This window comes from Coptis chinensis, chromosome 7, assembly GCF_015680905.1.
Source record: "Coptis chinensis isolate HL-2020 chromosome 7, ASM1568090v1, whole genome shotgun sequence".
Classification (NCBI taxonomy): domain Eukaryota; kingdom Viridiplantae; phylum Streptophyta; class Magnoliopsida; order Ranunculales; family Ranunculaceae; genus Coptis; species Coptis chinensis.
This window is the reverse complement of record NC_141462.1, coordinates 29,801,772-29,873,860: the sequence shown is the minus strand read 5'-3', so window position 1 is coordinate 29,873,860 and position 72,089 is coordinate 29,801,772. Positions and strand designations below refer to the sequence as shown.

Sequence of the window (72,089 nt, the reverse complement as noted above, 5' to 3'; positions counted from 1 at the left end):
TATTAATCATCATAAAAACATTTCACGCATATATATAATATTCTAGTATAAGCTTAAACATTTAAATAACCAATTTAACCTTCATAGCAATATCTACCACAACCTGTGTACCTTCCACAAATCAAACCACATTCTAATTAATCTACAGAGATAAATGGATCCCCAGAAAAGTATGTGGGATTTCCCGGATTACGTTAAGAATGTTTTCATCTATTAGAAATCTCATAACCGCTAAGATGTATTTCTTAACCATCCAATATAATTCTTTTTTGCCGGACGAATACAAAGAATTATATATAAGGAATCGCAACCAACCCTCTTCCAAACATCCCAGAGTATCAATATACAAATATTTAGAATAAACGATGGCCCGCAACCTATTTAAACGACAAGCCCGTGGCTAATATTAAATGACAAAGCCCGCGGCTATATTAAATGACAAAGCCTGCGGCCAATTTAAATGACAATGGCCCGCAGCCTATTTAAACGACAATGGCCCACGACCTATTAAAACGACAAGCCCGCGGCTAATTTAAATGACAAAACCCGCGGCCAATTTAAATGACAATGGCCCGTGGCCTATTTAAACGACAATGGCCCACGACCTATTAAAACGACAAGCCTGCGGCTAATTTAAATGATAAAGCCCGCGGCCAATTTAAATGACAATGGCCCGCGGCCTATTTAAACGACAATGGCCCACGACCTATTAAAATGACAAGCTCGCGGCTAATTTAAATGACAAAGCCCGCTGCCAATTTAAAAGACAAGCCCGCGGCTAATTTAAATTACTTACACCCTTAATCAATACTTACCATTCTTCAATCCTGTAATCATAACTGATAACTCAATAATATAGCAAGTTACCCTATCAACTAACTTCCATATCTAAAACCAATACCATACATAGTCAATCATTCTACAACACAACCAAGAAATCACACGCATCACATCAAAATATCATACAATATATATTTTTCATAAATGACTAAGAGAAGTAATATCCACCTATCTTCTACTCACAACCGAAACCCAAGCCTCGGTTAACTCGCAACCAGTAGTTCTCTTCCATTCCAAACCACACTTAAAAGCTTTAAATTGAGTCACCCAAATCAACACCAAAACCACCCTAATCACCTAGAGAACTCAATTCAATCATTTCTAAACAAAAATATCTAAATTTTGTTTGAAAACGCACGCTTTCTTTGAATATCGAATATGCTTTCTTTTAAAACAAAAAAACTCTGTTTCTGTAAAAGGTTTTATGTTTATCTACTAAAACTCTTAAACAAATAACATATTTATTATAAAGTCATCCCTTTGTTCCAACTTAAGCAAATAAGCCCTCCCTTCTTTCTACTTTAAAAAAAAACCCTTTTTCTATACTAACACTTTATTAAAAATAATATATATATATATATATACCTAACCAATGCTAACACTCCAAATAAATTAATATTATATTAACAACTAATATCAATAGTAATTAAGATTAATCCACCCATAAACCTTGCATCATTACATTCTCCCCAACTTATAGAATTTCGTCCTTGAAATTTCCAACCTACCTCATTAGCGAAAAGTTCCGAATATTGTGCCTGCATATCTGCTTCTTTTTCCCAAGTGGCTTCTTCAACATTATGGTGCCTCCACAAAATTTTCACCAAAGGAATAACACGGGAACGTAATATTTTTTCTCTACGGTCAAGCACTTGTACTGGCCCTTCTTCATAGGAAACATCTGTTTCTAAATGCAAGGACTCCCAGTCTATCACATGTGAAGGATCCGGATAATACTTTCGAAGCATGGATACATGAAAAACATTGTGTACTTTTTGAAGTTGACTCGGCAATTCCAAACGATAAGCTACTGTCCCAACTTTCTGAATGATTGGAAATGGCCCCACAAACCTTGATGCTAGTTTCCCTTTCATGCCAAATCTGAAAATTCCCCTGCGAGGTGAAACTTTAAGAAAAACAAAGTCGCCAACCTCAAAACTCAATGGACGCCTTCGATTATCTGCGTAGCTTTCTGCCTACTCTGTGCAACTCACAAACAATCCATTATCAGCTTTACTTTCTCTGTGGTTTCTTGTATCAAATCTGTCCCAACAGAAACATTATCCTCATTCCAACAAATAGGAGATCTGCATGGTCTTCCATACAATGCTTGAAAAGGTGCCATGCCTATACTAGCTTGAAAGCTATTATTATAAGCAAACTCTACAAGTGGCAGGTGTTCTTCCCAGTTACCCCCAAAATCAAGTACACACAACCGCAACATATCCTCAAGTATTTGTATAACACGTTCGGACTACCCATCTGTTTGTGGATGATAGGCAGTACTGAAATCCAGTCTTGTGCCAAGAGCTTTATGCAGACTAATCCAAAACCGTGAAGTAAATTTTGGATCCCTATCAGACACAATTGACAAAGGGACACCATGTAGTCTCACAATCTCCTGAATATACAATGCACTGAGTTTATCAAGTGAGAAATCAATCCTAGTAGGTAGAAAGTGTGCTGCCTTTGTTAACCGATCCATAACTACCCAAATAGAATCATGGCCCTTCTTGGTCTTCGGCAAACCTGTAACAAAATCCATGGAAATACATTCCCATTTCCATTCGGCAATAGGAAGCGGTTGTAGAAGCCCTGCTGGTTGTTGATGCTCAGCTTGAACCTGTTGGCAAACTAAACATCTACTAATATATTCCGCTATTTCTCTTTTCATGCCCGGCCACCAGAAATGCCTATGAAGGTCTTTGTGCATTTTTGTACCCCCAGGATGGATAGTGTATCTGGTTTTATGTGCTTCATCCATAATATCAGTTCTCAAGTGAACATCATTAGGCACCCAAATTCAATTTCTGAAATGCAAACTACCATCACTATGGAATGCCCAGTTAGGTATATCAACATTAGAAGCTTTTTGACTAAACTCCACAAAATCCGGACTTGTTACTTGCACATCCATAATTCTTTGAGTCAAGGTGGGCTGGATTCTCATTTGTGCCACATAAACTGTATCATCAGCTGTAGGATTAACAAAGTTGTAAGTCGTGATGCTTTCAAACATTTCCCACACCTTCAATTTTGTTAGAACATATCCACCTTTACGACTTAGTGCATCAGCCACTACATTTGCCTTACCAGGATGATAATGCAATATATAATCATAATCCTTAAGGAACTCGGCCCATCGCGTTTGTCGCATATTCAAGTCTTTTTGAGAAAACAAATATTTCAAACTCTTGTGATCAGAATAGATGTCAAAGCTCTCCCCATATAGGTAGTGTCTCCATATCTTCAAAGCAAATACAATGGCAGCCAATTCCAGATCATGAGTCGGGTAATTCTTCTCGTGGTTCTTCAATTGTCGGGATCCATAAGCAACCACTCGACCATTCTGCATTAATACACATCCCAATCCCTTCCCAGAAGCATCACTATAGACTACATAACTGTCTTCGGAACTCGGCACTATCAATACTGGTGCTGTGGTTAATCTAATCTTTAGCTTTTCAAATGCTTGCTCACACTCATCAGTCCAGATAAAAGGCTCATTTTTTTGAGTAAGCCGTGTCAGTGGTCCCGAAATAGTTGAAAATCCTTCAACAAATCTACGATAATAACCAGCAAGCCCCAAGAATCTTCTAATCCCTGTTACTGTCGTCGGTCTAGGCCAATCAATGACTGCTTCTACCTTAGAAGGATCAACAGATATACCATCCCCAGAAACCACATGCCCAAGGAACTTGACTTTGCTCAACCAAAACTCACATTTGCTTAATTTCCCATACAACTTGTGCTCTCTCAAAATCTGAAGTGTGATCTCTAGATGCTTGTCATACTCCTCACGTGTGCGAGAGTAAATCAAAATATCATCTATGAAGACTATGACAAAATCATCTAAATGCTTATGAAAAATACCATTCATCAAATCCATAAATGCCGCAAGAGCATTGGTTAAACCGAAAGGCATAACAAGATACTCAAAGTGACCGTACTGAGTCTTGAAAGCTGTCTTTGATATATCTCCTTCTCTAACTCTCAATTGGTGAAATCCATTTCGTAGATCAATCTTGGAAAAGAACCGGGCACCTTTCAACTGATCAAACAAATCTTCTATTCGTGGGAGAGGATATTTATTCTTTATGGTTACAAGATTTAACCTCCTGAAATCAACACACATTCTCATCGATCCATCTTTCTTTTTAACAAACAAAACAGGAGCACCCCATGGAGATGTGCTATTGCAGATAAAACCTTTACTCAACAAATCATCAACTTGAGCCTTCACTTCTTTTAACTCAACAGGAGCCATACGGTAAGGAGACATATTAATAGGAGCAGTACCAGGTATAAGATCGATAGCAAAGTCTATCACTCTCTGTGGAGGTAATCCAGGCAAGTCTTCAGGAAATACATTGGCAAACTGACAAACAATAGGAATCGTGATGCAGCGGTGTGGTGCCTCCTTTTTCTCTTCCCCAAACTAGCCATCAAGGAATATTGTCTCTTCCGTTTAACCCATTCGTTTAGAATAGAGACCGTTGAAAAGAACTTACTACCCATAAACTTGAAAACAAGTTGCCCCGAATATGGAACCTAACCGTCTTTGAGAAACAATCAAGATGTGCATGATGTGCGCACAACCAATCCATGCCTAATATGACATCAAAGTCATGCAATTCTAGCACAGTCAAATCTACATTCATCTCATGATTATCTACCATAATAGTGCATGACTTACAAACTTGGAAAGGAATCCTTCTAGTCCCCAAAGGAGTCGACAATAATAACGCTTTCCCAGTCAAAAGGTATTAACTCTAGTGCATTTATGATAATGTGAAGAAATAAAAGAATGAGTAGATCCATAATCAATAAGAACATGCACCAAAGTACTAAAAGGAGCACCATACCTTCTATGACATCATCGAAGCACGTGCATCACCGAAGTTAATGAGTACACTTTCGACCACGAAATAACCGAAGTCCCCCCCCCATGCCGATGCGGTCCCTTTGGGGCAAAATCTCTGAATGTGTCCGGTCTCACCACACCCATAACATGTAACCGAGGTTTGCTAGCTTGTCCCCGACTCTGCTGCGTTGGGCGTGGTAGTCTTTGGTGGAAGAGACGAAAACCGTGGCTGTGGAAAGTAATCAAACCGCTGATCCGCCCTTTGTGGTATAAAAGGTGGAACCCGACTTTGTAGGCCTTTGTGCTTGCTGACCTTGAAGTGGAGTCATCTGAAATCTACCTTGGAAAGGCTGGTTATACGGGCTTATACACTTGCTGCGCCTAGGATCCATAGTTAACATTCTTGGTCACTTTGATGGATCATATCCACTTTCGACTTGTTGTGTTCGCGGGTTAACTTGGACCTGTTTGGAACTTGGACAACTTTATGTCATCATCCTCTCTCTATTCTTTTTGCTCTATTAACGAAATCTGCATAACTGGTTATCTCAAAGCCTGCCATCCGGTCCCCTCGAGAAACTTCTTAAGGCCTCTCACATACTTCTTAGCCTTTTGTACTTCAGGTAGCTATCAAGTCCGGAGCATAACGCGACAACCGAGTGAAATCTGCCTCATCTTGATTCACTGTCTTGTTCCCCTGAACCAAACTCATGAACTCCATATGTTTTTCTCGTCTCGAGCACTCTCCGTACATCTTGTTCAAGGAAAATCTGTTGGAATTTATCCCAAGCCATAGGAACTTCACCCTAAATATTCTTTCTAGATCTCCACCAATGGCCCGGCCAAACTTCAAGCATGAAAGAAACCAATGTCACTTTTTGAGTTTCATTACACTCCATTGCTTCGAGTATTTTCTCTATTTGAATCAACCATTCCTCAGCTTGTTCAGGATCAGGTGACCCTTTAAATGATGGTGCATGCATCCTCCTAAAATCTTGGAGTGAGGCTCCAATTTGCCCTTGATAAGGAGTCATACGTGCCATCGCTCTCGGTACAACAGGAGGTGGAAATATAGACGGAACTTGGGCAGCTCTCTGTTCATGAAGGATTGGTCGTACCCCAACCTGAACTTAAGATTCATTTTGTTGCCTCTCAATCCCAGAAATTCGTCCCATCATCAAAGTTTGATTATCTCTCATTTCACCCATTACCTGTAAGATTCTCTCTATTGTGCCTGATAAGCACCCAAAACTGTAATATTAAACCCCGAGAGACATAACATTTTGGTCGATTATGTGTTTAATAATCATGTAATAATTATATTTTCGTACTTTTGCAGGCTTCCACATTTAAAAGGAATATAATGATAAAACATGCATCGAAGTACGGGAATACTGGAATATTTGAAGTTTTCCACTCAACCCCAGTGAAACCCAACAGAGCCTGACTAGAGCCGAAGTTTCCAAAAGAACAAAACCAATGCAGAACATGTCCACATATAAAGAAGCAGCAAACTTCCGAAGCTCAAATCTGATAAATCGGGGTGCCGACGTTAGCTAGTGAATTGCCAGAGCGACCAGGGCGACAAACTCTATGCAAAGACAGAAAGTTGTAAAAACACCAAAATCGGCGCCGCCACTGGACATACTAAGTGGACCCACTCTGCGGCCCCAAAAGGCATAACGAGTCAGCATAGGCAGGTGGCAAGTGATGGTTTTAATTTGGTGCCACCTCGCTGATATAGAAGACCGCGCACAATTCAAACCGGTGGTTTGAATTGAAATTAACTAAAGGATCTAAACCTTAATAAGGTAAAAGACAAAATTTAAAATAGATAAAAACAAAACTTTGATTCTCAAAGTTTTGAACGCTTCAATTAGCTAACAAACAAAAGCCAATTAAATCCTTCAACACATCACCTATATATATGAGGGGGTCAGCTTTTGATATTTTTCCTTTAGCATTTTCATGCTTTAGCTATACATTAGTTTTACTTTAACGCCTCGTAGTTTCATTCCAAAGACTTAAACTCGTCATTTTCATTCCAAAGAAAAATATTGTAAGTCATTTTACCCTTAATAACAATTTTCTTTTTTTGTGTAATTCACTCGTCCCGCATTTATTTACTTAATGTATACAAAGAAGTTTTATTATTCCTTCAATGACCATGAGCTAATCCCCTTTAGGGGGAGGGTTATCTTTGCTTCGTGTGAGAATCGGATTGACTCTTTAATATTCTAGAATCAATTTAGGAACTAGGCATAGATTAGACATCCGGTCCCAAAATGACCGAGATCATACAAATTTGGAGTCCGATGCTCCATCAGAAACGGTCTCGTCTTGCGACCTAAAATATCTCACGCGTTAGTTTTACTTTAACGTCTGTTGTTTCATTCCAGCACTTAAACTCTGTCATTTTCATTCCAGCAGCTTAAATATTGTAAGTCATTTTACCCTTAATAACAGTAATTTCTTATCTAGTGTAATTCCTGTCCCGCATTTATTTACTTAATGTATACAACAAGTTTTATTATTCCTTCAATGACCATGATCTAATCCCCCCCCCCCTTAGGGGGAGGGTTATGCTGCTCATGTGAGAATCCGGATTGACTTTTTAATATTCTAGAATCACTGCTTAGGAACTAGGCATAGATTAGACATCCGGTCCCAAAATGACTGAGACTGTACAAATTTGGAGTGCTGATGCTCCAGAATAGTCTCGTGCGCGACCTAAAATATCTCGCGCGCGACTCTATGGTGTCTGATAGCTCTCCAATTTGTCCAGCTTATGTGGAATCGAGCTAGGAGTTGAAATGATATTCCAGTGATGAAATATTAGTTAAATTCCTTATGCTAGTGCGATGCGGCTCAGAGATGTGGGCATGCGCTAAGGATCAATACTCGATGTCGTCTCCAAACACGAGACGAATTAGAGATGTAGTGACGTGGTAATATAAACAGTTGAAAAATGATTCTTGCATGAGTATGATTAACTCTCTCCCTGTTCTCTATCTTTGGTTATCTACATCAAAATCACCGTAGTAATTTACATTATTTGCATTACCGTTAATTTAATTAAAACCAACTAAAAAACCTAAAATCCTACTCACCAAAAGTTGTAATTCTAGTTGTGAACCTTTTCCGAGCCCTAAGGTTTGGACGATCCCTTACTCGACCTATCCTACCAAACCCATGTGAGTAAGGTAACTTGACTAAAACGTACGACTATACAGACTTGGGATTTGGGACTTTGGTCTTTGGACTTCGGACTTCGGACTGTGGACCTCGGACTTAATTAATCAAGAAAATCAATAAACGTTCGGATAAAAACGGTGTTTTATCAGTGCCCTTAGGACTCAGATTGGATGAATCTCCTTTATGCCCCTGTCCTTGTGAATTACTCATCGTATACCTTCAAAACAAAACATATAAACTAACAAAATGCTACACAAAGTAATTCACACAAGCACACCTATTATAATATACAAACAAATTCAAACAAGCATACTTTTATCACATTAACTTCTTTATAAAAAAAAATATATTATTTTAACAATCTTTATAGATTTTTTTTTTCAATCGATTAAACTCAAGCCGAAAGGATTCTAATAACTGGGCTCTGATACCATTCTGTAACGCCCCAAAATCAATAAAGATTACGAGGCGTTAATAAGATTACTTTCAACATTAAAATTTAAATAAACCTTCATATATATTTTTTTTCTACAAAAATCCGGCAGAGTTTCCTTTGTATATTCAACATTTCATATACATAAACCTGTTATAACCTGAAAAATCAAAATAACCTAATATTTATATATCAACCCTTCCAAGTTATATAATTTTACCTAGTTTGAAAACCAAAACATATCTATATACAACGCGAACCAAATATATACAACCCCATCAAAACATATACACAACACCTTCCAAAAATAAAGTATTGACTATACTACCAACATATACATACAGGAAAATAAAAGGTTAACTATAAACAGCTTCACTCCAAAGCTTCTACTCCTCGTGCTGCTCTACATACTCCACTAAACTCGTACTGCAATCTTCGATAGTTATATCTGAAAAAGGGAGATATGGGGAACAAAAGTCTAGTAGGAAGATACAACTGCTATTAATCATCATAAAAACATTTCACGATATATATAATATTCTAGTATAAGCTTAAACATTTAAATAACCAATTTAACCTTCATAACAATATCTAACACAACCTGTGTACCTTTCACAAATGAAACCACATTCTAATTAATCTACAGAGATAAATGGATGCCCAGAAAAGTATGTGGGATTTCCCGGATTACGTTAAGAATGTTTTCATCTATTAGAAACCCCATAACCGCTAAGAGATGTATTTCGATCCTTAACCATCCAATATAATTCTTTGTTGCCGGACGAATACAAAGAATTATATATAAGGAATCGCAACCAACCCTCTTCCAAACATCCCAGAGCATCCATATACAAGTATTTAGAATAAACGATGGCCCGCGACCTATTTAAATGACAAGCCCGCGGCTAATTTAAATGACAAAGCCCGCGGCCAATTTAAATGACAATGGCCCGCGGCCTATTTAAACGACAATGGCCCACGACCTATTAAAACGACAAGCCCACGGCTAATTTAAATGACAAAGCCCACGGCCAATTTAAAAGACAAGCCCACGGCTAATTTAAATTACTTACACCCTTAATCAATACTTACCATTCTTCAATCCTGTGATCATAACTGATAACTCAATAATATAGCAAGTTACCCTATCAACTAACTTCCATCTCTAAAACCAATACCATACATAGTCAATCATTCTACATCACAACCAAGAAATCACACGCATCACATCAAAATATCATACAATATATATTTTTCAGAAATGACTAAGAGAAGTAATATCCACCTACCTTCTACTCGCAACCGAAACCCAAGCCTAGGTTAACTCACAACCACTAGTTCTCTTCCATTCCAAACCACACTTAAAAGCTTTAAATGTCGTCACCCAAATCAACACCAAAACCACCCTAATCACCTAGAGAACTTAATTCAATCATTTCTAAACAAAACCCCTTTAAATTTTGTTTGAAAACTCAAGCTTTCTTTGAATATCCAATATGCTTTCTTTTAAAACAAAAAAACTCTGTTTCTGTAAAAGGTTTTATGTTTATCTATTAAAACTCTTAAACAAATAACATATTTATTATAAAGCCCTCCCTTTGTTCCAACTTAAGCAAATAAGCCCTCCCTTCTTTCTACTTTAAAAAAAAACCCCTTTTTCTATACTAACACTTTATTAAATATAATATATATATATATATACCTAACCAATACTAACACTCCAAATAAATTAATATTATATTAACAACTAATATCAATAGTAATTAAGATTAATCTACCCATAAACCTTGCATCATTACAGATATTACTTCTCATAACAAGAGAAGTCATCTGCAATCTCATATTTCCTTCCCATGTGCTTTCCTTTGCCATTGACTTGCGGTATTCATCAAATGGAACACCATCTTTAATAAATGGCTCAAGAAGTGAGTAAATGTGTCAGCTACGGAGTGCAAAATGGTTAAGTAGAGCATTAACCATGTCCCTAAAAATATAATTAAGCTAAGGAGTGGTAAATGTGTCAATGCAAAAAAATAATAATAATAAATGAAACGTAGGTTATGCTTGGTCCAAATGTTTTTCAAGGAGACAAAAAACAAAAAAAGAAACCACAAATGAACAAGTGCTCAGTTTTCTGGGTATCCAAGAGATATGCGCTCTTATACAATATGCAATCATTAAACAAGGAATAATAAAAACAATCCAGTGCCCAGATATGAATGCCAACCCCATCAGTAACAATGAGCTTTAAATGTTCTTTCTCATGAGGTACTGATGATTCAATTTACACATGGTCCAGTGGTGCATGTGCTCTCTAGAAGGTTAAAACATGCCTAATATAGCTACTTTAGGTGGAGAAAGCTAAGCTAGGTTACACCTACACTATGACCATAACTGACCTCAAGCTACATGATGCCATTAATCTCTTGCTAGATTTTTGGCAAGCCAAAAATGTTGTACCTTGTGCCTGAAATGAAACCAATATTCCTACTACATGAAGTACTTAGTGCTCTTGTAGATGCAAGTACACCAGAATCTAGGCAAAAGAATTTATCTCTATATTAACCTTGAAGTACTAGATATATTAGCAGATTCCAATGAAAAAGTTCAGAGAATAATTTCTAAAAAACCATATCATAATATATGATTCATATATTATTTAATGTTTGACTGATAAACATTTTCATCAACAAAAAAGAAATAATGCATAACCCACAGAGTTTCAGTGAAGGAGTCCCAAAAACTTAACAAGGAAAAAGAGGCACAACAATGTAAATTGATCATATATTTATACTAAGTGTAACAACAGGTAGACAGACTCACACTACAACACCCTGGGGGAAAACACAGACACCACAAGATGTACATATACCAATAGTACTATATATACTACATCACTACAAATGTAGATAATGTCTAATTGGAACAGAATTCCAGGTACCTGGCCAATTCTCTTATAACTATGAAACAAAGTATTAAATGGTTCTTAGAATACTGGGCCCTCAATCTAAAGCATTGAATGGTTCCCAAACTGACCCCGCAACCAATGTAGAAGACTATTCAGTGGTGACTAGCCATCAAGAAAATTTTGATAGAAAGTGATCGAAACGAGGTTCAAGGTGGCAAAAATACTCAAGAAGTGAGTGCTAAGCATAAGGAATAATCAAAAAAAAAAAAAAAAAAAAAGGGCCCACAAAATAATAGCATACAATCATCAAAGCCATTACACATTGACACTTGTAATAACAAAACCTCCTTGTTCAACAAAACTTGTGGTTAACTTGCATTACTACTCAAAGATAGATATTAGCATGTTATTTTCTAAACCCCAAATTTCAAACAAAGGTGCACCAAAATCATGTAAAGTATAAACAAAGTACTTTCCAATGTGGCTTTAAATTGACGAGAAAATGGAGAAACAAGAAAATTGACACTATTATTTTAGAACGTGTTCTCATTTAATAATTCGAATAACCAGAAAAACTTGTTTGCGAGTGTCTGAAATTCAAAAAAGAAAAAGAAGAAGAAGAAAAACCCCAGAGTATTTAAACAATTAAACCTAATAAAGAGAAAAGGGGCGGCGAAAGCCACTGAAGAGGGAAGGTGCGTGAAACCCTTCATTCATTTTTCTTTTTCTTATTCTTTTAGGGGGCGCGGTATTGGCACCCCATTTTATGGGACTAACACCTATTTTGAATGATATATGTCATATATCATCCAAAGAGATGCTAGTCCTATAAAGTGGGGTGTCAATACAGCCACCCTTTTTTTGTTCGTAGGCTTAACTTGTTTACTCATTATTCTGGTTTTACCCTCGTTGAACATGTGGCTCAAAAGGTTGCGCACCACAGCTACGGTGTAGCGGGCGCACTGTAGATTTTGGTTTGTTTTTCAAATAGATGGCTTTGGTAGATATTGTCTTCATAGGGGTATATTTGGTATGCTAAAGGTTAAAATGCCAATATTCCATAACAGAAATACGGAATGTCATAACAAAAAGGCAAAGGTCACACTATCTTTTGTGATTTGCGTGCTGCCCTTACACAGTTACACCCTGACGTTGTTATATTGTAGGGTTTGTCATGCCTTATTTACTAATTTGTCGTTAGGCTAAATGATGAAGGGTTGGTAAGGCTATTTTTGACATCATAAAGGTTCAGATTTCATAGCCACCAAATGATTGGGATAACACCTGGAATTTTGTTCGTTGTTGTACGGATTAATTGACCATGAGATCATCTCATCATCATGTCCCTGATTACCTTGAGATTAGAGTATGTTGACGTGTCAGAAACATGTGAATGTTTGTATGGGATTTTCAGTAGTCCCAAAACAACATATTAACTTTCTTTTTGACTAAAATCTGCCACGTGTAGCTGTAGATTATCTTCTTTTGAAATTCAAATTATTGGTAGAAATTTCTCCTTTTTTAGCTGTCAATATTTCAAAAGTACTAGAGAAGTATAGAGACAGTGTTGAACATAAAACACCGGGGAAGGGGTTCGTCTCAAACATCTGTTTGTTCAATATTACAGATTGCTGTTGAAAACTTGAAAGAGTAGTAAACTTGAAATACCCATCCCAAAGAGGGCGGCATTACCAATTCACCAAACCTTTGCCTTTAGTTCAAATGTCACATACTCGACCACAGTCAACTTTTAGAGTTAGAGGACGGCACCAGTGCACTACCAAGTATCTAGTACTTGGTACCAAATTACCACACAACCAACTTTAGTCATGCAACGTTGCATTTTAGCAATTTCCAAAGTATGATGAGCCTAGGCCGCCTAGTGCCGTTGCATTTTAGCAATTTCCAAAGTATGATAAGCCTAGACCGCCTAGTGCCCCCCCCAGACACATTTAGTTCACTTGTACGTTGCCATTAGATCAGGTATACAAATCTGAAATGAAAATTAAATGAAAGTAATTTCCTACTGAAAAAGCTCTACTGCGGCGGCTGAAAGCAGCTTCCTCTATCTCTTCTTGAACTTCTAATCTACTAAGTCAAATTTAAATTACTTTTTTTTTTTCTGCTGGCCATAGGCTCTATTTCCTTTCCTAAACAACATCTTGTTTGCTCTTTCCTTTTCCTAGATTATCTTGGTTTTCTTTTCTCCTTTTTCGTTTTCTCCTCTTCTTTTTGTTTCTTTAGTTTCTTCTTGGGTTCCTTTAAACTTTTCTTTACTTGGTTGGTTACTGTTATATCGCCTTGGCTAAATCTGCAAATATCATGGACTCCCCTACAGGGGAGCCACCAACAAGAATGGAGTCAGATGATTCATCCAAAGATAAAGTTGAAATACTACAAGCTGAGATGCAAAATCTTTTTTGCAACAAGGAAAAACGAGTTATTGATATTGGTTGCAAGAATGTGGAGACCAGTGAAGGGGGGCAGTACACCCTGTTGGGGAAGCTGTCCGGAGGTAAGAATATACCCCTTCAAGATCTGGCGGAAGAACTACATAGATGTTGGCAGACGAGGGGTAACACGAAGATACAAGTAGTGGCAAAAGGCTTGTTTAAACTGGAGTTCGAGAACCCTGAGGAATATGAACATGTAAGAAAGAATGGGCCTTGGATGGTTCAAGAGTTCGTCATCTCGTTTAAAAAATGGAAGGCATCTGAACTAGTAGACGAGAACTGGAAGTTTGATCTGGTGGATTCCTGGGTTCAAATATATGGGCTACCAAGTAACTGGATCAATGAGGAAAATGTAAACAAGGTGGGGCAAAACTTGGGCAAAGTTAAGGCGGTGGACTTGTTGTGCTCACTGGAGTTTAATAAACCAGTAGCTAGAGTCAGAGTGAGGATGGATATCAAGGAAAGGCTGTTGAAAGGCATAGATCTCCAAACATAAATGGGAGAAATCTTCCCAGTCACTTTCAAGTATGAAAAGTTGGATATTTTCTGTTACTTTTGTGATTGTATTGGGCATGATCTACACTATTGTTACCAGTGTGAAAAGTACAGTATGGAGATGATCAGGAAATATGGGGGATCACCTAGGGATGTCAAGAACAATTTCTCATTCATGTTGCGCGCAAATGTGTTCTATAATGGGGCAGCACGATCAAGCCCAATGTCAGTCACATTCTCTGGGACTCCATAAAAACTGAGGTATGATTAGATTCCAGCAAGGAATAGAGGCTCACCGGCGAAACGGAACTGGTCTGGATCAGGGATTCTGGCAACACCACCAAGATGAAGAATGCACGTGGAACATCCCTCTGACAATAGACCAGTGACATCTGACGAGAGAGTACGAGGTTCGACAGATAGCAGAACGACTCTTTTTGAAAGGGCCTTGTCAGTAGCAGTTGCTGGATCTAGGCTAGGGGGCCCAAATCTTGATGAAACTGAAAGTGGGTTAGGAATAAAAAGACTGGCCCAAGAGGTACGGGCAGGTCACATGGGCCTTCCAGATCTGTTGGGTAATTATCATAGGGCTTTGGTGGTATGGAGCCCAGTCAATACAGAATTGGATATGGATCTGGATGAGGAAAAGGGTACTGATCTACAACGGAAAGGCTCATTTGCAGCGCCATACCTCGTCGCTAATTGTATGAAAAAGCATCGCAATTAATCAATTGCAACGCAAAATTAGACATTGCAAAGGCGTTGCAAAAAAGTGGGTCACAAAAGATCAATTGCAATGCAAACAATGGCGTTGCAAAAACTTTTAGTCTTTTGTAGCGCCTAACTTCGTTCCTAATAGTTTATGTGCGTCGCTACTTCATTTTCTAAAACTAAATTGGTTTTGAAAATATTTCAAACTTTTTGCAACGACTAGCGTCGCAAAAAACATTTTTTAACAACCCCATATAGCGTCGCAAAAGGATGACTTTTATCAGTACCTTTGGCGTTGCTAAAAGCAAAATTTTTAGTAACGGTTCAACTTCGTTGCAAATTGTTTTACCTTATTGCTACATATTGAGCGTTGCAAAAAGGGTGTTTTTAATTGCCAATGATCAAATACCTGTATTTTATACAATATTTTGATTATTTTGAATGTGCAAAATTCTTCCCAATACAATCTATGTAGATAACAATAACACCACCATACCAGGTCAATTCACAATGAGCAATAACAAAATATATTTCATTAACTAAGAACAATAGATCATCTATTACAAAATTGTTAAAGCATCCACACAACTAATATATTGAATCGCATAACTTTCACATACAACAATCAGCTAAATTAGAAAAATTCTTCAAAATGAAATTTTAGCAAAATTCACAAATATCCATAGCCTGCCAATTTGAGCAGCATCCATCCATGTTTTCTTCATGAATCTACCCGTAACATATGGACCAATCTGGTACAATGAATTGAAAAAAAGGTAAGCAAACTTATATGAACCAATGAACCATTAACAAAGGCCAAATGTGCTCAACGTAAGCAATGCATGTGAAAATATGTTTACCAAATCAATCTTAAAGACCTAGGATGTAGAAACACTATTACAGCTAATTAACATATAATTAACACTATAATAACTACCATTATACAAAAATTGAATAACATTAAATCAATCAACCGTACCAAATATAATAAAGCATACACAATTAAAATAAAATAGAGTGAATACTTACCTGATTCCAGTTGTTAATTCGCACCTTGTTAAGAACAACAAGATATAAGTTGGATCATATCACTTCTTGAAATAGACTATAATATGGCTGAACCTCAATCCTTTTGAAGTAACAAGGCATGCTATTAAGAAGTAAATATTGACTATGAACAATTAGTCTTGGTCATGTTAGGTACGCAAGACTAAATTAGAATTCCCATTACAACAATCCATCAGGTGTGGCATTATTGACAAGCGACCAACAAGTTAAAACACTGACAAAACCAGCAAGAACCGAAGTAAATAGGACGTCCAATACACCATCCTACTCCTTCATATATCTGGACAGCCAAGAAAGTACTTCCCAGGAGTGTACAAGACTCATGAGAAGATAGTGCACCATAGCCACAACCATGAAGTATCGAAATGTTTGTCTTAAACTATCTGTATATCCTAATCCAATCATCTGACCATGCATACCCATGCAAAACCAATTCAAGGAACTAAACAAAGCTTAACCCATTAATTAAATACTACCTATCAAGAAAAGGTGCTGCCAAGCAAGTAGAAACTTATGTGAATCATATCCATGATTCATTACCCAAGCTCTAAGGAAATAGTAATTTTTCCCCACCTGGACGTTTTTAATCTAGGGACGAAGTGGCCCCTTCCATTTAATAACAACACATCTCCTTAATATTGTTGTTTGAGTGATACCAAGCTTACTAGCTAAGAACCAACTCTCCTTTTCTATGTTGGCTCCCTATTTAGAGGATATAAGCTCCTCTCCAATTAAAGGAGGAGGTGTACTATCTACTCTACCAAAGTGACACCTAGCACCTTATATATGGAGCACACTAAACTAACCGATCCATGAGACACCTCATGCAAACCAAGCATAAAGTTAACCAAGTAAAATAACATGCAACAAAGTAATATAAGCTAGGGTTGTCCCAATGGGCCACGCCTAAATTAACTAAAGAATCCTACACCATATAGCACAACACTCAATTAATATCCACTTATCAAACTCCCTTGCTGGACAAAACAAGACCCTGGAAATTTTTGAATTTGCAAGGGTCTCAAGAAAGAAATATTTGAAAAAACCTTCATACTCTTAGCCTTTTAAAAAAGTTTGCCCATGCAAGAAAAGGTATAACGCGTGTAGTATTTATTTATCAGTACTAACACCTCACAAATAATCTCACCTGTGCTTGGTAATCACTACTTGCTGCAACTAAAGGAAGTTCTGCTAATTCCTTTCCCAAAATTCGAAAAAGTCCACTGAGACAACAGATGAGCTGCACAAGGACAGAAGAGTCAATGACAATGCCAGTAAGAAACTAAGTAACTTTCTAGATCACTTAAACAACTCAACTCAAATCATGATCCTTACTTCACTATCAATACCGCACAAACCATTCCTCCAAAGTCTTGTTCTCGAATACTCCTACAAAAAAAATGAGGTGCAGTCCAGAAAATTAAACTTAATACTAGATTAAAAGTAAAGCAAACAAGAGAATAATGAGCCTTGAGACAAAGAAATTTATTCTTGCATACCCATAACCATGCCTGGGATAAGATCATGGCCTGTAACTGCATCGACTATTGATTTAGAGAGATTATGGGATCAAATATGATACAAACACATATCAATCAATTCAACAAAGACATATCTATATATGTGAAACTCCAAGAATTCATCACAAGGAAAACAGGCCATTCGAAAATCATGGAAAAAGATTAGCATTATTCACGAGACATACAAACATTTAGATATCTAAGCAATAATGTGTTAGTAAAAAGCCTCACCCCACAAAAGACTGACAATGGTTCAGCACCTATAGATTTCAAAAAATAGTACAGAAAGACATCATGTTTTTAGCAGTGAGAACAAGAATCAATTGTATTATATATGGACTGAACCTGAATAGTAAAAAGAAGAATTTATTTAGGAAGAAAAAAGTATCAAGAAAAGAATACCCAACCTGAAAAATTAAACCTTCAAACTTTTTCATCTAGTAATCTAGTAGTAATTCAGCTTCAAATCAACCTCTAAAATTAGATAAGATAACCAACCTGAATGATTAACCGAAAGATGACCAAAATCAATTAAGCCAAAGATAACCAGATGAAAAATCGAAGCTTGGCCGGTTGTGGAGGATTAACCCAAAAGCAAAACTAACTTTTCCAATCCAAAATCAAAATAAAAATGGTTCATCGAGAGAGTGAGAGAGATCGAAGTCGGTGGTTATCGAAGGTAGCGGTGGTGGTTGAAAAATAAGCAAAGAAAGAGAGAGAAATTCGGTAGTTATTTATTTGTTTTTTTTGGTAACTCGGTAGTCGTCATCATCATTAGGGTACAATATTTCATTTTTAGTTTTGTGTCCAGCGCCAAAAATAAAAAATTGGCCTTGTAGAAACTTTTGTTGTCCACCCAAACCCCCTTGGCAACACCAATATGGTCACAACAAAACTATACAAAAAAAAATTGTCAATTCATATAAAAACTTGTTGCAATGAAAGCGGCGCTGCAAATGATCAATTTAATTTTACCCGCGGCAACAGCCGTTGTAAATGATAAAGCCCTTCTAAAATAATATATTTTTCTTTCTTTCAAAAATTTTATTACAACAATTTGCCACGTGAGAGGCATCACAACAGATAAATCCATGTATTTTAAACATGATAGTACGACATACTTTTAGCAGCCCCAAAAAGCGTTGCAATAGGTGACCTGAACAACAATTTTATGGCGTTGCAAAAGAGTGCGCTGCTAAAAACCCTTTCTGTTGTAGTAATATGGAGCGATGGACTTGAAGAAGGATCCAGGGTATGACCTAGCTTCTGGAAGTACAACAACTAACCCAGATTTGGTAGATGTCACGGTGGGAACAGGATACCTAGGTTTGGAGGGTTCTAGCTTGGGAACTGGAAAAGCAATAGGGAGTGATTATGCCTCATCGAAAAACAGTGTTTCTCACCTTACCGAGGCAATTATTCCCCATCTTGATTATCATGACTCAGATGGGACTAAGCGTGCTTTCATCCAGCCTAGTGCTGATACACCAAGATTTTGTTTCATTGGGCAACCAACACGAGGCAAAGTGGGGAAAGCGGTGGTGGCTCGAAAAGGAAAATAGAAAAGAGGCTACTTTAGATGTGTTAGAAAGAATTCTTCAGAGTCTGGTGTGGGAAAAAAAAGGAAAGTGTTTAACCTCTCAGAGAAAGGTTTAGAATCAGAAGAGATGTGTGACAATGGGTGGCGTAGGATCAGTTGGAGGTTGGCAGTTCAGAAGTCAAAGAGGGCAAAACTTGAAGCTGATGACCAGAGAATGCCCCAGTCTATCCAGTTTCGAGTGGGTCGTTGGAGTCTAGTCTACCATCAGAAGGAACGCTGGACTCTAGTGAGCCTTCAGTGGATGAAGGAGGGGACTTTCCAAAAGAAGACATTCCTTCAGATGCTTTTACAGAGGAGGAAGATGATTACTCAACAAGTGAAGACGAAGAGGATCAAACTGATGAAGAGGAGCAAGGTATGGTGGTATATAATGAGAATTATCAAAAGGAGTTATCAATTGGAAACGCCCCTCGTGATTTGGTGTTTGAGTCTGAGGAAAGTATCACATAACCTCAACCTTTGCTTTTGATGATTCAACGGTGGGGAAACATTTCAACGCCAAGTTCAGAGAGAAATGGAAGAGCAAAATAATAAAGAAGACAAGGGGTGGATGTAGTGGCTATGGTGGGAGTGCAAGAGTAAGAGGAAACAATAGTGAGTCCAAAGAACAAAGGGTCTGGTGGTCCTCCCCTGGGTTCAAGGGCGGCCGTCCCCAAAACAAATTTTCCTTCGCAAAAAAAATGATACAAGCCTGGAATTGCCGGGGAATGGGTTCCTCCACGGCAATTTAAAATCTAAAGGATCTTGTGAGGCAGCATCAACCTGAGATTATTTGTTTGTCTGAAACCAAAGTAAAAGAGAATAGGATCAGTCAGTTAAGTAGGGAGATTAAGTATGGTAATTATTTTTGTGTTCTAGCTAGAGGGATGAGAGGTGGTCTGGCTATGTTATGGAAATAGGGTGTGAATCTGGAGGTCCTTGGAGCTACGACATATCAAATAACAGGTAAACTTTCAAATTATTACAGTTCTACTTCTTGATTTTTTAGTTTTGTGTATGGGGAGCCTATTGCTCATTTGAGACATAGATTCTGGTATGAGCTTAGAGATATTTCCCTCACCATACCTAGCCCTTGGATCATTTTTGGAGATTTTAATGCCATAAAATCTCTGGATGAGAAGGTAGGGGACATAACTGTTTTTACCAATTGCATGCTTGAGTTTAATAATCTTATAAATGATTTGAGTTTGATTAACCTAGACTATAAAGGGCCCAGGTTTACTTTTGGAATAATAATAGAAAGGTGAAAGATAACATTCTGGAAAGACTAGATTGTGCTTTTGCCACTGCTGACTGGATGGATCTGTTCCCTGGTATGGTGGTCAGGAATGTGGCTAATGCTACATCAGATCACCTTGCTCTTATGATCCATCTCAAGCCATCAGTGGAGAAGGCAGAAAGGCCTTTTAGGTTCTTTGGTATGTGGTTAAAAGATGCCACTTGTAAACCGGTTATTGACAAAGCATGGCATGAGGTAACTCATAATATGCCGGATTGGAGGGTTATACACATGCTAAAAAATACTGAAACAAGGCTGTCCTAGTGGAATAAAAAAAGTCTTTGGAAATATCTTTTACAATATTAAGAGAATCCAAAAGGATTTGGATAGAGTTCTTCAAAAGGCCTTCAACCCTACCAACCATGAGAAAGCAAAACAGTTGAAAGCTAGTCTTTTTGAGTGGTATGAAAGGGAGGAAAACTTCTGGAAACAGAAGTCGAGTCAGCACTAGATCAAAGAAGGTGGTAGGAACACCAAATTCTTCCACCTATCCACTGTGTATAGAAGGAGGAAAAACCACATTGATAAGATAAAAGACAATGAAAGATGGTGGAGGAAAGGTAGGCAGGAAGTGGGATATGCAGCAAAAGAATACTTTGATGGTATTTATACCTCTGATGAGCCTAATGCCAATGAAGATATTCTAACCCTGTTTTTCCTATGCATAACGGACAGAGAGAATGAAATTCTCATAGCATGTCCTACTGGGGATGACATTTGGAATGTGGTAAACAAGATGGGAGCTCTTAAAGCACCTGGACCTGATGGGTTCCAGGGGTGCTTCTATCATCAGTGTTGGGATATGATTAGACCCTCTATTATTGATTGTGTTAAGAATTTTTTTATCCAAGGGAGATTGAACCCTAGTTTCAATGAGACTTTTATTGCTCTTATTCCAAAGATCTCTAATCCGGATCATATGGCAAAATTCAAACCTATTAGCCTCTGCAACTTCTGCTACAATATTATAGCAAAGATTCTAGCTAATAGCCTTAAAGCACATATCAATAAGATTATTTCACCTTTTCAAGGAGCCTTTATTAAAGGTAGAAGTATTGGAGATAATATTGGCTTAGCCAGTGAGATCTTTCATAATATGAATCATATGAAAACCAAAAAAGGGTTTTTGGCCCTTAAGATGGATATGGCTAAAGCTTATGACAGAGTAGAATGGTCCTTCATTGGTAGTATCTTTCAAAGGCTGGGATTCAGTGATAAGTGGAGACTCCTCATCTCCCAATGCATCACAACAGTTTCCTATAGGGGACTGCTGAATGGGTCTCCCCTTGAGCAATTTAATCCATATAAAGGCCTGAGACAGGGAGATCCTCTCTCCCTATATCTGTTTATCCTGGTGTCAGAAACTCTCTCAAGAATGATAGCAAAGGCAGAGAGTAATGAAGATATACATGGGATTAAAATTAGAAGGAATGCTCCTCCTATTACTTATCTGCTGTATGTTAATGATCTTATCCTTTTCACTAAAGCTAATCTAGCTGAGAGTGGAAAGCTTAAGAACATCCTTGAGGACTACTACAAAGCTTCTGGCCAGAAAGTAAACTTTGATAAGTCTAGCATCTTTTGTAGTAAAAATGTGCACAGAATGCACTATAAGATGCTAAAAAGATTTTGGAAGATGAGATTCTTTGATAGAAAAGATAAATATTTGGGGGTTCCTATAGCCCTATCCCAAAAGAAAAAAGAAGACTTTGACTTCCTGGTTGACAAAGTACACAATAAGATTAAAGGTTGGAGGGCAAAAGTCATCTCCCAAGTTGGAAGGACAACCCTCATACAAGCTGTAGCACAGGCTACACCTCTTTTTGCTATGGCCACCTACAAACTACCTCGATCTACTTGTCAAAATATTGACAAAGTTTGTAGGAATTTCTGGTGGCATGGGCAGGAAGACAGCAAAAGTATCCACACCATAGGGTGGGATAGTATATGCAAACCTAAGGCCTTGGGAGGCCTAGGGCTGAGAAAAGCAGGGGACATGAATAGGAATATACTTGCAAAGCTGGCCTGGAAATCTTTCATTGATAACACATCTATATGGTCACAAACCTTCCTAGCTGCCTATGGGAAATATTGGTTTGATGTTAAAGTTGAACCCCCACCTTGGGCCTCTTGGTTCTGGAAGGGTGTCCATAGGACTGCTAGAGATATCCTACCAGGGGTGGTTTGGAGCATTGACAAAGGGAACAAGGTCAATGTCATGAAACAACCTTGGATCTAGCTCAATGAGAAACCCATCAAACTGGTAGAGATGTTACTTGACATATCAGACCTTAAAAGCCTAAAGGTGAGGGATTTGATGCTTAGGGATGACTCTGGATGGAACAACCATAAGATTGACAGTTGGTTCCCAACAGAGATAGCTACCCTAATCAACTAAGTGGTGATAAGCCCCTCTACTTTGGCAAGTGACTCAGCCAAATGGGAGGGAACCAGAAATGGCAGACTATCTGTGAAGTCTGCATATTACTTCTTGACCAACCCTGGAAGGCAAGGAGGCACATCCTCCTTTAACACTAAGAGCATCAAGACTCTCTGAAAAACTAAACTGCCAGCTAGTACTCAGCTATTTTTATGGAAGTTGTATATGGACATTCTCCCAACAGGGGATGTACTGACTAGGCATAACCTACAGGGAGACTATGTATGTCCTCTCTGCTGGACTGATCAAGAGGACCCAAACCATCTGTTTTTCCAATGTGAATGGATAAAAGTGGTTTGGTTTGCCTCTGATTTAGGAGCAAGAGTGGATAAGAAGGCTGATCTGAACACAAGAGATTGGATGGATAAGTTTCTTGAGTGGACTAAGCACAAGGACCCTGGGGTGGCTGAAATGGGTATGCTTGCTTGTATTCCCCTACAAGAAATATGGGAGATGAAAAATAAAGCAAAGTTTGAGGGTAAAACACCCAATAGAGATGGTCTGCTGCAAAGGGCCCATGCTAAGAGGAGTCGATACAACAAAGCTTTTACAGATGATCATGGAGTGAACACACGTCCTTTTAACTCTTCTGAAATACATTATAATGAGGAATATATTGCTAATTTCCCACAAATAGAAGAAAACACATTGGTAATTAGATTTGATGCTGCATACTGCATGTCTACACAAAAAGCTGCTGCAGGGGCTTTAGCTTGGGATGGGGAAGGCAAGCTTGTGGAGGCAGCTACACTTAGATTTGAGGCTGGCAGTGTTGAAGAGGCTGAGATGGTGGCTTTGGAAGTAGTAGCAAAACTAGCAAGGACCACAGGCAAAACCTCGTTCCTTTTTGAAAGAGACTGTAGGCAAGTTGTACAGAGCCTATAGAACTCCTGTAACATAGACACTCTCAACTGGAAATTAGACTCTATTCGATGTATGATAATGGGCTTATGTCAGCCTTTCACCTTTTGTAAGTTTAACTGGATTAGCAGAGGCTCCAATGTTGAAGCTCACGACTTGGTTAAGTGGGCATCAAACAATCTAGATGAGAGCCTGCTGCCTGAACATATGTTGCAATGTAGCACAATACCTTTGATGTTATAATATGACATGTTTCTACCGAAAAAATAAATAAATAAAAATAAATGAAAGCATAAATTTATTTACCTAAGTTGCTTAGCTTATACACTAAAAATAGAACACATCAATGTTTTCTTCATCATGAACATGACCTAGCCTGGCCTACAAAATAATTTAAATTTACTGTGGAATATCACAATACAATAGAGAGAACAACAATACCATCACATTCCTTTTAGCCTTCAAATTTATATGCTAGTGGTCTAGAATGTCAAGTGTTATGAAGGAGGAGTACTTTTTAGATAAGAGCTTAAACCCCCTCTTGCGGGGCAAAGAAGCCGTTCCTCCTCTCTTTCCTCCTTCCCCCCTCTTTTTGAATTTGAAACTTGAATCTACACACGTACATACTCAGATCTCTTGCTTCCCATACTATTAATATTACTAGTTTTATTATTCCTCTTCTCCTCTCTCTCTCCAACTCCTTATCTTTCTGTTACTTGTCTGTTTTTTTTTCTTTTTTTTCTATTCTTCTCTAACTTCTAATCATGAACAACATGAGGACTCTGGGAGCTTCTTCAAGCTCCAAAAGTAATGTAGACCTACTACAAGAAGAAATGCACAACCTTTTCAGCTCAAAAGAAAAACCAGTAGTAGAACTGGACTGTATCAATATAGAAGAACCGGTTAATGAGAAACTAACTATTATGGGGAAGATGTATGGGGGTCATCCAATAATCTTAGCGGATCTGGCTGAAGATTTGCATAGTGTTAAAAAAATGGATTTGCACAAATCTATTGAGATATGAATGAGTAATTTGTCTCCCAAATTACCCCACTTGAATAAAATGGGTTTCTCTTGAAACAGTACGTAAAGTGAGAAAAACCTTTTCAAAAGGATGCACTACTTCGAAACAGTGCATTATGCCAAAAAGGTGTGACCTTTCGAAATGTGCCCTGGTTCGAAACAGTGCATCATGCCGAAAAGGTGTGACCTTTCGAAATAGGCACTGGTTCGAACAGTGTTTTATGTCGAAATGGTGTGTCTTTTCGAAACATGTGACTTTTCAAAGAGTTGCTTACTTTTCCCCAAGAGTCATTGTGTTGTTTCGAAGAGGCACTCACCTATAAATAGTGGATGAATTTGGAGAGAAAGACACACCAGATCACACAGAGTTCTGATCTTTCTCTTCTCCCCATTGTTCTTAGTCAAATACTATGTTGTGTTCGCTGATTCTATAGAATTGAAGTGTTAGCTATCTATAGAAGGAAATTCGTTCTATCATGGGAGACAGTTTCCCATCAACCTTCAAGCACTCGTGAGGGGAAAAATCTGTCTTAAGGACATAGTGTATCTACACTAGGCTTGGATTTAACTAAGAAGTACAAGATACGTACAAGACAAAAGGTTTCACTACTATAGAAAAGCTCATATACCACTGTCATATATAGTGGTAAAAAGCTTTTAATCACTGTTTTAGAACTGTGGTAACAGCTACCATGACTAATAATCCTAACAAAACCGTGGTATTAAAGTCCTAGTAGTTACCACGGTTTTTGTTAAAAACGTGGCTAATACATTTACGAACTGCTATATTCAGCTCATACTGGGAAATAGTGCTTACAATTACCACGATTTAGAAAGAAATGTGGTTTACATTGTCTCTTTATACCTCTGTTTTTCTGAAACCGTGGTTAATAAGTTTTTTCTGGAAAAAATAAATAAATCCCTAATTAATTCATTTTTCAGCATATTAACAACTTGTCCATCCCAAATAGCTGTCATACAACATTCCACACTGAATTTAATAAACATATTGCAACTAACAAAAAAAAAATAGACATCCAAGTATCCAACAAGCGACAATGCATTGCTAATTACTATTTTGATTCAATAAATAATAAAGAAAGAACCATCCAAATCTACTTGTTTCATCTAAAGCATCAAAAGAGTAATATACTTGTTTCATCTATACATCAATAGACTTTGACAACACCGAGATCCTTCATGTGAAGCCTTATAATACCTTGTGATCGAATGTTCAACATGCAAATGGTCATATAAAGCCCCAAACCTTAACTGGAAGCAGTCCAAACCGTGCTACAACACCATGGTCGGCTCGAACCTAAGAATTTCAAGTCAAACAACTAGTTTCAAGTATAGTTTAAGAAAATCAAGGTCAACGCCTTATGGAATGGTCCATTTCTTAATAACAATAAACATAATTCATTGCACTGATAGTAACATTAAAAAATCTAACCTTTTGTGTTATTGAATAAATTGTAAAAGAGTAACCACGTACTTACCTGTCCTTGAGAATCCATTTCCCAAGCATAAGGGAGAAACACTTGAAGCCAAGCCATGTTTCGGTTCATATATCTAGACTTGACATTTCTGTATCATACCCAAAGCCTTGGCGCAGTCCTACTAGGCACATGAAACTATATTATACATAGCAGCAATGATAATTTCATCAAACCAATACTATATACATGTATCAACAAAGGAAAACAAATCAACAAAGAACTTAAATAGTACTATCATTATTTTAGCACCAAACACCAATTCATAAGTTAAAATATATAATTCAACTGAACAAGAGAACTCCCTTACGATATATAACAAACTGCCTAACTCCAATTTCAGCAAAGCAACATTTAATATAAGCCTTCAAATACTCAAATAACATGAATAAAATTAAGTAAAGAACTAAACTCTAATTATATCAAATTATTTGACTTCATTTCACAGAGCAACTTCTCAAGTTTCTATTTTAGAAATCAGGTCACACACACATGATGATGAGCATATGAATTTTAGGATGAATAATGCAGGTATGAGGATATAGCTTTGGACTTGGGCAGATTTGGAGAGTCAACCACCTTGCAGACTCACATTGTTCACCTTTGCCCTTTCTAAACATTATCCTAACTGTGGCAACTGAATTTCGGCATGCACCACTAGACTACATTATTATATCTCAACAACGTAGCCATAATATTCGAATGAAAAGATAACTATGAACCAAACACTCATATCAACTAGAGTACAACCATGGACCTTCTGCTGCCACGTAATTGACTGGCCAATGAACCAAAGTTCTAGTCCATCCAAAACACACTAGCAACTAACAGTCACTACTAGCTATATGAAAACTAGTGTAACGACAGATCCACAAGGTGATGCACATGAGACCATTATTAGACCAGTGAAATATTAAACTAGATGGAATTACCATCAGGTATATATGTATGTAAGTACCATATTGTTCACCTGTATCAAACTAATAGTGGATAGCCTTGCTCATGGTTTAAAGACACATATATTGAAATCATGGATGGAACTTAATAGTCAAACTAACTTTTAACCATTCAAATAAATAAAACATGCATGAAATAAGTAGGCTATAGACTGGAGTGTAAGTTCCTACCTTCACACACTTCCTTATAGTCACGTGTTCCCAAAGAACTATAACCAACGTCGACTCCTATAGGTACCACATATATACGCGTAAGTTCATTATCATAATTCGTAGAAAATTAATGAACTAACAAGTTCTTCTAACTCGAGTCTATATAACTCGATAAGAACTCGTGTTTTTATCACTAAAACACGTGTCTAGCTTACAAAGAATGGCTTTGGGTGTATTTTTCTAAAAGCCACATTGCAGGCCACTATAGAACACTGCCACGCTGCTACAGGACACTGGCAGTTCGCTATAGGACGTTGATACGCCGTTGTAGGCCATGGCCATCACCAAGCCACTAAAATTCATCACATAAAACTCACAATATACAACTATGCAACCTGTACTTAAGCACGCTTAATGCATCTAATGATAATAGGCAACAACAACAACTATTCCTTCACAGTATAGATAACGTCAAATTTTGTTTTTCTGGTTACTACGGTTTTGCGGATTAACTCGTCAAACAACAACAAGGTGTATCTTAATTATTCTATAACAACGAAAATTAATGAAATGGTCAGTCATCATTGCTAATTTGGTGTTTACATAATTGGTAGAAACTAAGAAAAAACATACTCAAGAAAGAGCAATCACTCACCAAAACAAAGTGATAACAGATTTAACAATAAACCTACTCTTAGTTTAACATGCTCATCCTCCGATAAATGTTTCTATCTTCAATTCTCTGAAATTCAAACATCAATATATCAATAACTTGCTAATAATTTCCTGATTTCAAAACCCATGACTAGGCACCACAGTATTGCAAGTGTCCAGAGCAAGGAAAAAGTTATGGGCGTGTTTTCCTTCCTTTGTGTCCAGCCCTTCCAGTTCTCGGCGGTTATTAGAGCTCTAGGTCAGCCTTTACTTGCATTTTTGGACTCAGGACATATCCATCGACTAATCCAAAATTAAAAAATTAAAAATTATAACAATAAGAAACAAAAAACAAGCAATATAAAAACAAGTGCAGAAGAATTTGGAGATGAGCCCAACTGAGTGCGACAAAGGAGAAAAGATATAGGCTGGGAGTAATCAAACAATAGTACTTATAAATTATAATGCCTCGAGTACAGTATCCTTTCTGCTTTGTGTCGGAATGAGCTTTTGCGCCACTGAAGTCTACTCCATGTATGGTTGCACACTGAAATTCCATCTTGTTGTCAGTCAATGCCCCAATTTTATCGGAGAATATATATTTTATTTGTCCAAGATCCTCATTTATATTCAATGCCCTGCACTAGAACCTCGAATTCGATGCTTCATCATATAGATCGATCTGCAGCACTGATCATAAAGTAGGCTTGCCCAAGGTGGACAAGCTCCATTGGAATGTAGAGGGAAATGGGTATCAAAATTTGGAACATAATACTGACCAGAGGGTGAAGACTATCTCCAACCACAATCCATTATAGTGTGAGTTGTTGTAAAACACTTTATCAATGGATGGTTATAACTGAATCCAGAGGATGCTACTTGGTTGTTGTTTCCTGCTTCAAGACCACACCAACTAACTCACACAATCATTCTATCAAACACATTAAGAGCAAGACAAATGACTATTTAGAGAAAAAACAACCAACTAAAGAGAATCATCACAAATAAACAACACAGAGAAAACCTCAATCGCCAATTAAGTATCCAACCCTCTCAAATTTAATTGGAAATAAGTATAGTAATTAGATTTCCTCAAACAACAAACAAAGATTAAACACCAGAAATTTCGAAGTGTAAATGAGAAATTCTAACTAATAGACTTTATGTACGTAATAAAAAAAACACACACTTTAAATTTCAAGTATAAACGAGGAATTCTTACCAGATGAGAACGAAGAAAATTAAAAAATGAAGCAGGCACAATCTTGTGTGATGCACGAAATGGAGAGGTTCACAACCTGATGAAGCACACACACTGATCACTTCTCTTAAAGTTTGAGTTCTAGAAATTGGCCATAGAGTTAATGGAAGTTGCAAGAAATTTGAAAGCCTGAGCGCTAACGATTTTTAGCGAGAGGAACTTTTGTTTTTGTTTTTTGTTTTTTCTTTTACTGTTATGATTTTCTTTGATATATCTCTCTATCCCCACGGTATTATAATTTACTTAAATATATATCACTGTTTGCCAGGAAACCGTGGGTACTCCATAACAGAAAAGTAGAAAATGAATGTGAGGTGGTATAAACTAACAAGATGCCACGGTTTATGTAAATTAGTGGAATAAACTATGATCCAAAAATTCAGATGAGTTTCTACCGTGGTATACACATATTAGCCACTGTTATTACAAAAACAGTGGTATATAAATTTATACCTACCGTGGTATATGTGACTTTTTGTAGTAGTGTTTGTATAGTTTGGTAATTGGTAAAGAGTAAGTATAATTAAGTTGTATATTCCTAACAACTTAAGACAAATTTCTTTTTCTTCTTTTTCTTTACCGAACAGAATTTGTTTATGTTTTCTTTTCTTTTTTGGTTTAAAGGAATAACAAAGTGTGGTTGTATTTCAGAATATGGCAACACCACCGATTACACCTGTTGTTACTGTCCCTACTACTATTCCCCATTCTGTTCCTCATGGGGAAGCCTGAAAAGTTCAATGGAACTGATTTCAAGCACTGGCAACAGAAGATGCTCTTCTATCTGACCACCCTTAACTTAGCAAGGTTTCTGTGGGATAAGGCTCCTGATGTAAGCCTTACTGAAACCGACAAGGAGAAGATTTTGGCCAAGGATGCTTTGTTTCATGCTGATTTCTTGTGTAGAAAATATGTCCTTAGTGGATTGGCTCACTCATTATACAATGTGTATAGTTGTGTTCAAGACTGCTAAGGAACTTTGGGATTCGTTGGACAAGAAATACAAGAGTGAAGATGCTAGCATGAAGAAATTCATAGTTGGCAGATTTCTTGATTTCAAAATAACGGATAGTATGATCATCATAAGCCAAGTTCAAGAAATTCAAGTAATCCTCCATGATGTCATTGCTGAAGGAATAGGAGAATCTTTCCAAGTGTCTACTATGATTGAGAAATTACCACCATCTTGGAAGGATTTTAAGAACTATCTTAAGCATACATGGAAAGATATGAATCTTGAAGAACTGATTGTCCGTTTAAGGATAGAGGAAGATAACTGCCTATCTGAGAAGAAAGGCAAGGATCCCATGGTGGCCAAGGCCAATGTTATGGAAGGATCAAGTGATAAGGGAAAGAGTAAGCGCCAAGACAAAGCTTAAGGTGAAGAGAGTAGTACGCCTACTATGTTCAAGGGTAAATGCTACAACTGTGCGAAGGCTGGACATAAGACAAGTGAATGTCGCAAGCCAAAGAAGTACAAGAAGCAAAAGACTTAAGCAAATGTGACAATGGACAAGCTTTCTGATAATGTTAATGACATGATGAACCTATATGCTGTGGTTTTTGAATGTCTCATGATTGGAAATGAAAGGGAATGGTGTGTGGATACTGGTGCCATTCACCACATATGCTCCAACAAGTCGATGTTCACCACTTATCATGCTGTGGAAAAGGAAGAACAACTCTTTATAGGAAACTCTTCTACGTCCAAGGTTGAAGGCAAAGAAAAGGTGGTGATGAGGTTGACTTCTGGGAAGGAACTAACTCTGAATGAGGTGCTCTATGTGTTTGACATTCACAAGAACTTGGTTTCTGGGTCGCTACTGAGCAAGAATAGCTTTCAGTTAGTATTTTTTTCTGATAAATTTGTACTAACTAAGAATGATGTATTCATGGGAAAGGGCTATCTTCAGGATGGGCTCTTTAGGATGTCTTGTTTTACTATTGCGCCAAAGAGCGCTAATAAAGTTGAATCTTCTGTTTACTTGATTAAGTCTTCACATGTATGGCATGGTAGATTAGGACATGTTAATTATGATGCTTTGCGCAGATTAATTAATTTGGACTATATACCAAAGATAAAAATAGACCCACACCATAAATGTGAAACTTGTGTAGAATCCAAGTTGACAAGATCATCCTTTCATTCCATTGAAAGAAGTACTGAACCTCTAGACTTAATACACATAGATGTATGTGATCTTAAGTATGTGCAAACTAGAGGTGGTAAAAAGTATTTCATTACTTTTATTGACGATAGCACTAGATATAGTTATGTTTACTTGTTGAGAAGTAAAGATGAGGCAATTAAAGTGTTCAAACACTATAAAAATGAAGTTGAAAATCAACTAAGCAAAAAGATTAAGGCTATAAAGAGTGATAGAGGAGGTGAATATGAATCACCTTTTGAAGGTTTTTGTTCTGAACATGGAATCATTCATCAAACTATGGCTCCTTATTCACCTCAATCAAACGGTATTGCGGAATGCAAAAACCGAACTCTAAAAGAGATGATGAATGCTATGTTGTTAAGTTCTGGTTTACCCCGGAATTTGTGGGGGGAAGCTTTGCTTTCTGCCAATTACATTCTCAACAAGATTCCTAACAAGAAGACGCTTAAAACACCATATGAAATGTGGAAAGGTCATCAGACTTCTTACGAATTTTTAAAAGTGCGGGGGTGTCTTTGTCACACCTCGAATTTCGACAGAATTCGGAAAAAACAATATTTGTTCCAGACTTTTTGATTTTCGAGGTGTGATGCACTCTCAACTCCCAAAAACCCATAATCAGTTTAAATACGCGGATAATTAAAAACTAATAAAAATTTAAGATAAACAAAAGATCCTCTTCATTTCCCAAGAACTCACAAATATGATTAAATTACAAATCTCCTTTCAACCCTCTTTAATTATAATTACAACTAAAAATATAAAACAACATTTGTCTCAACTGAAAATCTATTACACCTTAAGGGAAAACAAAACATATCCTGAATGCGATGCTAATGCAAACCATAAGCAGCAACCAACCTTCTTCAACATTAATCCTACCAAGACTTATCAACTATGTTCATTTAATGAACACACCCGATAAGCAAACATGCAAATCGGGTCAGCATTATAAACAATGCTGGTGTGAGTAGCCCTAAAACACAAATTATACTTATACATATATATACACAATCCATAAGGCATTTAGTTCCTCCACCGAGGCGCCTTAACTTCCAACGACTAATACAACATTCTTAATTACAAAAATTAAGGAATGTAGTTCTTCCACTGAGGCGCCTTAACTTCCCACTAACCACACAACAAACTATACGCATAATAAATAAGGCATGTAGTTCCTCCATTGAGGTGCCTTAGCTTCCCAACCATAATACAAAGGCATTTAGTTCCTCCACCGAGGCGTCTTAGGTTCTAACTAAACTAAAAACCAACCAAGCATATTATATACTTACCGCATTTCCTACTCAATTACAGAGTGGGTAGTCTCTGCACAAGTAATTAGTTTGACCCACCCTTCTGCAAAATCATATACAATTATAAATTTAAAGATATATCATTAACCAACATATTACCATAATTATATTATTTAAGGCTTTCTTTGCGTGTCCCTAAAATCACGTCATATCTATGTCTTACCTAGTTTCCCTGGTTATCACAATCGCTATCTAACTCCGAACATGTACATCCACATGCCTCCCCTCACATAATGAACCACTCCGTGCGTAGTTACCCTAAGCGGGATATCGCATACCAGGTAACCCTCACACGAAAGCCATTATGTGAGTACTACCACTATTCGGCATAAAAATATCGCGATCTTGTTCTAATTTTGAGAACGGAATAATCAAGCCACTATTCGGCTACGCCAGAAGGGCCAATCAAATTACTTACGCCAGAAGGGCCATTCAGATTCACTATAATGCCACAAGAGCCAATCATATCACATACGCCTATCACAAGGGCAAATCACATGAGTTGTGGTAGCTAGGTTCCAGGATTTTCGTTACGTAATTTATTCAGGTGTCATACATTTATATCTTATAATAATTTCACTATATCACATACATGGGCAAATACATTATTGCACTAAGCCAAATATATTTAGAATTATCTCAATACATCTCATAACAACTTTCATTCTTTCACGTGCCAATATATTATTACACTAAGCCACAATCTCTTGGGAAAATATCCACAAATATTATACTACCTCATAGTAGCATCTCACATATATAATAATGGAGCGTTTATATCAATTTCTCCAAAAATATTGCATTTAATATATATATCCCAACATATCATATAATGTCACAAGTTGCTCCAAACGTATCACATAATGTTTTTATAGCGTTTTAGGAATATTACGTCTCCTAAAATTTCTATCTCGTCACGTGTGAAAAATTGCACAATATCAATGTCAAATATTTCTTAGATAATGACGACCAAATTTATACAAGCTTCCCCAACATTTTAGCATTTGATTTGTCTATACAATTTACAACATAAAACGTAGCACAATTAAACAATCAAAAATCCACAATCAAAGCCCAAAACCAAAACCCAAAAGTCTAAGCATTTAAAGACCTCATTTGGATCTATTTTAAGTTGTATGGACACCCAAAACAAACTTGAAACTGGCCCCAAAACTTTAATTGGTTCGGCCCAAAGAAAACTAATGTGGTCTGACACAAAAACAAAATAGAACTGGCCCAACCAAACAACTAAAACCGGGCCCAAAGAAACAAATGAAATGTTGTTCGTCCCAACAACTAACTAATGTTAGGCCCAAGCCCAACCAAGGTACCAGGTCGTCTCCCTCACTTCTTCTTCCTCAACAGTAGCCTCCACCACCGGATTGACCACCACCAATTTTTCTCCTCCGCCCAAGCCCAACCAAGGTACCAGGTAACAATCTCATAAGAGTTTCGACAGTCCTACAATCTAACCAGTTTTAACTACTATCGAGAAGAATAATAACTGAAGAGAATGAGTAGAAAATGAACGACAACACTGTACTACAGTAAAGTTAAAGTTATCCCCATGTATTGACGTGAAATGAAAACTAAACTACTCACCTTAATCAAAAGCTCCACGAATCCCTCCTATTCCAAATCGTCATGCTCCAACGCTCTAAAATCAAACTTTTATCTCCGCCTCCATTTTTTTATTTTATTTTAATCCAAAAACTCTATTCTATGGAAAAATGTATATATACCAGGGTTTGAAACTGATAAGAGCCCAAAACTGTAGTTTTAACCCCTTAACAATAATACTTTTAGACCAATTATGCGAGTAATAAATAAGAGTTAATGCTAATAACGGGCTTTTATATATTTCAGGCATTAAAGTCAATTATGTACATAAATGTGCCACTTTGGCGATATAAAGGAGCAAGGATTGGTTGCTAAGAAGTTCTGGGATTAAAGGCCAAGATGGGCAGAAACAGCACACAAAAGTCAGTAGAACTTCCGAAGAACGTATCTTTGGACTCAGGCCTTGAAATTGGGTGTACCTTATGTCAAAACGACCGGCTCGGAAAGAGCTTTCCAATGGTTCAAACCTTGACCCAATCAGAAGAGCAAAAGTGGACAAAAGCCTATTGAAGTCAAAGCTAGCTGAAAAGGGCCCTGTGGACTTAAGAAATTGGACTTTGGGCTCGATTTTCTGGCCCAAAACATTGACCCTCAGCCCATGCACGAAAATGTGGATTTGGTCTCCTCCATTTCCACACACAAGACTTAGCTCTTAAGAATCAATTAGGTTAGGATAGAAGGTAACCATTAAAGCTTAGTTATAGATCTAGTTTTTCATTTAATTAATTAGTTGTTATTCTTGTTTTAATTTCAGTATTGAATGATTGTTATTTAGTTGTTAGATCAATAAAATATTTAGTTCTTGATAATCTAATTTCGTTTTTCATTAATTATTAGTTTCAATTCTTAGATTTACTTATTTGTCATTATTAGTTTAAATCAATTATTGCATGAGTAGTTTCCATTTGAGTTTAAATAAGCAAAGTTCCAATCTTTTTATGATGTCTAGTTAAAATTCATATGGAAATGATAGTTTGATGAATCAAGGCTAAACCTCCATTAGAGGGGTTTGATGAAACCTTGATGAAAACTTGATTGTGTAGTGTAGAATCGTTGTATGAGTCTATTCCACTCTAGAAGGTCGTTGATTCGCCATGAGAATGGGTGGACTTTTTCACATGCTAGTTATGAATTGGTAGAGATGCCATGTATAATTAGGGATTAGAACGACCAATTATTACCGTAAGAACGTAAGAATTGGATTACAACAATCTATGCTAGTTCTTAAGTTGGATTCAAAGTGGATTCAATTCCCTCCTAATTCTTATTCTAGATTCAAACTTTAGTATTCCGTAGCATTTCGTAGTTGAATCATTATAATTCCAGTATCTTGTTAGTATAAATTGCATCGTAGTATAATTCGTAAAACTCTCATTGACTTTGGTAGGATTGATAGTCGTAGGAAACTTGAATGCTAAAGAACTAGGAGTGGAACGAATCTTCTATTCCAACTCTACTTCAATAGTATCGAGAGTAGAAATCTTTGATAAATAGTATACGATAAAGTTTTAGTTTTACTTACGTTTGAATTTCATCAATTTATTCGTGAGGAAATATCATTTTTACGGTTATCAAATGGCGTCGTTGCCATCTTAGTTCCCTTTAGTATTGTTTTCCTTAGAATTGTTAGTTTTCCAAAGTCCCATAGCCCACCCACCTTTGTTTGATTCTCATTGTGGTTGTCCATTTCACCACTGAAAATTTTCCTCGAAGAATTACATGGAGTGCGACCCGCGCCCTGGGCAAGCTAAATTGGAGCACCACCCGCGCCCAAGCGCCTGGAACTCCACTTTTTGGCTGAGCGCGACCCGCGCCTTGCCAAGGCAAAACACGAAGCTGCCCACGCTGCTGGACCTTGAGAGGTTTTCCCGAGCGCAACCCGCTCTACCAAGGCTAACCCGAGCGACCAGCAAAAATGCTTGGAACTCCAAATTTGACTCGCGCGTGACTGCACCTTACTTAGGCCTATTCTGAGCGCGACCTGCGCCCTCTGCTGAATCTGCCCGATTTCCAAAGGTTTGTTTCAAATTCCATTTCTTCATAGTTTTCAGTGTTTTAACTTGTTATACACACTGAGCACGCGTAAACAAGACGCTATTCATAAGCGAAGCAAGGAGGCATTCAGGTACTCTTTTCTTCCACACCTCGCATCTCCTGTTAGACGTTCATACTAACATATCAAGATTATTTGGAGTGTTGTTGTATTTTGTTAAGATTGGCTTAGCCTTGCATGAAATTAAGGTCAGGCCGAAGAAAAATGCCTAACGATATCAACCGGCAACGTCAACAAACACGCCTTTCTAGTATATCATTCACTACACCTCTAGCTAATATACCACACACACCACCTGAAGAAAGAGAGACTCCTCTCTCTGACTTTTACAAAGCCTTGAACGATAGTCCTAAATATTGTATCATTCTATCAGACCCAGTGGGGGATTTCTGAATCCCCCCAAATATATTTAATTTGTTACCCGTTTTTCATGGGTTAGACCATGAAAAGCCTTATCAACACATCCATAGGATTGACCAAGTCCTTACTACATTCCACCATCCTACAGTTGGTGCTGAAGAAATTAAACTGAGGGTATTTCCCTTCACTTTAGCCGATAAGGCAGCGTCTTGGTTAACTGCCCAAAGCTAAGCCAAATTCATCAGACTTCGTGGGCTTGTTCTTGTTCAACTATTTATGGAACATTTTTACCCACCACTGAAGACCAATGAAATGCTTTCCAAGATTCATTTCTTTCGACAGAATCCTCATGAATCATTTTCAGAGGCTTGGAATTGTTTCACCGATCTACTTATAGAGTGTCCACACCATAACCTCGTTAAAGACACACTAGTTCGTGACTTTTTGAAGGGACTATTACACCACCACAAGGAGGTGCTTGACATAATGAATGGGGGTAGTTTCCTAAGTAAGGGAGCCTCAGAGGCTTATAAATTTTTAGAAGATCAAACTAAGTGTAATAATAACTGGGGATGTAGTGACGATTTCTCCCGTTCCGGTAGTTCTTCTACAACAGTTAAAGCCGTCGGTATGTTTGAGATGAAACCCGATCCGGAACTTAAAAATTTAATTGAATCTCTAACTAAAAAGGTAGAGGCTATTTCTGTTCAACAAACGGCTATCCCCATCATGAATGTCAACTCCAATCCATGTAATTTCTGTTTGAGTCCAGAGCATCCCGCCTCCTATTGTCCTCTCGCCTATGAACAACAACAGTCATAACAAGATAATGTTTGCTCGATTAATAGTTTTCCTATTCCTAACGCCCCTTGGAGACAACATCCTAACTTCAGTTGGAGAAATAATCAACAAGTAACACCTCCAGGGTTTAATAATCAAAATGTTAGGCCTGCAAACAATTATAACCAAGGCCCACCACGACAAGGTCAAGGACAAGGTAAGGGTAATTATAATTATAGCAACCAAGCTCAACCACGACAAGGACAAGGTCAGGGTAATTATAATAATTATAACAATAATAATTATAATACTAATAGAGGTATCGTTCCGGTAAATAATATCTATCAAAATTCACCAATTAATAATCAACGTGACATAATTCCTGTCACACAACCTATAGTTAACACTCCTCCACAACCGGATAGTTTCGATACCTTTATGCAATCTCAACAATAGATTTTACAAGCCATCCAACTTTTCTTATAGCAGTTAGCTCAAGAGAAAGTACAACCCAAAGGTGTGTTTCTAGGTCAAGCGATAGCTAATCCTAAAATAACAAACACATCATTTGAGGTAAATGGTAATACTAGTATGGAAAATGAAAACGTAGGTAAGCTAAATGCCATCACCACTCTCCGTTTTGGGAGAGTGGTTGATAACAAAGTAACTATGCCTATAGTTACCCCACCGTTGTCCCTACACCGGAGAATGAACTAGATACCGTAATAGAAACTGAAGAGCCTATCCCTGTAGAGGTACCAGTTAAACCACAACCTAAGAAACATAAAGCAAAGGTTAGACATCCAGTTGATCCATATGCTAAATATAGAGAGAAACCACCGTTTCCCCAGAAATTAGCTATGTTAAACAAGGGATACAAACTTCGCCGAGATTAGGAAAGTTTTAAAAATCTAACGATAAACTTACCTTTTCTGGACGCAATTAAAAAATTACCTCACCATACTAAGTTTCTCAAAGAGTTGTGCACTAAAAGGCGTAAGACAAATATTCCTAAAGACGCCTTTTTAACTTAACAGTTTCCAACATTAACGGAATACAATGGAATCGTTAAGTACAAAGACCCTGGTCGTCTTACTGTACAATGACCACTTTACTAGACCTGGGGGCGAGTGTTAACTTACTCCCGTATTATCTATACAAACAAATAGGTCTACAAAAGATGCAACCTATTAAAATGACGTTGCAATTAGCGGATCGATCTATTAAGTACCCTAAGGGTGTGGTTGAAAACGTGCTTGTTAAGGTCTAGGATTTCTACTACCCTGCTGATTTTGTTATGCTCGATACAGAAGTCGATAAACGACTTTGTTTAGATCATCTTAGGGCGCCCCTTCTTGGCGACTGCCAACGTGCTTATAAACTGCCGCGATGGTTCGATGTCCTTGTCTTTTGGCCATCTTTCAGTTGAGGTAAATGTTTTTAAAATGATAAAATAGTTACCAGATTCGTCTATAGATGGAGAGGTTAGCATGATCGAGAGCTTAGCTCAAGATTACTTTAATAACACGTTTCCAGAAAACCATATGCATAAATTCCTTTCTTTTGGAAGTTCAGATTTTGTCGATGACTCCTACGTAGAAGAAGTCAACACCATCTTCGAGTCTACACAAATCGTAGACCCTTCGGTTGCTCCATATACAGAGTTTGAAGACCTGTTGCCTAAGCAAGTATTCATTACTCAAGATGAGGACCCTCCAGAAGTATTTATCGATATTCCTTCCACCCGGTGCTTAAACCTCTTCCTCCTGAGTTAAAGTATATTCAACTTGATCCGGATGGTAGTCATCCGGTAATTATATCTTCTCTGTTATCTAAGGAGGAAGAGACACAGTTGATCAAGGTGATTAGGGAACATCATTCTGCGATTGGTTGGTCCCTAGCCGACATTAAGGGAATTGACCCTAATGTATGCACTCATCGTATCCATTTAGAGGATAACGCAAAGTCTTCTCGCGAACCTCAGCGTCGCTTGAACCCTGCCATGAAAGAGGTGGTCAGGGAAGAGGTCTTACGGTTACTCGATGTGGGTATCATATACCCAATCTTTGATAGCGAATGGGTAAGTCCCATTCATGTAGTTCCAAAGAAATCAGGGATTACCATGGTACGTAATGCCAAGGGTGAATATGTTACCAAGCATGGTCCTATGAAATGGAGGATCTGTATTGATTACAAACGTTTAAATGCCATGACACGAAAGGATCATTTTCCTTTACCCTTTATAGATCAGATGTTTGAACGTCTAGCTGGTCATACTTTTTATTGTTTTTTGGATGGCTACTCTGGCTATTCCCAAATTATTATTGATATTAATGACCAAGAAAAGACTACTTTCACATGTCTTTTTGGAACATACGCCTATAAACGAATGCCTTTTGACCTTTCTAATACTCCTGGTACCTTCCAGCAGTGTATACTTCATATAATTAGTGACATGGTAGAACGTTTCATGGAAGTGTTCATGGATGATTTTTCTATCTATGGAGACTCTTTCACTAAATGCATGTCTAACCTGTCTAAAGTTTTGACACGATATGAAGAGAAGAGTCTCGTTTTAAATTGGGAAAAATGTCACTTCATGGTGAAAAAATGCATAGTACTACGTCACATCGTATCTAGTGATGGCATCAAAGTAGATAAGGCCAAACTAGATAAGATATCGACTCTACCTATACCACGGACTGTCCGTGATATTAGAGCTTTTCTAGGCCATGCAGGTTTTTATAGGCGCTTTATCAAAGATTTTTCGAAAATAGCTAAGCCGTTAATTAATCTGCTTTTAAAGGATGCCATTTTTTATTTTAATTTTAACTGTAAACAGGCTTTTGAAACTTTAAAAGCTGCCTTAACTTCTGCACCCATTATACAGCCTCCCGATTGGTCTAAACCTTTCGAACTCATGTGTGATACTAGTGATTATGCAGTTGGTGCTGTCTTGGGACAGAAACTAGATAATAAATCCATTGTTATTTATTATGCTAGTAAAACTCTAAACGATGCTCAAAGGAATTATTCAACTACCGGAAAAAAAATTCTTAACTGTCGTTTATGCTTTAGATAAGTTTCGTCCTTATTTGGTTGGTTCTAAGACTCTAGTTTACACGGACCATGCAGCCCTTAGGTACCTTCTCACAAAGAAGGATACTAAGCAGAGATTAATCCGATGGATTCTTCTCCTGAAAGAATTCACATTAGAAATAAAGGACAAACGAGGGGTCGAAAATGTAGTTGCCGAGCACTTATCTAGACTTACAAACGACGATGATAGTGATTCTGACCCCATACTGGACTCTTTTCCTGATGAGCATCTGTATGCTATTTTTTCTGCACCATGGTATGCTGACATTGTGAATTATTTAGCGTCTGATGTTATTCCTTATGATTGGTCAAGAAATAAACGTAAGAAGTGTTGGAGTTATCCCTCACATGAGGAGAGAAAACAGAGCTGGAGAGAAACGGGCTTAATTCGGCTTTGAAATGTCGAGCCGCCAGGCCAGATGAAGGATTTGACTTCGAGTTCCAGTTCGATGACTAGGGCGACCAGCTCATAGAGGGCGACCAGCTTCGATCTCGATACATTGGCTTCAAGGCCAGTCTAATTTTCGTGGGCTTTGCTACAAGATTCCCTTGAGAAATTTGGTTTTTTGGAGATAAAACCAAAAACCAAAGAAGTCAGAAGACTAAGAACCAGACCAAAACAAAGAGAGAGAAACCCAATCTTGAAAGCTATCAAGATTGAGAGATAACCTTTACAGAGATACAACCCTGTAAAGAGATAAGAGTGATCTAGTAAGGTGAGAGACCGAAAAGGAGAGATTGTAATCTTCCTTCCCACTTTAATAAGAACTGGCTCTTGTGGAAGTAGGCATCATTGGCCGAACCACGGTAAATCTTTGTTTTGTGGTTTGCTTTTACTGCTTTACATTATTATCTGTTGTTAATAGTTGTTTAGCGAGTTGGGCATGTTAGTATAGGTAGTTTGTGATATTTGAGATTTATCTGGAGTTGAAGTGTGTTCATACAAGTTATCTGTGTAGTGGGGGAACCGATTGGTATTGGTATAAACCCCAACAAGTGGTATCAGAGCCTTGGTTAGAATAGCCTAGGGTGTTATCCAAATCTTGGTCAGAAGGTGTTTGACGAAATTCCTGAGAGAAGATTTGAGGTTAAATAACTTGTAGAGATGGACCATTCCGTGAACACTCGCATGATAAATTTGAATAGGAAGAACTACACCATCTGGAAAGCCAAGATGGAAGACTTGCTATACTGCAAGGACTTGGCACTTCCCATTGAGAATTAGGGAGTAAAACCAGAAAAGACTGATGAGGCTGAGTGGAAAAAGCTTGACAGAAAAGCGATTGGATACATTCGACAGTAGATTGACGATAGTGTCTTTCACCATGTGTCCCAAGAGACTACAACATTCAGTTTGTGGAAGAAACTCGAAGACCTATATGAGAGGAAGTCGGGTGGAAACAAAGTGCTAATTGTTAAGAAGTTTGCGAACAACGGTACCAAGATGGTTCTTCAATGTCCGAGCATCTTAATGAAGTACGTAATATCATCAATCGATGCATTTGATGAAGATCAATTTGGGAGACGAAGTTGAGGCTTTGTTCCTATTAGGCTCTCTACCCGAAAAGTTGGGAGACATTAGCGCTTCTCTACATGGAGCGCCCAAGGATGGAATTGTTACCATGGAGATGGCTACCATGTCTCTGTTGAATGAGGAGACTAGAAGGAGTGCAAGGAGCAGCTCCTCTCACTCGAGGTCCTTTTTCACGAGAAACGGGGAGAGGTCGAAATAGAAAACCATCTCGCTCTAGAGGTGATGACGTATAAATCTAGGGGTGAAGCTAGAACTCCTAAGGCGCAGAGGCAATGTTACTATTGTGCCACCAAAGGCCACTTCAGATATATGAGTCGCGAGAAATCGAAGAGGGATGAGAAGAATAACCGTGGTACATGAAGACATGGTGCGGAGGAACGGAAACATAGCAGAGATACTACCCGCACTAGTCGGCGACCTAGTGGGAATTGTGTCGATTGTGGTGTGTGTCTTTGTCTTAGTACCTCATGTCGATACTGAGTGGGTGATAGATACAGAGCATCCTATCACGCCACACCGCGACAGGATTCTTCACTACCTACAACTGTGGTGAATATGGTGAAGTAAGGATGGGTAACAGTGGAGTCTCGAAGATTATAGGCATTGGAGATGTTCATGTAGAAACCAATGTCGGCTACACCTTGACACTCAAGGATGTAAGACATGTCCCTGACATACGGTTAAGCCTAATTTCGGCTGGGAAATTAGATGACGATGGCTTTGTAAACTCGTTTGGTAACGGGGTATGGAAACCGAAAGCGAGGTTCCATTGTAGCAGCCGTGAGGAAAGAAAACTTGCTCTCTTTACAAAACACGGGCTAGTTTGTGTAAAGCGTAAGCGAATCGCGCGTAAGAAGAAGCTTCATCCGAATCGTGGCACAAGAGACCGCGGTCACATGGGCATAAAAGGGATGGAAGTTCTTGCTAAGCAAAAGGCCATGCCGACATTAAAGGTACAAATTTAAATACATGCACTCATCGTTTGGTAGGAAAGCAACACGGGGTGTCTTTCCAAAGATTCCGTCTCACGTAAAGGACAATCGTCCTTGAAGCTAGTGCACACACTTATGTGGTCCCATGAGAGTAAAGTCCCACCAGGGAGCTTTTGTACTTCTTGACATTCATTGATGATGCGTCAAGAAAAATATGGGCCTATAGTCTGAAGACCAAGGATGAAGTACTTGGCGTGTTTGAGAAATTCCACAGCATGGTGGAAAGAGAGACTGGAAAGTTGTTGAAGTGTATTCGCCGGATAATGGGGGTGAGTACATAGGGCCATTTGAAGAGTATTGCCGAGTCATGGGATTCGTCATGAGCGGACCGCTCCCAAGACACCGCAATGTAATGGAATAGCGAGAGAATGAATCGCACCATTGTAGAGAGGATGAGATGCATGCTATCTCACTCTAAGCTACCTAGAAGCTACCGGGTAGAAGCAATGCGTACAAATGTGCATGTGATCAACCTCATCACCGAAGAAAGCCTCCTCGAATAGTGATTATCCGAGAGTATGGTCAGGCAGAGATGTTGATTATGGATACTTGAGGGTATTTGGGTGCGTGGCATTTGTGCATATTCCGGATGAGAGATCCAAGCTTGATGACAAAGCCAAGCGGTGGCATTTTTCTGGGTTATGGAGATGAAAAGTTTGGTTACAAACTCTATGATCCGATTAACAAGAAGGTAATCCGAAGTCGAGATGTTGGTTCTTAGAAGACCAAACCATAGCAGACTTTGAGGAGGGTGAGAAGCTACAAACTTTCACCAATGATCTTGTTGATTCGTAACCGGTTCCTACCGTGGAACGTCGCGAAGGCATTGAGAATGCAGAGAACCATGAGTTTGAAGCTCATGATGAAAACCTATTGCTCATGATGGGATAGAACCTATTGGTATAGAAGATGCAGATGAGATGCATGAACCACCACCAGAGCAAGCAGAAGTGCATCCTCCTGAGGCACCAACAGATGGGGCAAGGAGGTCTGACAGAGAGAGACTAGCTTCAACCAGGTATCCACCACATACGTACGTTCTACTATCGGATGGTGGAGAACCTATGTACTATCAAGAGGCACTTGAAGGTACAGACAAAGAAAAGTGGTTGAAGGCCATGCATGACGAGATGGATTCTTTGCATAAGAATCACACTTATGAGTTAGTTGAGAAACCCACAGGGAGAAAAGTTCTCAAGAATAAGTGGATATACAAAGTCAAGCATGAGGAGAACAATCCTCACCCAAGGCACAAAGCTCGCCTTGTTGTGAAGGGATTCGGTCAAAGGAAAGGAATTGACTTTGATGAGATTTTCTCTCCTGTAGTGAAGATGAGTTCTATCCGGGTGGTATTGGGTATGGCCGCAAGTATGAACCTAGAGGTTGAGCAGCTAGATGTTAAGACAGATTTTTCTTCATGGAGACCTTGAAGAAGATGTCTACATGGACCAACCGCAGGGTTTTGAGGTCAAAAGCAAGGAGCACCTAGTATGCAAGCCGATAAAGAGCTTGTATGGGTTGAAGCAAGCACCGAGACAAATGGTACATAAAGTTTGACTCATTTATGGCGAAGCAAGGATACAAGAAGTCCGCTTCCCATCATTGTCGTTTGTTCGAGATTTCCGGATGGAGATTTCATTGTGCTATTATCGTATGTGGATGATATGTTGATAGTTGGCCCAAACATCAACAAGATATCCAAGTCTGAAAGAAAGACTTGAGTAAGTCCTTTGAGATGAAGGATTTGGGTCAAGCAAAGCAGATACTTGGGATGCGGATCACTCGTGACAGAAAGAGTGGAAAGTTGTGGCTTTCTCAAGAAAGCTACATTGAGAAGGTGTTGAAGAGATTCAACATGGATCAAGCAAAGCCAGTCAGTTGTCCGCTTGGTGGCTAGTTCCGCATGACCAAAGAGATGTGTCCTAAGGGTGAGCATGAGCAGAGTCAGATGGAAAAGATTCCTTATGCATCCGCAGTGGGCAGTTTGATGTATGCCATGGTGTGTACTAGACCGGATATTGCTTTCGCCGTTGGGGTGGTAAGCAGATTTCTGTCAAATCCGGGTAAAGAGCATTGGGAAGGTGTTAAGTGGATATTGAGATATCTCAAAGGCACTTCCAAATCGTGTTTGTGTTTTGGTGGAAGTAAGCCCTTACTTGAAGGCTACACTGATGCAGACATGGCAGGTGATGTTGACTCGATGAAGTCCACCTCCGGTTATCCGGGTTACTTTTTGCGGGGAGCGGTTTCTTGGCAATCTAAGTTGCAAAAGTGTGTTGCCCTCTCCACTACGAGTTTGAGTACATTGCAGCCACCGAAAGTGTTGCAAAAGAGTTGCTATGGATGAAGAGGTTCTTCGAACTAACTAGGGCTAAAGCGTAAAACAGTTTTGTAGTTCTATATATGATCGGAGCCATCCACTTGAGCAAGAATCCGAAGTTTTCATTCTAGATCCAAGCACATACACGTCGCGTTATCATTGGATTAGAGAAGTACTCAAAGACAAGCATTTGTGTATCGAGAAGATCCATACCGATAAGAACGGGTCGGATATGATGACCAAAGTCTTACCGAAGGTAAGTTTGATGTTTGTTGTGCTATTGCGGAATGGCGACACTCCTCCCTCTGATTTTTGGCAATTGCATGGAGGTATCCCCCTCACCGCTCGGGAGGGGGATTGTTGTTGAGTTATCCCTCACATGAGGAGAGAAAACAGAGCTGGACAGAAACGGGCGAATTCGGCATTGAAATGTCGAGGCGTGCCCTGGCTTCGCCAGATGGGCGCGACTTCGCTCGAGTTCCAAAGAGACTAGGGCGACCCACGCCATAGAGGCGACCAGCTCCGATCTCGAAGACATTGAGGCCTCCAGGTCTAATTTTCGTGGGCTTTGCTACAGTACCCGCGAAATTTGGTTTTTTGGAGATAAAACCAAAAACCAAAGAAGTCAGAAGACTAAGAACCAGACCAAAACAAAGAGAGAGAAACCCAATCTTGAAAGCTATCAAGATTGAGAGATAACCTTTACAGAGATACAACCCTGTAAAGAGATAAGAGTGATCTAGTAAGGTGAGAGACTGAAAGGAGAGATTGTAATCTTCCTTCCCACTTTAATAAGAACTGGCTCTTGTGGAAGTAGGCATCATTGGCCGAACCACGGTAAATCTTTGTTTTGTGGTTTGCTTTTACTGCTTTACATTATTATCTGTTGTTAATAGTTGTTTAGCGAGTTGGGCATGTTAGTATAGGTAGTTTGTGATATTTGAGATTTATCTGGAGTTGAAGTGTGTTCATACAAGTTATCTGTGTAGTGGGGGAACCGATTGGTATTGGTATAAACCCCAACAAGAAGTTCTTGGCCAGAGTTAAGCTATACTACTGGGATGAGCCCTACCTTTTCAAGTATTGTGCGGATCAGATTATTCGTCGTTGTATTCCCCAATGGGAATATAATGAGGTTCTCTCATGACAAAGAGTGTGGTGGCCATTTTAGTGGTATGAAAACAGCTGCTAAAATTCTTCAATGTGGGTTTTATTGGCTTACTCTCTTTAAAGATGCCCAAGTGCATTGTAAGACGTGCATTCATTGCCAACAACTTGGGCGAATCACGAAACGTAATATGATTCCATTAAATTCAATCATGGTGGTAGAAATTTTTGACGTATGGGGCATTGATTTCATGGGTCTTTTTCTAGTTTCCCACGGTTCCATTTATATTCTAGTTGTCGTGGACTGCGTGTCTAAATGGATAGAGGTCATGGCTTGCCGTAACAATGACCATAAGACAGTTGTGTTTTTTGTTAAAGAGTATATTTTCTGTCGATTTGGCATTCCCAAAGCCATCATTAGTGATGGTAGAACACATTTTTGTAACAGAGTTGTTGCATCTCTCATGAAAAAGTATGGAGTTACACATAAGGTAGCAACTCCATATCATCCACAAACTAGCGGACAAGTAGAAGTTTCTAATAGGGAAATCAAAAAGATATTAGAAACAACTATAAATCCTGATAGGAAAGACTGGTCAAAGCATCTATCTGATGCCTTATGGGCATATAGGATTGCTTTCAAAACTCCTATTGGTATGTCTCCCTTTAGACTTGTATTTGGGAAACCTTGTCATTTGCCCATTGAGTTGGAGCACCGCGCTATGTGGGCTATAAAAAGCCTTAACTTCAATTTTGATGAGGCGGGTGTCAAGCGCAAGTTGCAATTGAATGAGCTTGAAGAAATCCGTAGCGATTCTTATGATCTCGCGAAGGATTATAAAGTTAACTTGAAACGTGTTCATGATAAGCAAATCTTGCGCAAGGAGTTTGTAGGTCAAAAGGTCTTACTTTACAACTCCCGTCTACATATTTTTCCAGGGAAATTAAAAACTCGTTGGTGTGGTCCTTTTCTGGTTACTGAAGTCACCCCTCACGGGGCAATCACCTTGGTAAATCCCAAGGACAACAATACCTTTCAAGTCAATGGCCAACGGTTGAAACATTTCCACGAGCTTTTGTCCCCTGATGTAAAGGAAGTCCTTTTACAGGACCCTATCTATGCGGAGTGACCTTTTCGTTGGTGTACTTTCTTTCATTTCCATATATTGGTAAGTGCACCATTCAGGTAATCGGGCCCTCCCTATGGAGTGTGTGGCTATAAGTATCAGATCCTAAGTCCACGTTAAACATAATTCACATTTTCCACTCTTGCATATTTTCTCAGATTTTGAGTCATGTTCCTCTATGGTGTGAATTATGCAATTATTATTTTCTTGTTTTTCTTATATTAAATATTTTTCATAAAAAAAATGTTAAAATCATAAAAATAGTAAGTTAGGAAGTCTCGGGAATCTGACTTTAAAAGACCCACTTTTAAAAACAAATTTTCAAACTCTGTTGTCTAAAATTTGTTTGGGGGTGGGATGTTCGTTTCCGTCCTGGATTGTTCAACTTTCCAGTTGTGTTGTTTAGGCCATTTAATTGTATTCCGATTCGGGTTGACATTATCTATGAAATTAGAGTTCATTCGTTCACATACTTACATCATGCATGCACTTTGAGACATTTTTCATCTTCTTATATATCATCCACGGTCGGAATAGAGTGTTTTATAGTTCATTGGATTGGAAATTCTCTCCTGATCATTTCCATATCTCATTCGCAAAAATCAGATCGATAACGAAGCGGAAATTTTAGTTTGAAGTTGAGCTAAAAATCGAATTTTTTTGGAATTCGAATTGGGCTTGGGCCCAAGCCCACAGAACAACCCAAGAACGCATCGCATTCTTTTTCCTTACCTTCACCACTGCCATTAACATCTTTTCAACCTAGAACCAAAAAAAAAAAACAAACAAACAAAAAAAAAAAAACAAAAAAGCAAAAACCTAACTTAACCCTCGCCCAAATTCATTCCCAAACCATATATTCTTCTCCAAATCATTCCCCCAACAATTTCCACTACCAAAACCACCAAAAATAAAAAATAAAAAAAATAAAAAAAAATGAACTACCGCGCCATCCACGCGCCACCACCATCGTTTTTTTTTGTAAGGTTGTTTCAACTTGTTCCTACACCTCCTATAAACCCCCAAATCATTCTAAAATATCAATGGCTTAATGACGTCAGATTTTGCCGGAGGTCGTGTTTACTGCCGACCGCTTCGCACCGTTTTATGGTGACGAGATGGTTAGGAGAGATTGGAGTGGCTTGTGGTACGCAACAGACAATTTTTACCATGAAGATTTGGTCCGACAGTTTTATAGGACGAGGGAGTTGGATGGAAATAGGATTTTTGTTAAGGTGGCTGGGAGGAGGAGAGAAGTATCTACTGGGTTGTTGGCTGAGATTTTAGGCATTCCGCCTAGATGCCATCTCGATGCCACATTACAGGATTCCCAATTTACTAGGGTCGAGCCATTGATGAACGCGACTATTTTGGAAGGGAACTACAATGCAAGCTCGCATTGTGTTCACCAGTCGTCTCTCAGAACCAACCAGCTGGCTGTAGCTCAGTGGATTGGTAGGAATGTCATAAGGAAGGAGAAAGTCAGCAACATTGGTCTGAACTGCCTTCACATTCTATGGATACTCCAGGAGTAGAAGTATGAGTTCTGTATTTTAGAGTTTTTGAGTAACATGATTAGGGGAGTTGGGAAGAGTATTGTACCTCTCCCTGTTTTGATAACGAAGATCATGATGACCTTGAGAGCGACTTCGACGTCTAATAGGATTTGGCTGAAAGAGCACCGAAATCCTCATATTTATACGGAGTGTATCCAAAGAGTTTGGAGGTTGTCTGAAGAGAGGGTAGTTGAAGAGGATGAGGAAGACACGACATGTTTTGATGCCGATGCCTTAGAGAGGTGTAGGTCGGATGCAGAACGCATGGCTGTGATTCATCGTGGCATGCGTTCTCTCAATAATATTTGTAAAGACCTCCGAACTCGGTAGGCTACCATGCATCATAACTTCGAGACTCGTGCCCAGCGCGAGGATGAGCGGTGGGAACAGATGAGGGCCGAGATGGAAGCTCAGCGCAAGTTCCGAGATGATATGCTTGCACGCTTTCCACCCTAGGGGGGGTGCTTCTTCTGAGGAGCAGTCTGTGAGGCACGAGCGTCATCACCACAGGACGGATGGCTCTGGCCCATCAGGAGCTCAGGAGCCATCACCTTCCCATGTCCCTTCCACTACCAACAGCGAGTGGTTTAGGAATATTATGAGTTGATGTTGTTTTGTATTTTCTTTTTATTTAGTTCGGATGTTAATTTATGAATCCGTATTTAAATTTGAATTTGGTTGTTAAATGTTGTTTGAATTTCAGTTTTAATATAATATGGTTCTTTTCAAATTGTGTATTGTTTTTATCGTTAATCCCACCTACCCGAATTGTTTGGGGGTGGTATTATTTACTCTAGCATGATTTTTGATATGATCCTCTAGTTTAGATTTTGTGTTGGAGTGAGGGTTAAGAATATTGCCGATATGGGCATGGCTATGAATAGATATTGTGGTAGGATGAAATCTCGATAAGTTAGGCAGTTTCTATCCTAAATTCAACCTAACAGATATTAGGGTTGTTTTAGAATCAAGAATATGAGTTGTTTCCGTTTTCAGTTTTGGAAATTTTTTTGTTTCCAACAATTGCCTTAAAGCTTTTTGGCAACTTCCCGATTCATTTTAGCAACTTAAAACCTATAAAAACTTCATTCATTCTACACTCACAACCCACACTACACCTCACTTCCATCTCTCACCTTTCACTCCCATGTTTCCCATTTTTCTTCACCATTTTAGCAACTCAGCAGCTCGGAGCATGCCCACGCCCTAGTGGAACGCTACCTGCGCCCTAGGCACTGCCATCCAGAATTCCATCAGAGCGCAACCCGTGCCCTACTAAGCCTAGAGCTGAGCGCGACCCACGCCCACAACAATGGAATTCCAGTTTTCATCCTGAGCGCGACCCGCGCCTATCACAGGCAAAAAGTGAGTGCCATCTCGCCCAAGTGCCTGGAACTCGAAAATCACCAAGGCACACCCCGCGCCCAGAACCCCATGGCCAAGAAAAATTCCAATTTTTTGTGGGTTGTTTAGGATCGTTGCAGCTATTCTAGAGAGTAGTTTTGTGATGACTTCTCCTATAGTAATACCGGAGCAGTCTTTTGAACACTTGTTAGGGAGTGAGTCTTATGGACATTGGTTCCGTGAAAGGATCATGCAGTTCGGATGGAGGCATCTTCTGGTATATGAAGACGACTCGTATTCACCTAAGCTTACTGGATTTTTTTACAATAATGTTAAGTTCTATTGTAACCAGGATGGAGAACAAGAATTCTCCGTCACAGTTGATGACACACCCCTAGAATTCAATAAGTATGTGGTAGCATTAGTTTCGAGAATACCAATACCTGATCTTATTCACATGTGGGGATATATGAACGATAATGTATATCTCTATGACTATACATATTTCCATGAGTATTATGAGGAAAGGGTATTTCATATAATGGACCAAGGGCATTACAACATAGCCCTTGGTAGCCTGTCCCTAAATGTAGGCACCACTATGTTATTCATCCTGATGAATATTTTAGGGGATTGGCAGTTTACCTCTACAAATAGTATCGCTGGTGACGTTTTCCTTGCTTTAGCTGAGGGACATTGTCAATATGACATTCCCCTATTAGTGGCTAGTCTTAAGAGAGCCCAAAGCATGCGATAAGTATCTTCTTATGCCTATTTTGATTTGCCGTATCATGCTCAGTTGTCTACCTGAATTATGTACCCAGTTCACGGATTGGAAAAATTGTTGAAGTCATGAGACCCACCAATTAGGTGGTTCGCTCATTTCGAGTAATGACTTAGCCGGGATGGCAGGTGCAACCTCATTTGGTTGCTCCTTACACCCCATCAGACATAGTAACACTAGACAGGTTAGCACAAGTTGACGACACACGACGGTGGGCTTGGCAAGTTATCATGGCATGATAGGATGCGAAGTAACCTCCTCTCTTTGGAGAGGGAAATGAGGAAAATGCTTAAATGGGAGTTAAGGTTAGTTTTTATTTCAGTTAGTGTCTACTTATGCCCCAAGCAAATTATTTCTCATTAACCCCATAACGGGTGGAACTCTTATAGAGTTGCGTCATTTTTTATTTTCTATATTAGTATGTTTAACCTTGTTTTGTAGATGTTCTAGAATTTCACGCGTTTCCATAGTATTTCTCTACCCTATTTATTTAAATACTTTGAGGACAAAGCATGCTTCTTGTTTGGGGGGGGATAGAAACACGTGTAATTAAGGCATCTATTAGGATATAGATATGTATAATATGCACTTGTTTTCTAGTTAAAAAAAATTCAAAAATTTTAAAAATATAAATAAAAAGTATGTTATACACTTAGGAATATTGGTATTGTTTTCTTTCTCTATGCTCTCAATAATCTAGAAGTCTCACGTAGCTTTTGCATTAGAATAGTTTTTAGAAACTTAGGCTAATATGTAGGTACTAATCTTTGCATCTATCTATAAATATGTTACATGAGTGTCTATGATTATTGGTAGTAAGTTTCTGAAACCTAGGCTAGAGTACTAATTCTACAAATCCTGTGAGAATATAGCCTAAAGCCTTATATGAGTGAACATTTAAGAAATGACAGAAGAGAGAAGTAAAATCCGGATAGAGAAATCACACGTCCACTTGCTTGATTACTATACCATATCCTAAGCGAGAATTTAGGCCCTCTTTGGATCGATATAGCCAGAAATTCAAATATATGAATTATTTTCCGCTAGTCGCCCCTCTGAGCCTTTCTTTAGCCATTCATAAACCACAAATCCTTTACCCTGTTACAAAACAAAACAAAATTAAAAAAAAAAAAAAAAAAAAAAAAAAAAAAAAACAAAACCTACCCAATTCTTTGAATAAGTCTGAGAATAGAGATGAAGAATAGAAAAGAGAAGAACCTTTGAAATCAAGAATTTGTTAGTCGCTTTTCAGATGAGAAAAGTAAGTTTCCATCCAAATAAAAAATATAAAAAAATATAAAAAAAATAAAAGAAAATAAAGAGTTAGAACTCTAAAAATAGAATCAAGGAGTCAAAAGCCAAAGAAAAAGAAAAAAATGGCTAAGGATGGAAACAAAGTGTAGAAGCAAAATTAAAGAACAAGGGTTTCTCTAGTTGCATAATATGAAGCATTTATTATCTCAGACTTGTCCTTTTTGAATATCCATTTCCTTCCTTCTTAAACCATCTCCTAATCCCCGCAACACCTAATAAAGACATCTAGCTCAATTAGGAATATGTTAGTGTAATAATAAGTGGCAGATGTGTTTGATCGACTCCGGCTGTCATATAATTTGTAAGGTAAAGTGTGCCCACTGCACACTGGAGTAGCGAAACTTGAGCGGAAAAATCAGAGTGGTTTTTGTCTTGACATTTATGTGAGGACCTATTTAAGGACGTTATTCCAAGTTTTCATAAACGGACCTGCTAGTTCATCTCATAGTATTACTCATTGTATATATGTTTATTCATAGATGATTGATTGTTATGCATATATTAGCTTAGGTTTCGACTTGATTATTCTGTATTCATTGCTAGTGAGATGTATAGATAATTGAGACATAGATAAGGAAACAATAGTTTTATTTCTGAGTCATTGTAGTAAAGATGAAGTTTGTGAGTACCTTCACTGGAAAACTCTCACGAGGCTATAACTCATCCACTAGGGAATTCCTAGTGGTTTAAGGCCTTGTTGCATATGGTCAATGCAATCGCACTCGGTGAAACAAGATTAGTTAGAACTCCATTTTTGGTCACTTATTCTAATTTCTCATATTTTCTTGAGAACAAGTAAAATGCTATTTGGGGGTGGTTTGATAAGAGCCCAAAACTGTAGTTTTAACCCCTTAACAATAATACTTTTAGACCAATTATGCGAGTAATAAATAAGAGTTAATGCTAATTATGTGCTTTTATGTATTTCAGGCATTAAAGTCAATTATGTGCAGAAATGTGCCACTTTGGTGATATAAAGGAGCAAGGGTTGGTTGCTAAGAAGTTCTGGGATTAAAGGCCAAGATGGGCAGAAACAGCACACAAAAGTCAGTAGAACTTCCGAAGACCGTATCTTTGGACTCAGGCCTCAGAATTGGGTGTACCTTATGTCAAAACGACCTGCTTAGAAAGAGCTTTCCAATGGTCCAAGCCTTCACCCAATCAAAGGAGCAAAAGTGGACGAGAAGCCTGTTAAAGTCAAAGCCAGCTGAAAAGGGCCCTGTGGACTTAAGAAATTGGACTTTGGGCTCGATTTTCCAGCCCAAAACATGGACCCTCAGCCCATGCACGAAAATGTGGATCTGGTCTCCTCCATTTACACACACAAGACTTAGCTCTTAAGAATCAATTAGGTTAGGATAGAAGGTAGCCATTAAAGCTTAGTTCTAGATCTAGTTTTTCATTTAATTAATTAGTTGTTATTCTTGTTTTAATTTCAGTATTGAATGATTGTTATTTAGTTGTTAGATCAATAAAATATTTAGTTCTTGATAATCTAATTTCGTTTTCCATTAATTATTAGTTTCAATTCTTAGATTTACTTATTTGTTATTATTAGTTTAAATCAATTATTGCATGAGTAGTTTCCATTTGAGTTTAAATAAGCAAAGTTCCAATCTTTTTATGATGTCTAGTTTTAATTCATATGGAAATGATAGTTTGATGAATCAAGGCTAAACCTCCATTAGAGGGGCTTGATGAAACCTTGATGAAAACTTGATTGTGTAGTGTAGAATCGTTGTATGAGTCTATTCCACTCTAGAAGGTCGTTGATTCGCTATGAGAATGGGTGGACTTCCTCACATGCTAGTTATGAATTGGTAGAGATGTCATGTATAATTAGGGATTAGAACAACCAATTCTTACCGTAAGAATGTAAGAATTGGATTACAACAATCTATGCTAGTTCTTAAGTTGGATTCAAGGTGGATTCAATTCCCCCCTAATTCTTATTCTAGATTCAAACTTTAGTATTCCATAGCATTTCGTAGTTGAATCATTATAATCCCAGTATCTTGTTAGTATAAATTGCATCGTAGTATAATTCGTAAAACTCTCAATGACTTTGGTAGGATTGATAGTCGTAGGAAACTTGAATGCTAAAGAACTAGGAGTGGAACGAATCTTCTATTCCAACTCTACTTCAATAGTATCGAGAGTAGAAATCTTTGATAAATAGTATACGATAAAGTTTTAGTTTTACTTCTATTTGATATTCATTATTTATTCGGAGTAGAATTATATCAAAGTCCACAAGTGGATATGTTTTTACACTTGGAGGTGCAGCTGTTTCTTGGAAATCCTCAAAACAAACGTGCATAGCGAGGTCCACTATGGAATCAGAATTCATTGCAATGGATAAGGTTGGAGAAGAAGCAGAGTGGCTTCAAAATTTCTGAAAGGATATTCCAAACTGGGCTAAACCTGTGCCAACAGTATGTATACATTGTGACAGCCAATCTGCTATTGGTAGAGCACAGAGTATCATGTATAACGGGAAGTCTCGACACATACGTCATAGGCATAACACCGTTAGATAATTGCTCTCAAATGGAGTTATCTTAATCGACTATGTAAGGTCAAAAGATAACATTGTGGATCCTCTTACAAAAGGTTTAATAAGAGAACTAGTGGAAAGATTATCAAGGGGAATGGAATTAAAGCCTTTGAGATAATCAACCAAGAGTCCTCATAATGGAAAAACCAACCTAGTTGACTGGAGATCCCAAGATCTAGGTTCAATGGGCCAACTAAATTATGTTTGTGACTCCGTTAGCACTGGAGAGTAATATTATATTCTAACCCATTCCTATATAAGACAGTGTATATCTGCCACGAGAACCAGGATAAGTCAAGCTTTTAATGATTTACTATATCTTGAAAAGTTATGTTATCCAAATGGAGTATTGCAGGATACTCTTTATAGAAATCACCTATGTTAGTGCGAAGTGGGGCCGCTTCTATGAGAATTTTAAAAGCAAATGTCTTAAAAGCACTATCTGAAACCAAGAAGTGTTCAAGGCCAAAATGAGCACAAACGTGAGAACCAACAGTATTTGAGAAGGTATTGCGTGAAGATGATTGTCTAGGTTTATACAAACGGCTGATAGTTCAAGGACGTTAATTGAAGTCTACTGATCATCCAATTAAATCCGATCGTCTTTCACTAAGGCAAATTCAAGGCCTCCCATGCTACTTGACCTAATGCGGTATCTTTTCATTTTTAAAAGAACAAGAAATTCGTTGTTTATGATAGAAGAAGCCAAATTTTCATTCATGTGGGGTATTGTTAGAAAAATGAATTTGTACAAATCCATTGAGATATGAATGAGTAATTTGTCTCCCAAGTTACCCCACTTGAGATGAAATGGGTTTCTCTTAAAACAGTACGTAAAGTGAGAAAAACCTTTTCAAAAGGATACACTAGTTCCAAATAGTGCATTATGCCAAAAAGGTGTGACCTTTCAAAATGTGCACTGGTTCGAAATAGTGCATCATGCCAAAAAGGTGTGACCTTTCGAAATAGGCACTGGTTCGAAACAATGTTTTATGCCGAAATGGTGTGTCTTTTCAAAACATGTGACTTTTCAAAAAGTTGCTTACTTTTTCCCAAGAGTCACTGTGTTGTTTCGAAGAGGCACCACTCACCTATAAATAGTGGATGAATTTGGAGAGAAAGACACACCATATCACACAGAGTTCTGATCTTTCTCTTCTCCCCCTATTCTTAGTCAAATACTATGTTGTGTTCGTTGATTCTATATAATTGAAGTGCTAGTTTTTTATAGAAGGAAATTCGTTCTATCTTGGGAGACAGTTTCCCATCAACCTCCAAGCACCGTGAGAGGGAAAATCTATCTTAAGGACATAGTGTATCTACACTAGGCTCGGATTTAACTAAGAAGTACAAGACACATACAAGACAAAAGGTTTGTATAGTTTGGTAATTGGTAAAGAGTAAATATAATTAAGTTGTTTATTCCTAACACATAGAACTTGCCAGACCAGAGGTAATATACAGATTGAGCTTGCATCTACAGAACATGTCAAAATAAAGTTTGAAAAACAGGACGAGTACAACCATGTGAAGGAGAATGGGCCATGGGTCATTCAAGGCTACATATTCTCAGTCAAAGAATGGAGGAAACATGATACTTTGGATGATTTCAAGTTTGACATGGTTAGTTTCTGGGTTCAGATTTGGGGGTTTCCCAAAGATAGGATTAATAGGATGAATGTGACGAAAATTGGTGGAACACTCGGTAAGGTGGAAAAAACAGATCTAACTTGCTTAATTGAGTTTAGAGCCCCAGTTGCAAGAGTTAGAGTGGCACTGGATATCAAAGAATGCCTTGTCAAGGATGTCAAGACCAAGCTGGAGTCAGGTATGGTATTCATGGTGACGTTTAAATATGAAAAACTTGATATTTTATGTTACTTTTGTGGCGTCATCGAACATGACCATTACAGCTGTAAAATCCGTGATAAGTTTATAATTGGATTACTTAAGTGTGGAGGCTCGCCCAAAGACATCAAACCAAACTACACTTTTATCATCAAGGCTACGAAATTCTTTAACGGAGTCGCAAGTACTAGTCCTCAGTCTATTACCTTCTCAGGTACACCCCAAAGATTGAGATTTGATGAGATTCCGGTGGATAGAAGAGCAGTGGTTGACCAGGCTGGAAGGACTCCCTATAGGGGAAGACCGGACAGGTGGCATATAGGGACCCACTGAAGCAGTTCGGTGCAATAGGTACAAAATCTCAAGTGGGACAGAGTGGAGGGGGGCCCACAAGTTTGGAGAGTGTTCAGACACAAACGGTTAGAAATATAGCCATTAATATAGTGATGGATAGGGGGCCAAGCCAGAGTCAAACTGGCTCAAGCTCTGGATCTAAGTCTGGTGAGCCAGACTCACTCTCTATTTTTGGGCCTATACCCATGGACTCACCTCTGGTGGTGTTTAAACCTGCATCATTTATACCCCAAGCCCGTTTAGCAAACTTGATCCAACAATACCAAGGCCCGACCCTTAGTCAACCCATAACACAATGTTGAACCCAAGCAGTTTGACCCCTCTTCAAAAAATCAAAAAACCCTAGATTCCATCTCAATACAATCTAACAATTCCCCAAATCAATGCCCCCTTGCAAAACCACTTGTATCTCACGAAAATGACCGGAACCCTTCTTTTGACCTTGACCGGCCAATAGCTTCTATACAGCCTGCATCTTCTCCTAAACTAGGTAAGAGAATCAAAATACTCTCGCATGGCCCAAGAGGTTGGAAAAGACAGACCAAAAAGAAACCTTCTGACCATCCCCAAACAAAAAGCCATCTTGGCTCGGAAGTAATAACACCCTAAAAAAGGAAAGATGTTGTTGAACAAGGAGCAACCATGACTGCAAATGGTGAACAAGATAGGAGCGGGGATGTAAGCAGAAGCATCAGGGGGGTTGAGGTGAGTTCAAAGAAAGCAAAACACTGTGAATATGAGCGTCGTCAATATGAGAATCTCACAAATAGCTCAGTCCCGAGCAGCGAACAATATGGGGAAGAATATGTAGTGATTTAGTATCTAAATAAAGATGGGATTGAGAAGGTAGGAAATAAAAGTGAAGTTCATGAGAATGATATGGTGGTATATGAGACTGAAGCGGAAGGCAGTGTGAATCAGCCCATTCCTCTTGCGGTTGACAATTTGACGGTGGCGCGAAGAATCAATTTTGATGATATGGGTCATAAAGCTGATAGTTCCAACGCTAGTTCTATAGTGGGGGAGATTTTGAATGGTATGAATAAAGGTATGATGCATAATGAAGCTGAACCTTCAAGTATGAGAGCACAGTCTGATGCTAGTGATACTGATTGTCTTGGGTTCGCGGCAACTGTCCCCAAACAGCTGCCTCAGCTTCAATGATGACATGGAATTGTCATGGAATAAGAACCTCCACGGTGGTTCAGAATATAAAGGACCTGATCCAGCAACATCAATCGGAAGTTATTTGTGTACTGGAAACAAAAGCAAAGAAGGAAAGAATAGAGGAAGTAGCTAGGGAGATAAAGTTTAAGGGTAGTTTCTATTTCCTAGCAGTAGGTCGTAGTGGCGGCTTAGCAATATTTTGGAGGGATGGTGTGGACTTGGAAATTGTGGGAGCTACAAAGAACTATGCCACAGGTAAATTTACTAAGTTTCCTAATTCTCAATCATGGTTTTTTACTCTTGTTTATGGTGAGCCTGTGGCAAATAATAGACTCCGTGTATGGATTGAGCTTAGGATTCTTGCACCTCATATACCTGGTCCTTGGGTGTTATTAGGAGATTTTAATGCTATAACATGTTTAGATGAAAAGTTTGGAGGTAGAGCTATTTTTGATAAATGCATGATTGATTCTATCTAGGTTTGATAGATTTAGGAAATAAAGTGCCAAAGTTTACTTGGTCAAATAATAGAAACTTTAATGATCATATTCTTGAACGGTTAGATAGAATTTTAGCTAGTACTGATTGGTTAGAATTGTTTCCACATGTTGTAGTTAAATATGTTGTTTGTGCCACCTCTGATCACTTGGCTCTGAATGTATCTTTATGTGGTAATGTAGAGTAAACATATAAACCTTTTAGATTTTTAGCATGTGGTTCCAAGATGATACTTGTATTCCTACTACAGAAGATGCCTGGAAAACTGCTAAGCATGATAGACCTGATTGTAATATGATAACTAAGCTGACAAAAACTAGGATTAAAATGACTACTTGGAATAAAACTGTTTTTGGCAATGTGTTTCACAATATCAAAAGGATTCAAGCTAGACTTCAAATTTTGATGGAAAAAACTTTGACAAAAGAGATTTGTGATAAGATTAGAAATCTCAAAATCCAACTCAATGAGTGGCTGGATAAAGAGGAGGATATGTGGAAGCAAAAATCAGGAGCCTTTTGGCTCAAAGAACATGGGAGGAACACAAAATACTTCCACATGTCCACTTTGTATAGAAGAAGGAAGAATAACATAGACAAGTTAAAGGATGATATGGGTAACTGGTAGGAAGGTAGGGCCAAGGTTGGTGAGAATATCAATAATTTTTTTAATAGCTTGTTTAGCTCTGATGTGCCTAGTATTTATACTAATATTAGTAATCTTTTTTAAACCTATCATTACTGAAAGAGAAAATGAACTTTTGATTGTCATTCCCTCTTGTGACGATATTTGGAGTGTTGTTAAAAAGTTGGGTTCTCTAAAGGCCCCTGTACCTTATGGTTTCCAAGGTTCCAGAACTGTTGGGATATAGTGGGCCAAACTGTGAGTGATTGTGTCCAAGATTTCTTCAGAACTGGGGTTTTAAACACAAAATTTAATGAAACTTTTATAACTTTGATTCCAAATATTTCTTCCCCTGACCATATTTCAAACTTTAGGCCTATTAGCCTATGTAACTTTGTATATAAAATTATTTAAAAAATCCTTGCTAATAGACTTAAATGTCATATTCATAAGATCGTTTCTCCTTTTCAAGGTGTTTTTGTGAAAGGGAGGAATATAGGGGATAACATTGGGCTAGCCAGTGAAATATTCCATAATATGAAAAACATGTATAAAAGAAAGGATGGATGGGTGGCTCTAAAACTAGATATGGCTGAAGCCTATGATAGAGTAGAATGGTCTTTTTTAAATAATATTTTTGAAAAACTTGGGTTTTGTGACAAATGGAGAGGGTTGATCACTCAATGCCTCTCTTCTGTTTCTTTCAAAGTCCTTTTGAATGGTTCCCTCCTTGAAAAGATTTTTCCTCAAAGAGGGCGTAGACAAGGTGACCCCTTGTCTCCTTACCTTTTCATTCTGACTTCTGAAGCCTTGTCAAGGATGATAAATCAAGCAAAATCTTTGAGTACCATTCATGGTATAAAGATTAGAAGGAATGCTCCCCCTATTGCACACCTACTGTACGCAGATGACTTGCTTTTATTCACTAAAGCATCTATGAATGAGGCTAACACTCTTAAATCTATCCTTCATGACTATTGTAAAGCTTATGGACAAAAGATTAATTTCAACAAATCCAGTATTTACTTTAGTAAAAATGTACATTGTAGACATAAGAAAATCCTTACAAAGTTTTGGAAAATGAGAAATTTTGACAACAAGGATAAATATTTAGGGGTTCCTATTGTCTTATCTGATAGTAAGAGTGAGGATTTTAACTACTTGGTGGACTCTATTCATGCAAAAATAAAGGGATGGCGGGCTAGACTCCTATCTCAAGCTGGGAGAACTATGCTCATTAAGGTAGTTGTCCAAGCATCTCCCCTCTATGCCATGTCTGCCTATTCTCTCCCCATGTCTATCTGTGACAAGATAGACAAGGTGTGTAGATAGTTCTGGTGGCATGGAAATGAGGATTCTAAGAGTATCCACACTATCGAGTGGGATAAACTCTACAATCCTAAGGCCCTAGGGGGTCTTGGTTTTAGAAAGTTTGCTGACATGAATAAAGCATTACTGGCTAAACATAGCTGGAGGGCCTTAAAAGATGGTGACTCTCTATGGGTTAAAACCTTCCGAGCAGCATATGGAAACAGATGGCTTGGGCATCCTGAAGGGAAACCTTCTAATGCCTCTTACTTTTGGAAAGGAGTTCATAACAACCATGTCTTGGTGGAGAAAGGGTATGTGTGGAGAATTGGATATGGGGCTAAAACCTCAATCTTTCATGATCCTTGGCTTATGATGCATGGGAAACCTATCCTTTTAAAGGATATATGGCCACCCATAGGCATGCAAAAAATTTGGAGAGTTAACCACCTTATGTTTCAATGTCAAGTCAGATTTCCACCTGATTAACCAAGACCAGTGGAAAGAACATGACTCAAGTTTCCACACTAAGTCCATTAAAAGGATTTGGAAGACTAACTTGGCAGCAAGAGAACATATGCTTTTGTGGAAAATATATCTTAATATATTTCCCACTGGAGACAGGATAAAGAATAGAATAAATAATGATGATATCTTATGTCCTTTCTATTCTAAGGAATATGAAACCATGGAACACCTCTTTTTCGAATGCCAATGGGCTAAGGGCATTTGGTTTGCTTCACCATTAGGTATTAGAACATAAGTACATAAAGATGGGTAGATGAGATCCTGAAATGGAGCAATAGCAAGGATAAGCATGTTGCAAATATGGGGGTATATTCATGTACTCTCCTACAAACTATTTGGGATAACAGGAACCTCCAGAAGTTTGAGAAAGAAGCTATGAGGAGGGAGGAGTTGTTGACATCTGTTCATACACAATGGCAGAGAAGGCTCAAAGCTTTTGAAAGGGAGGAATATTTATCTTTATCTTTAAGAAGGAATACTAACTACAATGATAATTCATCCTCTTCTAGCTTCAACGATCATACATATAACTATAATATGAGTAATATTTCACATGCAAGTCATTCTATATCTCATCTAGTTGATTTTGTGAATATTAGGTTTGATAGAGCTTTCAATAAAGAGAAGCAAACTGTGGCAGGAGCTGTTATGGCTTGGAATGAACATGGGGTACTAGTAATTGCTGCGGTCAGTTGTTTCAAGGCAAGGTCTGCTAAGGAGAGCGAACTTTGTGTTGCTGAAGTAGTTATCAAGTTGGCAGCAAGTTTAAGAGGAGGACATTTTGTGATTGAAGGAGATAATACTACGGTGATCAAAAGTCTATTATGAGAAGATTATCCCCTTAACTGGTCCTTACTGAACATTGTGGAAGACATCCATAGGATAGCCATTGATAAGTGCTCAAAAAGTGCAATTTAACCCTCGATTATGCCTCTTGTTTAGCCATCTTAGTGGACTAATAGTGTTTGTAAGTTATGTTTTAAGATTCTACAGGTGAGAAAGAGAGTTTTGTAGAATATTAGAGAAAAAGGGTAAAATGGAGCAATTCGGAGCATTAAGAATCACATGGAAAGCCCGTGGACAATCATGGAAAAAGCCAAGGAATTGAAGCTATTAAAGATGCGACTTGGATCTATTTTAAAGCCTATTTAGAAGCCCAAGGCCAAAGGATTCGTTGCTTGGACCAAAGCCCGCAAGAGGATAAAAGGATAGAGCAGAAGAGACAAAATAGGCTTATGCGTCTGGGACGCATAGATCGAGCGTCCAGACGCATTGATTAAGTCTGGGACGCATGAATCGACACTGTAGCCAATTTCTTCTCAGTTTTGGAGATGAAGTTGGACTCTGGAAGAAGTCTATTTGTATTAGGAAACAAATAACGGTTTGGAATGCTTCTAGAGCTCATTGTAACCCCTATAAATAGAGGACCTAAGTGCCTCATGTAAATAGCCAATTCATTTATATTCTTGTCTCCAGAACTTGAGGCAGAGAGAGATTAATAATAAACGATCGGTTTTAACTAGCTGAGTCTTAATAAATTAGTCTTTCTAGTCTTATGTTCTTCGACTCTTCTTCTTCTCGTTCTTCGTGTTCTTCCTTCTTTATGGAAGGCTAATCTTCTCCTTCAAGGGAGGAGATGAAGCCAGTGCTTAAGGTTTAATGATTCTTCTGGTTCATGGTGTTCTTCAATCAGGTTAGTTTTTTTTATGTTTTTAGTTATTAGTTCCATTGCCTACACCAGGGGATGGAAGTATAGAATAGGGTTTATGTTTTGCAATATTAACATCATGCTAGTGTTCTTTACTTTTCTTCTAGTAGTATAATTCTTTAGATTTAGGGAAGTATTCTTTATGTTGCCTTAGAAGGGGTAGCTCAGGGAGTGGCTGCCTAGGGGAAGTATTCTTTGTGTTTGCTTTAAGTGGTGATTCATTGAATGGCCGCCCTATTAGGAAGTACTCCTTGATGTTGCTATTGGTAATACATTGAATGGCTGCCCGAGCTTACATAAAAGGAAAGAAGATATTAATAGCATAAACATAGGAACAACCTTAAGTAGAGTTAATTGTTAATGATGTTTCGTCCAAAAGGGCATCGGCACTTGCTCGATTGCCTAATTGTAGTCTACTTGTAAGAACAACCATGAAGCAGAAGGTCATAGATTAAAAGTATTGATGGATTGTAATCTCTTGAATTCCCTCTCTTATAAATTCCCAATAGTTTAGTTAATTTAGTTTAGTTTAGCATTAGAATCTAAATCTCTATAATCATCGCTCCTTTACTTATTGAGGGATAATTAGGTTTTGATACGCTTCTATTTATTCAACGACCATCATCTATCTACATCATCCATACACCATCTACACACAAAAAGGAGCGAGTGTCAAATGGCGCCCCTGCCGGGGATACAATTAATTGTAGCCTTAGAGGAGTGTCAAATGGCGCCGCTGCCGTTTTAAGTTGTTTATGTTTAACATTTTCTTTCAAGATTAGAAGTTTGGATCTTGAGGTAATTTTTAGCCGCATCATCCATCCTTTTAAGAAAGAGAGAAGCTTGAAGGACATCTCGAAGACAAGATCTACCATCCAGGTTAGTCGAATCTTCATTATTTTTATTTCATTCTTAGTATAGTTGCATCATAGTTTAGTTTTATTGCTTTCTAATATAATTACATTTAGGATCTTTTCAACAATTGAAGTTATAAGCCAACACAGCAAAATATCAAACTCTAGTGTTTCTTGTCTGAATCTTGACAAACGGACTATCGTCTGTGGGCAGTGGTACTTAAGCAATCCAAGTGATTCACCATAACCCTAGAAGAGACAGGTTTAGACAACGGGCGAGATACTAACTGCAAAGCCCAACCCAGTTGAAGGAAAGTAGTTTTACATTTTAGTATAACTTAAAATAATTGCATACTATTCAAGCATTGTAGGATAGTTTTTCGTTATTTTCGCATAGCATTTTCTAGTGTATGTCCCGTCGTCCATATCATCGTCCGGTAAGAACACAACAGTGGACAAGGTTTAACAACCGACTCACAAGAATACTAGACGAGATTGATACAATGGCTGCAAGCAATGATGGAGGTGTTTTGGACACCAATAATCCTGAAGCTATCCCACCCATGCAAACACAACAGAGGAAGAAGTTGAGCGATTTCTATTTGCCAATCATTGGAGACCCACCCAGCAATATTGTTTTTCCAGAGACAGAAGCTAATCAGTTTGAACTTAGAGCATCAGTAATCTCTATGCTTCCAAAGTTCAATGGTTTAGATAATGTTCAACCTTATGTTCACATGAACAAATTTCTATCAGTCCTCAGAACTTTCAAGAACCAGAATATCAGGGATGAGAGTATCAAGTTAATTCTTTTTCTACTCTCACTCGAAGGTAAAGCATCCGAATGGTTAACTGCACAGCCGATCAATTCAATCAACAACTGGGAGAAGTTGAGAACAAAGTTTATGAACAAGTTCTACCCACACCAGAAGACAAATGCCATGCAGCAAGCCATCAGCAATTTCAAAGGGAAGGTGACTGAAGAATATCATCAAAGCTGGGAGAAATTGAATAATCTGCTAGTCTCATGTCCACATCACGGTTATAATAAGAGCATACTAGCTCATTTTTTCTTTCGAGGACTTTCTACTATGAACAAGCAGATGATACAGTCAATGCATCAACGTAAGTTTACATCATTAGATGGAGAGGAAGCCTACAACTTTCTCGAGAATTTAGCTGAAGACACTCAACAATGGAGTACTAGCAATGAGGACGTAGCTAGAGTGGAGGGGGTGCCGAAGAAATTTGGCAACCAAATTCAAGAAGACCCAAATCAAGCAATGCTATCAATTATGGCAAGCCTATTAACAGGACTTGAAAATCTGAACAAGAAGTTTGATCAGTTCTCCATGAATCCTCCAAAAGCAAACAATTTCCAAGCTAAACCTCAGCCATCCAAGCCTTGTTATGCAATTTGTGAGCTATGTTCTATAATATAGTTGAAGGCCACACCAATCAAGAGTGTTAAGATATCCGGATACTAATACGTAGCATGTAGTATCAACTTTTTAGGAAGAAATAACCCGGTTCAATCGGGGACGGAATTATTGGAAGCCACAAAATACAAATCGAGAGAATTTTCCTCCGTGATTCGAAATCGATCAAATCGGTTCGAATAACCCGATGATCGGTTTCAAAACCGCCCGGCAACCATACGAAATCAACGGTCATACCACCACCGAACCAGCAATACCAAAGCCAACACAAATAGAGAGTTAGTACCGGATCTTATGAGTGGATATATTGCCCTACACCTCGGTCGAAAGCAGCGGTTATCCCACATCTAGAAGAAGCTATCACCACCATTGTCAATGAGCTGAAACAAACAAATCAAAGAACCCAGAAGTTGGAGAATAACTTTAGTGTTATTCAAGGCCAGATAGGGCAAATCGCTGCCGCCTTGACGAAAAGATCGAAAGGAACATTACCAAGCCAGCCGGAGCCAAATTCGAAAGGAAGAGGTGTCCTACAGGTAGATAACCTAGAGATTACTCATGAACAAGTTAATGTTGTCACCACTCTGAGGTCAGGCAAGAAAGTTGATAACAAGATTGTCTATGAACCAGGAAAAGATTATGTGGAGCCTAAGGTAACTTATGTCCCCACCATCCCACCCAGTTCTAACATTCCAGATATATCTAGTGTTGTGCCACCCAATCAATGGCTAAATCGCTGAGACAGAAGGCGGAACTACTTGCTGGAAAGTAAGAAGAGGCCATCACGAGTGACTCCACCTGTCACTCCACTATTTGTTACCAAGCCAACCGAAGCCGAAAGAAGAGAACCGATATTGAAGAATCCGCCAGCACCATTTCCTTGAAACTAGTGAATACCGAGAAAAGGATGACCGATCAAGGAGATTTGCGATGTATTTCAGAATTTGCATATTAATATCCCATTTCTGACTGCCATCAAGCAAGTTCCCTCGTATGCCAAGTTCCTGAAAGATCTAGTGAAGAAGAAGACCAACATTCTGAAAGAAGCTTTTATCGCTCAACGATGTTCATCGTACCTACAAAATCTATCGGTTGTGAAACTGAAAGATCCTGGAAGTCCAACTGTTACATGTAGAATTGGAAACTCTTTGGAGGAACAAGCTTTATTAGATTTGGGTGCCAGTGTGAATCTTCTACCATATTTCGTCTATGAGAAGTTGGGCTTGAAAAATCTAAAACCGACTGATGTTACTTTACAGTTGGCAAATAGATCAGTGAAGATACCTAGAGGACTAATTGAAGATGTCATAGTCAAGATCGAAGATTTCTATTATCCGGTTGATTTCATAGTACTTGACACAAAACCTACATCTGGTAGGCAGATACCAATCATTCTAGGCAGACCATTCTTGGCCACTGCAAATGCACTCATCAACTGTCGAAACGGTAATATGACGTTATCCTTTGGTAATATGAAAGTCGAGACCAATGTTTTCCATATGTTACAGCAACCATAGGAGGTGTGTGCTGTGAACGAGGTTTGTATGATTGAAGGGTTAGCACAGGATTATCTGACTCATTCATATCCTGCTGACGAGTTATTGAAAGCTCTGACAGACTCAGATTGTGAGGAACTTAGTGTTGAGGCAATCAATGCGATTTTGGATTCATCACCTGTCATGGATGACAGCAAGTTCAAAGAAAAGTTTGAATTGCCTATGCCTGATGGACCACCTAAAGAGCTTAAGAAGGAGCCGCCTAAGCTAGAATTGAAAACTTTACCGTCTACACTCAAGTATGTTTTTTTGGGAGATTTGGGAACCTACCCAGTAGTCATTGCATCACATTTGATTTTGCGGGGCGGAATCGAGTTAGTAGCACTTTTAAAAACACAAAGTCGGTATAGGTTGGACAATTGATGATATCAAGGGGATCAGCCCTATGATAGTTCAACATAGGATTCATCCGAAAGAGGATTCCAAGACTTCTAAGCAACCACGCGAGGAGGCTTAATCCAAAATGAAAGAAGTAGTTAGAGAAGAGGTCGTCAAACTCCTTGACTTGGATTTATCTACCCTATTTCGATAGTCGATGGGTTAGTCCAGTTCAAGTTGTCTTGCGGAAGAAGTCCGGAACCACGATAATAGAGAATGAGAACAATGAGTTGATTCCAACCGGATTCGATTTGGATGGAGAGTTTGCATCGATTACTGAAGTTGAATAGCGCGTCGAGGAAAGATCATTTTCCATTGCCTTTCATCGATCGGATATTAGAAAGATTAGCATGGACAAGCTTACTACTTTCTTGATGGTTACTTCGGGATACTTTCAGATCCATATTCACCACGAGGACCAAGAGAAGACATTCACATCGCCTTTTGAGGATTGTGCGCATCATCTCTCCTTAGTCTTTAAGCGTTGTTACGATACCAACTTAGTTCTGAATTGGAAAAAGTGTCACTTCATGGTAAAGGAAGGGATACTGCTGGAAGGAATTCTAGTAGATCGAGCGAAAATGTCTACAGGAAGTAAGCATGTTGTTGAAAGATCAGTTTTGAGATGGAAACCTAAGTATTCCCCACCTGTTAGTTTATAGGATTTACTCCCTGTTGACCTTCAAAGGAAGATTATTTCTATGGCTCGTGTAGGGTTCGGTAAAAGTCTATTTGCACATAAGAGGAGAGTGCGTAAGCTAGGTTACTGTAAGAATTGCCATTCTGAAACTTATCCTGGGTTCTGACCATTAAGAAGAGAAAATTGTTGGTACAAGGTATACTTTTGTCAATCACATCTTTGAGAGAGATCGGAAGAATTCCTACAAAGTGGAACCTAGTGGGTGGGAGTACTAGTTTTGAGGATCTGACTATAAAGGACTCAAAAGTCTTGAGGATCTGATTATAAAGGACTCAAAAGTCTTGAGGATCTGACTTTAAAAAGACTCACATTATGTCTTGGGGATCGGCGTAAAAGACCTAAAAATTTGTTTCTTGAACTAATTACGATATTCGCATCAATGGTAATATCCTACCTTTTTCTCATCCATTTCATTTACTTCTTTATATACATTGAGGTCAATGCATGCATAAGTAGGGGAGGGTGTACTTGAGAAATGAATTTGAAAATTAGTTTTCAAAACATAAATATTTTTGTTTCTATATCGGTAGCATGAGAAAAATGAATTTTAATGATGAGTCTGGGATATAGATTCTATACTGCTTAGTGTTGAGTTTGATAGATAGTTAATATTATTGATTTCATTACCGCTTAGACTATTTATTATGCTCGGACATAGTTCTTATTGATAGAATTCTTTATCAAGGCACCACCATAGTACTTGGTCATTTTTGTGTACTTTTGCTAGAATAGAGATTTAAACCCCTAGTAAACTAGAAGTAGAATTTTTAGACTTAGCCCGTGAGACTTGAGCTTTATACCCATTCTTTGGAGAGTTCTTACGAAAAATCCGAGTCTTAGTGACTCAACATCTTTCAGTTCTTTATGTCATTGTAATATAGTCTCATTATTCATTGATTTGGTTAATCACGAAGTGACATCAACTGGGGAGATAGCCATTAGGTCTTGTAGTCTATTCGAAAAAGAGTATCATACTGATAAGTCAAGTAGTGAACCCATTTAGCCTTTATCCCACCTAGTAGGACCATCATGTTAAACCCTTTTGAGCCTTACAATAAGCCATTTTCTTTCATAAAACCCTTTACCCGTCACCCAACTCTAGACAAGGAGTATAACCAAAATCTTTATCAGCCATACCCATATGTTTCTGAGAATACGAGGGGCACAAAGAGGAAGAAAGACCACAAAAGGAAGATTACAAGGAAATATCAGAGAGATACAATGAAGTCCATCATTCTGTTCAAAGTGAAAGAAGCTAGTGGAAAACAAGCATATCCAGTACTAATCAAGGATATACCACTGAGCTTTAACTAAAAAAAAAAAAAAAAAAATGAACAGAATGGATGGAAAAGCTAAGACAAAGGAAGAATTTTCTCTGCAATACAGAATTTGAAGAAATCTTCCAAAGAAAGAAGCAAAACCCTTAGTGTTTTTCGAAACAACCTTAGAATCCTTTTTACCTTTCCTTCATAAACCAATACCCAAGCCAAGTTACAACCCATGACTTATCACTACAGTATGGTACGAAGTCTAGAATAGGTGAGAGGATGCTAAACTGAAGGACTCGACACTTCATATGTGATTGAAATTCTTTCCATGAGACTACTTTTATTCAGAAGTCTGTTTTTCAAGGGGTAGTATGTGGGATGTTCGTATGCATTATTCTTTTTTCCTCATACATGAGGTAAAATAGTAGACCATCATCTGAGAGATTCTTTTCTGAGAGTATGACCGGTGAGGATTGAAAGTCGAGATTATCTACCTATGGTAAACTAGGGATTCCATTTCTTGGATAGGAGAGTATAGTAGATTGACTAAGTACACACATAAGCCTTGATTGAGAATTTTGTCAATTTTTACTATCTCCCATCATAATCTATGAGTCTTTGTAGCAATGTAGTTCGCAATGGATACCCTCTGTTGGAGTAAGCACTAAGTGGGTAAGGAATTTCTCTCTTTGAAAAATATTATCATTCTTGAACATGCTATTGATTGATTTTGTGGGTATATCACCTATAACTCGTCCTTTTTGGGGAACTTAAAGGTTTAAAGCCTTGTTGCATATGGTAAATGCAATCGCGATGCCTGCAAAAGTGAGTTAGGATTTTATTTTTGTTATTAGGAAGTGATTTTGATCACTTATCTATTTTTATCTTATTTGCTAAGAGACTAGCAAAAGGCTAGTTGGGAGTTTTGATAAGTGCTCAAAAAGTGTAATTTAACCCTAGATTATGCCTCTTGTTTAGCCATCTTAGTGGACTAATAGTGTTTGTAAGTTATGTTTTAAGATTCTACAGGTGAGAAAGAGAGTTTTGTAGAATATTAGAGAAAAAGGGGTAAAATGGAGCAATTCGGAGCATTAAGAATCACATGGGAAGCCCGTGGACAATCATGGAAAAGGCCAAGGAATTGAAGCTATTGAAGATGCGACTTGGACCTATTTTAAAGCCTATTTGGAAGCCCAAGGCCCAAAGGTTTCGTTGCTTGGACCAAAGCCCGCAAGAGGATAAAAGGATAGAGCAGAAGAGACAAAATAGGCTTATGCGTCTGGGACGCATAGATCGAGCGTCTAGACGCATTGATTAAGTCTAGGATGCATGAATAGTGCATCCAGACGAATGAATCAACACTGTAACCAATTCCTTCTCAGTTTTGGAGATGAAGTTGGACTCTGGAAGAAGTCTATTTGTATTAGAAAACAAATGACGGTTTGGAATACTTCTAGAGCTCATTGTAACCCCTATAAATAGAGGACCTATGTGCCTCATGTAAATGGCCAATTCACTTATATTATTGTCTCCAGAACTTGAGGGAGAGAGATTAATAATAAAAGATCGGTTTTAACTAGCTGAGTCTTAATAAATTAGTCCTTCTAGTCTTATATTCTTCGACTCTTCTTCTTCTCGTTCTTCGGGTGTTCTTCCTTCTTTATGGAAGGCTAATCTTCTCCTTCAAGGGAGGAGATGAAGCCAGTGCTTAAGGTTTAATGATTCTTCTGGTTCATGGTGTTCTTCAATCAGGTTAGTTCTTTATATTTTTAGTTATTAGTTCCATTGCCCACACCAGGGGATGGAAGTATAGAATAGGGTTTATGTTTTGCAATATTAACATCATGCTAGTGTTCTTTACTTTTTTTCTAGTAGTATAATTCTTTAGAGTTAGGGAAGTATTCTTTGTGTTGCCTTAGAAGGGGTAGCTCAGGAAGTAGCTGCCTAGGGGAAGTATTCTTTGTGTTTGCCTTAAGTGGTGATTCATTGAATGACAGCCCTATTAGGAAGTACTCCTTGATGTTGCTCTTGGTAATACATTGAATGGCTGCCCGAGCTTACATAAAAGGAAAGAATATATTAATAGCATAAACATAGGAACAACCTTAAGTAGAGTTAATTGTTAACGATGTTTCATCCAAGAGGGCATCGGCACTTGCTCGATTGCCTAATTGTAGTCTACTTGTAAGAACAACCATGAAGCAGAAGGTCATAGATTAAAAGTATTGATGGATTCTAATATCTTGAATTCCCTCTCTTATAAATTCCCAATAGTTTAGTTAATTTAGTTTAGTTTAGCATTAGAATCTAAATCTCTATAATCATAGTTTTTAATCCTTTGAACCCCCTTCCAGTCCTGTCCTTCACATAACATACACTTAAAAGTGGAATGATACC

At 38.2% G+C, this 72,089-nt stretch overlaps 3 protein-coding genes across 3 annotated transcripts; all 3 read left to right on the top strand.

The window, feature by feature from the left end:
- The first annotated feature begins 13,782 nt into the window (after nucleotides 1-13,782).
- On the top strand, nucleotides 13,783-14,409 carry LOC147487052 (uncharacterized). Its single transcript, XM_086573925.1, has one exon. The coding sequence runs from the start codon at nucleotides 13,783-13,785 to the stop codon at nucleotides 14,407-14,409; it is 627 nt and encodes a 208-aa protein (XP_086430051.1).
- Nucleotides 14,410-23,191: 8,782 nt separating this feature from the next.
- LOC147487051 (uncharacterized) lies at nucleotides 23,192-23,911 on the top strand. The gene has a single exon (XM_086573924.1). The coding sequence runs from the start codon at nucleotides 23,192-23,194 to the stop codon at nucleotides 23,909-23,911; it is 720 nt and encodes a 239-aa protein (XP_086430050.1).
- Nucleotides 23,912-30,149: 6,238 nt separating this feature from the next.
- Nucleotides 30,150-57,643, top strand: LOC147487050 (uncharacterized). The gene is made up of 3 exons (XM_086573923.1): nucleotides 30,150-30,379; nucleotides 56,899-57,290; nucleotides 57,525-57,643. Exons 1-3 carry the CDS (start codon nucleotides 30,150-30,152, stop codon nucleotides 57,641-57,643), a joined length of 741 nt encoding a protein of 246 aa, XP_086430049.1.
- The last annotated feature ends 14,446 nt before the right edge of the window (nucleotides 57,644-72,089 follow it).

Excerpts from the sequence above, each read along its gene's own strand:
- LOC147487051 (XM_086573924.1), top strand. The coding sequence starts at position 23,192 with ATGGACATTCTCCCAACAGGGGATGTACTGACTAGGCATAACCTACAG.
- LOC147487052 (XM_086573925.1), top strand. The coding sequence starts at position 13,783 with ATGGACTCCCCTACAGGGGAGCCACCAACAAGAATGGAGTCAGATGAT.
- LOC147487050 (XM_086573923.1), top strand. The coding sequence starts at position 30,150 with ATGGGGAAGCCTGAAAAGTTCAATGGAACTGATTTCAAGCACTGGCAA. Across the intron at positions 30,380-56,898 it reads GCTCACTCATTATACAATGT|AACTTGCCAGACCAGAGGTA; the intron begins GTATAGTTGTGT and ends CCTAACACATAG. Across the intron at positions 57,291-57,524 it reads CAAGACCAAGCTGGAGTCAG|GTACACCCCAAAGATTGAGA; the intron begins GTATGGTATTCA and ends TTACCTTCTCAG.